Below are 72,089 nucleotides of genomic sequence, written 5' to 3'. Positions count from 1 at the left end.
GCACAATCCTTCAGCAGATCTGACCCCAATATGCACAATCCTTCAGCAGATCTGACCCCAATATGCACAATCCTTCAGCAGATCTGACCCCAATATGCACAATCCTTCAGCAGGTATGAAAAGAAAAACCCATTTACTCACCTAGTCAGAAGACCTCCTGTCACGATCTCCTCCTGTCCCGACCTCCGGTCCCGACCTCCTTGTGGCGTGCAACTCCCACTATCCTCTTCCTTCCCGACGTCACGTCCTGCCTGCATTACACTGCAGGGCTACGGGAAAATGGTCGCCCGAAGCCCTGCACTGCACCGGTCCGGCGGCCTCTCTAATAGGCTGCCGGCCAGCGGCAGCACACGTCACACGTGCGCCGCAGCCACTGACACACACTACCGGAGCCGCGGCAAAGGTGAAAAAGAGCCGCATGCGGCTCTGGAGCCGCAGGTTGCCTACCCCTGTGCTAGGGGAAGGAGGTGACCTGGCATAAGTGGCAGGGGGCTGTGCCAGCACACACACAGTCGCTCCAACCCCCTTGCATGTGCCCCAGCGTAATTTTGTTATTATTTGGAGCTCCCTGATGCTGGAGGGGATCACATAGATGGTTAGATTACATTTTTACACGCAGGGAATGTGTGGGAATGCTTTCAAATGTTCTTTTATGTAACTAAGAGTAGTTACTGAAATTTTAGTTTTGGGTGTATAATGTTAAACTTCATTTATTTATTTAGTGCATCAATAATAATAAAATTACAATATATAAAATTAAATATCTGATGGTTGCAGTTCCACTTGCTGAGCTGACAGGTCCACGGTGTATGTCTCTGAATGAGTTTGATTCGTGTTTAGCAGAGAAGACTGTTTCGTTTGGAGGGGCAATGTCACTCAACTGCCCTCTTTGTGATCATGCACTCAAAAAAATAAAAAAAATTAAAGTGTGACAAAATCCAAGTTCTCCAGTAATGTGTTCATAAGCTCACAGTTTTCATGCGTTAGTGTTCTCTCTCGTGCTCCTAGACTCATTTAGATTCTTTCATACAGAGGAGAGAGTTGAAAGCGTCTGGCACTGTAGCTTTTAATTCAACACAGCAAGTGTACAATGAGGTGGCAATGAACATATGCAACATACAAAGTTCAAGTGATGCTGGTAATGGTGGTACTTATCGTGCTTCTGCTGAGGGTGGGAAGGCAACTGTGGGCGCCAGAGGGTGCACGGCCTTACAGCCGTTTCACGTTGGGGTGAGCCTTGCTTCTTCGGAGGCTTGTCGTGCACACTGTGTTGGATGGAAGCGGCCATTATATTGCAGTGCAAGGTGAGAACGTCACCGCGGGAAGGTCAGACTTATCTGGCTTTTTCACCTACGCCAGTGGTCCTAACTGTTCTAATTCTACTGTGGGCGCCAAGGTGTTGGAGCAAAACCTAGAGAGGCTATGTGAGAGAGAAGTGGGGGTGTTCTGGACAGTGACCACCCTTGAGAAATATAGGGGAGAGGATCTAGTGGCTAGAGGCTTCAGGAGATATCAGGAGCCGTCTGAGTGCAGACAGGACCCTAAATTCTTGGAAACTTGGAAGCAGGAATTCCTGGAACACTCTGCACGCCTACAAAGCATAGTACTTGACAGGAGTAAAGTAGAACTGAGCCTTATCACATCCGCCATATCTGAGAGTAAGCTAGAGTATAAGAAATTGGTGTCTGAAAGTACCTTTAAAGCCACGCTCGACAAAATTGATAAGAAATTAGTACCTTTGCAGGACAATATCAAGGGACGTAAGCTGAAGAAATACTTGCGTGACAGGGAGGACTATAAATTCGGCAGAATCTTTACCTGGGGACTTTTGTGAACCCAGGGCCGAGAGGAAAACCCCGCCCCCCTAAGAGACCCAAAGGCTATTGGACCACAGAATCTGAGTCCAGTGGTGAGGATCTCCCTAATACGACGCCAAGACCAAAGTCACGCAAGCCTCAGAAACCACCCAAGTCACAAAAACCTAAAAAATCCCCGACTGAAGAACAACAGGTCCCTTTAGAAAACGAATCCGGCGAGGAAGAGGAAAAGGCAGAGGGAAAGCAGGTCTCTTGGGAGGACAAGAAGAGAAGGAGCAAGAAAAGGAAGACAAGGCAGTAACAATGCCCACTAACGTGAAAACGAACTTGGTCAATTTGACCGCTGAATTGCTACCAGAAGGAGTGGAGGATCTCCTGAACAAGGGCTTGAACTATTCCCTGTCCACACAATTTGATTACCCTAGTTTCAAAGCGGACCTTTATAGAGGGGTTAGGAAGTTGAACATTAGACATCATTTTGAGAAAAAGAGATTAGAAGATCCTTATACTGATAGTAATACCCAATTGGCAGGAAAGCCTACTATAGGAGCCCTGGGTTTCAGCGTGTCAAAAAGCTGGAACGACAGAGACTTGGAAACTATCTCAACTCTAAATGAGCTGCTTAGTGAGTCAGTTCCGGCTGAAGTGCCGTCACATGACTCTAAGAGGTTCCAACCCTGTAGATCTACCTTGCCTTTTCCCACACAGGCTGGGTCTGCCATAGATATTTTTGAACAACAAGTGGACAGGGAGGTGAAGGCCCTGTTGTACCCCAGGTCGCAACCCAACCTTACCCCGACTGAATCCAGAGCCTTAAGTTGGCTCAAAAACCGCCCTGATCTAACGATCAGGAAAGCCGACAAAGGAGGCGCAGTGGTCGTTTTGACCACTGCAGCCTACAAAAAAGAGGCATTGCGGCAGCTCTCTGATGCCTCTACATATAGACCTTTAAAGAGTGATCCCACAGTAGGATATTTATCCGCTTTGAGATCTTTGTTGCGACAGGGGGTAGAATTGGCCTTCCTCACCCCCAGATTAGCAAAAGATATGCTACCTGATTTTCCGGTTAGACCGGTTTGGTACCATTTACCCAAGATCCATAAATCCCTGACCGACCCACCGGGCCGACCCATTGTGTCGGGCCTGGGGTCGGTCACGGAGAGACTCTCTAGGTACCTGGACTACATCCTCAGACCTCTCTTATCCCATGTCCCTTCCCATCTTAGCGACACCCTCGATGTCTTAGAGGGTCTGGAGTCCACCTCGTGGTGCGAAGGGGACCTGTTGGTTACCATCGACGTCACAAGCCTTTACAGTAGAATTCCCCACTTGGAAGGCCTTAAAGCTGTCAGGATGTTTCTTGACAGGGGTAACAAAGACCCTCTTTACAATGAATACATATGTGACTGTTTAGCTTTCATTCTTACACACAATGCGTTTCTGTTTGGCGATGCGTGGTACCAGCAGGTCTCCGGCACCGCGATGGGGACTCCAGTTGCTTGTACCTATGCTAACCTTTTTCTCGGGGCCTGGGAGGAGAGATTCATCCACGCCGTGGACAATCCCTTCAGATCAAATCTGAGGATGTGGTCCAGGTATGTGGATGATGTCTTGGCCTTTTGGTCGGGAGATATGACATCTTTGTCTAGCTTTCTAAACTATTTAAACACCAACGATGTGAATATGTCATTTACGATGGAATGCTCACAAACTAGAGTGTACTTTTTGGATCTTGAAATAATGATTGATGAAGGCACCATCCTAACTAAGGGCTATCGGAAATCGACGGCCTCTAATACTATTCTGCATTCTGACAGCTACCATCCTCGCCACACCACGAGGTCTCTCCCATATGGCCAGTTTCTGCGGTTACGCAGAAACAACGCCGTTTTGGAGGACTTCGTGGAACAGGCAACAGAGTTAAAATTACGCTTGCTCTCAAGAGGATATGATGCTAATAGGCTTGAGCTCGCTTTTAATGAGGCCCTGAAAAAAGATAGATCTGACCTCATTAAGAGGAAAGTCCCTACTCCTAGTCATTCGAAGAAGGGTTCAGGGGTCTTTACCTTTGACTTCTCTCCAATGGAGAGAGAAATCAAAAGGGTAGTTGCAAAGAATTGGCCTATCCTGTTGCAAGACCCAATTCTTAAAGAGTGTCTACCCTCTAAACCTTTAGTGGCCTTCAAAAGAGCACCCACTATTGGTGATTTTCTGGTCCATAGCGACTTCCGTGAGAATCCACGCCACACCTGGCTCGACAAAGTGGCTACTGCGGGTAACCACCGTTGCAGGGCATGCAAGGCATGCCAATTTATGAGGACAGGCAAGTCCTATAAACTTGGTCCAATACAGTTTAGGGTCCCCTTTTTCGCCACTTGCAGAACCACGTATGTAGTCTATGCCTTATGGTGTCCTTGCCAACGGTTTTATGTAGGCATGACCACCAGAATGGTCAAGGACAGAATTCTGGAGCATATCCGACTTCTACCCAAAGGGAAGGGTTGCCCTAGAGTGGTGGAACACATGACTGTGGCCCACGGCTCAGACCCCAACCTTCTATCATTTGCCTGCGTGGACCACTGAGTTCTTCCACGCAGAGGCGGTAATAGGAAAAAACTGCTCCTTAAACTTGAATCTAAGTGGATTCTCAGGACAGACGCTATGGGCCCTCTTGGTATGAATGACCATTTGGATCTGGCCTGCTTCCTTGATCCCTGAGTTGTCCTCCCTGTATACGGGCTCCTGTCTCTACCTCTTGGTATTTGAGGCTTCTTCCTCTTTTCTCTTTTGCTCTTTTGTTCGCCACGTGTCGACCGCCTCAATCTGTTTATCTTAATAATTCTTAATAAAAGTTGTATTAAAATTTAAAATTTATACTGATATTACATTTTATCTTTTCTCTTTGGTCGGCCCATGTGGCAAATAGGTGTCCTACCTTTTCAGGTATTTACCTTTTTAGGTATTCACCTGATTGGAGTGGTCTTCTCTGGTCCACACTTTCCTCCTACCCCTCTTTCTCTTCTCCCCCTTTCCCCCCTTTTTTCTTGGGAACCTCCTAATCTAGGGTTTGTGCCCCGCCACACTGTTTTCCTTTTCACCCACTTTCCCCCACTTGCACTTCCTTTCTTTCTCTCTTCTTGTTCCCCTTCCTTTCCTGTTTCTCTTGACTTGGGATCACCCATTTGACGCCCTCAGTATGTGGCATTTATCTATACCGCATAGCCCCCTCCACGTATTAAAGCTAATTAAGTTTCAGAATTTGGATAATACATCCTATTCTATATGTGGGTTATATAGAGCTTTATCTATCTATTTACTTTTCGCTCGTTGCCTAGCAGCCTTGTCGTGTGCTCTTGCACCCGCCCCCTACCTGTTGCCTGATTGGCGGCGCTCGCCGCCGCCCGCACTTGTAGGCCAGGGACGGCTTGGGTTACTGTGGCAACGCTATGAAGCTCATTATGTGCGCTCCATCCAGACCTGCGACGCGACTGCGCCCTCGCTTTGAGGCGCGCATGCGCGCCGCCCTGGATGACGCGCCTGCTTTGGCCAATGGTTAGATCCCTCGTCACTTCTCACAGACAGGCGGGACTTAACACGGAAGTAGGCAATATAATGGCCGCTTCCATCCAACACAGTGTGCACGACAAGCCTCCGAAGAAGCAAGGCTCACCCCAACGTGAAACGGCTGTAAGGCCGTGCACCCTCTGGCGCCCACAGTTGCCTTCCCACCCTCAGCAGAAGCACGATAAGTACCACCATTACCAGCATCACTTGAACTTTGTATGTTGCATATGTTCATTGCCACCTCATTGTACACTTGCTGTGTTGAATTAAAAGCTACAGAGCCAGACGCTTTCAACTCTCTCCTCTGTATGAAATGGTCACAATGCTTCTACTGCATACGTCTTGAGCACGTAACTGCTGCTGAGGTTTCCTGCACTGTATTCGGCGGAACGTATCCCATCTGCAATTACACTGAGTGCCTACCTACCCCTTTTGAGTCTACTCATTTAGATTCCATGGAATTGAAATTTCCGCATTTCCGATCAGAAATCGTCATTTTTTATCGCAATTCGGAAGATGGAAATTGGAAAACTGAAATCGGAATTCCATGGAAATCCAATTTGCCGCAACTTTGTGATTTTAGCCCGATCACAGAACTCAGAGGTATTGGACCCATCCGAGAATGTAGAGTCAATTCGGAAGTATTGGACCAATCCGAGAATGCAGAATTTTTCAGCAAAATGTTAATTTTGTACCAATTACAAGATTCTCTGATGCAAAAAAACTGATTCATGAAATACTCCTTGAAAATCGTAAATTGGAAATATGTAAAATGAAAAATCGGAAATCGGAGGGTGTTTTTCCAACCTCACAAGGTTTTCAACGATTTGATGTGAATTGTTTTATCTTTATATATGAATGTATTTGCTTAGCTTCCTTTATTCTGCTATTTGTTCCTCGTCACTTATCAACAATTTATTTATCTATCCAGGGAGTAGACTTGTTACCATTCGGATTAACATTTGTTACCATTTTTAGGCCACTCAGAAGACTTCTGAAATATTAGTCCAATACCAGAATGCTGAATTTTCTGCAGAAATTGGATTACTGCAGACATTTTAGGCCAACCAGAAGACTCAGAAAGTAGTGCCCATATACATCAGGCAACTTGGCGCCGGCCGATCGACCATCCAATTATTATAATCGAGTTGGATGCAAAAATTGTTAGACCCAGCACTCTAATTGGAGACCAGCGTGCTATAGCTGATTAGAACTCGTTGCTCATCAAGTTAAAAAATAGCAAAGAAGAAACGTCAGCAGCGCCGCTGAAGTGAAAAAATAGCTCTTTTATTTGTGCAATAAAATCACATGCCAAAAATTGAGCTGGGGGCAACTACAGCCCGCGATTTTATTGCACAAATCGAATTGGATGAAAATCGTTGCCGCCAAGTGCATGCCCAACCTACAAAGCGACCAAATTCGGGGCTGACGCGGCGGGCTCAGACGATTCCCTGAAGATTTCATGCTAAAATCAGACGGGAGTCAGCCTGTAGCGTATGGGCAGAATTGACAAGAGGCAAATTTATCTCTAATTAGATTCGATTCGAGATAAATTTGTCTCTTTGTCGAATCTGCCTATAATCTTTAGGTCTATGGGCACCTGTAGTCTTAGAGAATGCAGAAGTTTTACCGCAGTTAACAATCGACAATGCAGTTTCAGCATAATAACGCACATCCACAAAAAATAGCCGATTCCGCATTTTTTTCATGCATTTTTACAATTACGTAGCTTTATTGACAGAAGAAAAATAACTGCGGCAATCAGAAAACTGGATTCCTGCAGACATCCACGTAATGAGAAAGAAACTTATCAGAAAGTGGAAATTTCATTAGAATCAGCATTTCCGACCATCCCTAGAAATAAAAATGGCAGCCTCCATATCCCTTTCACATCAGGTGTTCTTTATACAGGAACTTCACCGTATATAAATTATAAATGTAATTAATTGAAGCGGTCACATTTACAACATTCAATTATAAATTATTCAGTTGATATTTACCCATTGCAAAATTTTACCTCAGCCTGATTTACATTCTTAAAGAACACCTCCAGCCCAAAAAGGTCTGAATGGCAATAGATATATGTAGTCTAGGCACTGTTGTCAGATGAACATATAAAGTTTACATCTGGTACATCATAGTGGATAGAATAGACTCACATCCAGGGATAAATCAATAGGGGGTGCAGAGGTAGCGACCGCATTGGGGCCCCTGGGCTAGAGGGGCCCCAAAGGGCCCACCCTCAACCACAGTATTAGCTCTTTATTGGTCTGCTGATAATCACTTCTATAGATTATTAGAATAGCAGTGATCATTAACACACTGTTTCCCATCCCCTTCTTGCACCTCTGACACTGTGGTTGTCCTGGATTGGTTTTGGTGTGGTATGGTATATCAATTGTTATGTTTCCTGTTTCCCTCCTCTGCCCTTCCTTCCCTGCTGTCTGCCTGCCTGGATCAAATTACATCTCTTTTTACAGTGTGTGGGAGAGAGAAGAGACAGGAGAACTGCTGTAGCTGGTCTTATCGTGTCTGTTTGCTATAATTCTTATTTCATATGTCTGCCTGCCTGTCTAGATTAGATCACATGAACGTGAGGGGTGGAGTTATGACATCAATTCCCCAGCATCCTTTGCACCTATGGTTTTGAAAGAAAGAAAAATGCCAGGGCCCGATTTCACACTAGGGTCGGGGATTTCAAGACCATATATGGAATACGGACCGTGGGGGTGAGAAAATTACACTTTATCATGGGTGATTGTATATATCTTGGCAACTTATTAGGTTTAAAGCAAACTGTAATTTATAATTTAGGTACTCTTTAAATTAATCAGAGATCCCATTCTCTTTATTGCTAGCAGTCATGGTCAATGAGAAAGCAATAATTATGAGTTGATCCAGAATTATGCAGCTGGAAAATTGGCCTATTGAATGCCACCTTAGCTTTATTCGATTGTAGTCCATATTCAAGTTTTATATATTTGCATAATTCTGCATCAACTCAGAATCATTTGCATCTCATTCTCCATCCCAGACTGCTAGCAAGGAGAGTCAGTGTGGAATATTTTTATTTTCTTTGTCTATGAAATGACCATCACATGATTTCCCAGAGTGCTTTGGCGGAGAAGGCTGCATGACATCATTGCTTAGGATGAGCATCACTAGGAGGGTGGGGCTGCAGGAGGCGGAGCTCCATCAGTAGGCAGGCGGGGCTGTATACTAATATGCTGCAGTGCACCTGCACTGACTGGCCCCGACTGAAAGACTTTCCGGGGTGAAGTGTGGACTATCCAGAAGGCGTAGGAGGACAGCGAAGGAGCAATCAGCCTGGAGGGGGGCTGGAGGAAACCCCAGGTATGTATAAATTTTATATATCAGCCCGTCTCAGGTACACTTTAAGTATTTTTTTTTACTTGTTGGGTGTTTCAACAGTTTTATACATAAATGACTTAGAAAACAGATAAGGTGAGATAATTGAAAAATGTATTGTGAATTGACTCTGTTGTGACTCACACCTGCTGTGTTAAATATTTGGAGATTACTTTTGTTCATGGCCAATGGAGCATGCAGCCAGGCTGCACAACTTAATGTGTTCCCGCTTGTTTATTTTATGTTTATACGACCCTGATGGTTCTTTGTATCGTTTATGGTCCACCGACTTCAATGTTAATTAATTGTTCCCGGTGCTGAAAATCATGTATTCTTCAGGTCAGGCAGTCATGTTGTGCTCTCTATTGAGGTGAAGCACTCCTTGCATTGAGAGTCACATGTGAATTCATTAGAATGTTGCTTTACAGCAAATTAAAGCAGACCTATCATGTGATTTTTAACTTTATAGGGTGCTATGGTAGTAAATCAAATTTTACATGGGGAATTGCCTTATTTCCCACCATATAAGATGCACTTTTTTCTCCTCCAAAAATGGGGAGAAAAAGTCCCTGCACCTTACACTGGGGACAGAAGGGGACACACTAAGGACAGGAGGGGACAACCTGGGGATGGAATGGGAACAGAAGGGGACAGACTGGGGATGGAAGGGGAACAGAAGGGGACAGACTGGGGACAGACTGGGGATGGAAGGCGAACAGAAGGGGACAGACTGGGGAGAGACTGGGGACAGAAGGGGACATATTGGGACTGAAGGGGACACATTGAGAAGGGGAAACACTGGGGACAGAAGGGGACACACTAGGGACCGATGGGGACACATTGAGGAGAGAAGGGGGGACAATGGGGAGAGAAGGGGATAGATGGGGACGGACACATTGAGGAGAGAAGGGGACACACTAGGCACAGAAGAGGACACACTGGAGACCAAAGGGGACAAATGGGGGACACCGTAGGATCTATGGGGGATACAAAAGGACATCGTCTGTGGGAGAACATCTTGAAGACGCTCCTGGAATATAGACGCAACTGGTGTAGTATATATTTTTTTTCTCTAGTTTTTGCTCTCTAAACCTAGATGCATCTTCTATTCCAGAGCGTCTTAACAAATACGGTGGTGTCAGTATGTTTTCTTCAGAAAGAGTTGGATTAAGCAATTGGGGAACAGGTTGCACCTTGTTAATAAAACGCCTTTTAAGCCACCATTAGGCAGGAACATACAGAACTTTAAAGCCACAAAGCTCCTAGGAGGTCCCAGAGAGAGGAGCTGAGGCAATATTTCTGCAATGAGGACACAAAAAGCAATAACCCCAAATCCTACTTCTTTCCATGTACTCCGAAATAAAAAGTAAATACATTTCTGCAGTTGAAATTAAAAATGAAATAGCTACAACTTGATTCCTTTTCATTTTAAATATAGATGTTGACCTGGTTAGATGAGAAACCGCACAAGCATTCAGGGCCCGTTCTAACTCGGAAGCGCAAAACTGCACGGGTGACTTTACCATGATTCACGCGGTAAAATCACTGCACACACTCGTGATTTTTGAATAATTAGCGTTTTCTAATATTCTAAACACGATCACTCTAGAATCGTGGCAAAATGCTGCATGTAGCGGGTTTTGTGATTGACGCTAATCGCGAGTCTCCTACGATCGGCGGCAATCGCAGCAGTGAGATCACTGCCATATAGTTTGTATTGGACTAGCGATTTAAAAAGCACTAGCGCTCGCCGACGGTTCGGCGATTAGCGGGAATCGCCTGCTAATCGCCTGAGTGAGAACGGGTCCTAAAGGAAACTTGTAAGTTTAAAAAGTACCCCTGGGGGATACTTACCTTGGGAGGGGAAAGCCTCTTCATCCTAATGAGGTTTTCCCCATCCTCCCGTGCAGCCCTTATCCAGCGCTGTTTCCCTCGATCAGCAGCAAACAGCAATAATTACCTCTGCGCTCCTGCGCAAGCACAGTATCCGAGTCTGCGCAGCAGAGCGCAGAAGCACAGAGGTAAATATCGCTGCATGCTGCAGCCGGTACTGCACCTCCGCGCATCTGCCAACAAACTTGTCAGTGGATTTTCAGGGGGTGCACAGGAGGACGAGGGAAGTCTCATTGGGTTCCAGAGGCCTCCCCCTCCCAAGGTAAGCACCCCTCAGGCGACCTTTTTTTGGTTAAGGGTACACTTTAACCATTTGGGGACTAGCTGTCTAACCCCCCTTCAGGACCAGGCGATTTTGCGTGGAAGGCGCAAAATCCCAGCCAGATCCCCAATGTGGCTGGGTAGGTATGCTGTCCCCCCTGTAGCCAGATGTCCCCCCCTTTAGCCAGCAGCATTGACTCACCTCCCAGGCTCCAGCTATGAGCAGCTGTGGACCCCTCCGCTCCGGCCAGCATCCCCGTTCGTACTGCCGCTAAGTTCCGGGTCACGGCTTGATGACGTCATCAAGCCAGAACACGGCACTTACGCCAGAGCAAGCGGGGATGCCGGCCAGAGTGGAAGGGATCACCGATCGCTGGGGGAATGGCAGGAAGGTGAGTGGATCCTCTTCTTTCCCCCCTACCACTATCACTTACAGGGATCACTACAATCCGCCGGTGATCGTAGTGATCATACGCGATGGCAGCTTAATCTCCCCTCTCGGGTGCGCATGATCGCGTCGGGAGCGGAAACGGCGGGTGGCGTAAAACCTACGCTGCATCAGGCTAGAGTAGCCACAAATGCTTAGTAGGATTTACTTACGTCGGTCCTCAAAAGGTTAAAAGAATAAGACAATGTTTTTCTTTCTTTCTTTTTTAGAAAGTTAGTTAAAACCAAAACATTCTATTGATCTGTCCATTGTGGCGTGCATTGATAAGAGGCCATCACAGTACAAGATAAATATGATGCAATCAGGGAGAGGACACAGTATGGAAATTAAATGTCTTTTATTTTTTAATTGATTTGAAGGACACCACTGCTTGCCTAATTTTAAAATGAAGCTAAACTCAGAACTTCCACTTTGCTCTAAAAGGTTGATAACCTTTATAGAAAAAAAATGTCTTCATTACAATTTATGGAAATTCTAAAAAAAACAAACCTGACATTCTACTTTGATTCACTTTTGCAGAAGGCACTGAAAGGGTTAAGCCTCAGTGTTTACTATATGGAGAGCTGCCTGGGCAGAGCTCTCCTGCAATCTATTCACAGCTACTGATAAGAACTATTAGACACAATAATCTGCCTAAATAAACACAAAGCACAGAGAAGCGAATTTCTTTAGTAGCTCTATGCGGAGAAAAGATTTTTCATTGTGTGCTGTGCAAGAGTCCGGGTCCACTTCAAGGATTTAAGTATTTTCCAAAGAAGAGATCAACTTTAGCAGGTATATTTCTAATGAGAAATATGAAAGGCCTGTCTGCTACTACAGCCTTGGCTGACACACCTAGGACTGCAACCACACCAGCGGAAGCGGCAGCTGCCTCTGTTCCGGTCTCGTCTACCCCCACCACTGCTTTCTGGACAGCCTGCAGATCCAAAAATAGAATAAAATCAGGGAAATAGTATACCATCAAGTTAAACAAACAAGATAAATAACATTTCTAATGCACTTTTCTCCTGGTGGACTCAAACCGCCAGAGCTGCAGCCACCAGGACGCGCTCTATAGGCAGTAGCATTGTTAGGGAGTCTAGACCAAGGACTCTTTACTGAATAGGTTCACGCTTAATGACCAGGAAGTGCAGAGGTTTGAACCCAGGCCGCCTGAGTCAGAGCCAGAGCCCTTAACCAGTACACTGCCCAGCCACTACTGGCCTCTGCTACGTTGGTATGACAACTCAGGCATTGAAAATTAGGATGTAAGGTCACAAAACAGCTATACGTAGAAAAGATCTTATGCTGGGTACACACGTTACTTTTTTCTGGTCAATAGAATGATTCAATAGATAATTCCTGTCATGTCCGATATTCCTTCCGATCGATTCTGCGCTCGATTTCTCATAGAAGTGAATGGAAAAAGATAAGAAAAACGAGCGGAAGATAACAGAATCGAGCATAGAATCGAGTGCAGAATCGAGCGGAAAAAACGATTGGGTGGAAAATCGAGCAGAAAAACGTAACGTGTGAACCCAGCATTACTCAGGCTGTATCTAATCATTTTACTACATAATCTATCTCAGATGAAGGTTCAAGTGATATGTTTAATGCACACAATACGTTTTTCCGCTCGATTTTCCACCCGATCGTTTTTTCCACTCGATTCTGCGTTGGGTTCTCTTATCTTCCGCTCATTTTTCTTATCTTTTTCCATTCACTTCTATGAGAAATCGAGCACAGAATCGATTGGAAGAAATATCGGACATGACGGGAATTATCTATCGAATCCATCTATCGACCAGAAAAAAGTAACGTGTGTACCCAGCATTAGATAGTGTGCCCATTGCTTGGAGGGGGAAATTGAGTAGGCAGGGTGAGCTTTTGAGACGGGAGGCATGGCGGATAAGAAAATTGAATGTTGTGGGTCGGGGGTAGGGACTCAATCGAGAATATAATTTGAGCTTTTGCCTTTAAAGAGGAACTCCAATGAAAATAATGTAATAAAAAAGTGCTTCATTTTTACAATAATTATGTATAAATGATTTAGTCAGTGTTTGCCCATTGTAAAATCTGTCCTCTCCCCGATTTACATTCTGACATTTATCACATGGTGACATTTTTACTTTTGGCAGGTGATGTAGCTGCTGCATGCTTTTTTTTTTGGCAGTTGAATACAGCTGTAAACAGCTATTTCCCACAATGCAACAAGGTTCACAGACAGGAAACTGCCAGGAGTACCTCGGTACTCAGAGCTTCTTGTGGGAGGGGTTTCACCACAATATCAGTCATACAGCGCCCCCTGATGGTCTGTTTGTGAAAAGGAATAGATTTCTCATGTAAAAGGGGGTATCAGCTACTGATTGGGATAAAGTTAAATTCTTGGTTGGAGTTTCTCTTTAAATTATATGGGAGCCTTAATTGACATGTTATGTCTAGCATTGTTCATCTATTATTGTCGACCAGTTACATAGTTAGGGGTACCGGGTGTTCCTGATATTTATTTTTGATTTGTTCTTTTTTTTTTAGATGTCTGCTGTGATCACACTAGATGTGATGGGCTGTCTACCGCAGTTCTATGGGTGACGTGCTGATGTATATAATGCTGTGTGGCTGACAGCTGGTATATATGTTTATTTATTTTACAGTGCGGTGCAGTGTCAATTATCTATGTGACTGTATCATTTTATATTTATATTGTTATGCTGCCTGATCACCGGCGTTGGTAAGGAGGGACTTCTACTATTATTGTTTCTCACGGTTCCCATGGCTGCAGTGCTGACGGCTGGAAGATGCGCGATGTCTTTTTTCTTTGTAGCGTTGATTGGTCTGCCTGCACGTCTGTTTAAGCCAGACACTGCGCTATTGGTTGGGGGCAGCTGCATGTACCATGACGTGGCATGCTTTCTCTCCGCCCTCCTATGTAGCTAGAGGGGGATGTTTTATAGAGAATCTGGACTGTGAAAATCTTACATAAATAAATGTACCAGCCTGTTTGTTTTCTCCTAGCCCCCTCTGTGACTTTTTCGCCACTCCCCGCTGCTTTCTTGGTGATAAAATCACTGTTTTATTCATTGTTTTTGAAAAACATGAAAATGGCTGCCAAACAGGAAATACATAATCAGAGCAGGTGCCCATTTGCAGTGGCTCCTCTCAAGCCTGACTTGACTGCTGGAATGTTACTCCCACTTGTTGCCTTAGCTGCTTGTCTGAGCTCTGCACTGATCTTTCTAAACTTATAGCTGTTTGAAATGTCACAGCTCAGTGAGCTTCACAGACAGGCTGGCTATGAGCAGAGACCTTGCCTGTGACTCATACACACAGCACACAGGAGAGCAGAGGGGGGCGTGGAGGGGGCGTGAATAACTTGTCCCTATCACAGCAGAGGCAGCGCATTCCACTCTGGGTCGACAAAGCTTGACAAAGAAAAGAAGATTAGATATATTACAGAGACAGTGTAACTAGAAAAGGCTGCAGTAATCCAGGCCACATTAGAACAGGTATAGGAACTTATAGGATAGAGGAAATAAGGCTGAACATTTTGTTACAGAGTCTCATTAAGCATATGATAGTGATTTTCTGCACTATGTTGCAGCGGATGGTTTTGCCCATGCACCAGGGGCGTTTCTACACCGCCTCTTCATACAGGTAAAGACTTAGGGGTCTGTTCCCCATCAAGTCTGCTCTGTGCCTCTGCTATTGTGATTGATTGACAGGATTTCAAATTGATTGGTTGATTTGTCTGTGATGTACTATATAAGGAGGGATTGTCCCACTATGTTCTATGGCAGAATGCCTCGATAAAGGGCATCAATACTTGAAACGGCGGGCTGTCGCCATTGCCATATTTTTATATTGACTTGGATGTCATTTTAATGATTTCTTAATAAAGAGCTATAGTTTACATTGTTGTGGTGCCAACCTTATCTGCACGTTTACTGGGTAGTGTTATTATTTATTATTTATATAGCACCGACATCTTCCGCAGCGCTGTACAGAGTTGTCCTGTCACATTACTGTCCCTCAGAGGAGCTCACAATCTAGTCCCTACCATAGCCATATGTCTATATTGTGTAGTGTATTTATTGTAGTCTAGGGCCAATCTTTAGGAGGAAGCCAAATAACGTATCTGTTTTTGGGATGTGGGAGGAAACCGGAGTGCCCAGAGGAAACCCTCACAGACACAACATACAAACTCCTTGCAGATAGTGCCCTGGCTGGGACATAAACCAGGGACCCAGCGCTGAAAGGTGAGAGCGCTAACCACCATGCCACCGTGTTTGTGCTAAAAAGCCAAACGACATTCCAACCATTTAACCTGTTGCCGACCGCATCACGGCGATGGGCATAGCCGCGGCGGCAGCCCCAGGACCGCTTAGCGTTGATCGGTGTAAAGTCCTAGGGCTTCAGTTTGTAGGAGATTGCGCGCAAGCTGCGTGCACATCTCCTGCTTGGTAGAAGCGCTCGGAGACTGTTAGATGGCGAAATCGCTGTCTAATTAGCATGTACAGCGCTGCGATCTACAGCCTGGGGGACACAGAAGCGATCCGCTGTGATAGGCAGACGAGGGGAGGGAGGGATGGAGGGGAATTTGAATAAAAAAACACACAAATTTAATCAAAAACGCCTGCCAATACAAACCTCCAACCCGCCGCAATGTCGGGGACTCCCTGTACTGTGCCCATGCAGAGGAGGATGCAAGGCAGACACATGGGGGACACAAGAAGACACAAGAGGTATAAGGGGGCATAATCCACAAGATGCCTCTTCACCATGGATGCACCAAGTTTAGTATATATTTTTTCCCCTGGTTTTGTCCTCTAAGCCTAGGTGTGTCTTATGGTCAGGAGCGTCTTATAGTCCGACAAATACGGTATCTCATTTTGTACCCATGCTTCGTGTGATGTGATGAACAATACCGAAAGTCGTGTGTAATCGCCAACGATTTCCGTATTGTCAAGCAGAATGTCAGTTTTGTTTTGTCACTTTCTGTTTTAACCACTTCACCATATCTGGACGAATATATCCGTCCAGATAGGCAGTGGTGCTGCAGCCGTGTGGTGCGCGCGATCGGGCGCGCGCCCGCGCATGCTCCCGCTGCCTCCCGCTGCCTCCCGATCAGTGAATGGGAATATAATTCCCATTCACCGATCTAAGTCCCCGGCAGAAATACCGACGCTTTCTCATCAGAGAGCGTGGTATTTCTGCCCCCAGGAAAGTTTTTCTCTTCATTTTAGTTCCTAGATGCGACATTGTTCGCATCCAGGAATTTTTTGAATGTGGCCATCTTGTGGCCAAATAGTAAACTGCACCCACATACTTTTAATAAATAAAAAAAATACATTATATTACATCTAAAATTAGCAGTTTCCCTCACAAACTAAAATTACCCAAATACATTTTTGTATTAAAAATAAAATAAAAAAAATTACAATAAAAAAAAAACTACATAAATAGTTACCTAAGGGTCTGAACTTTTTAAATATACATGTCAAGAGAGTATCTTATTAAATTTTTTAAAATTATAAGCTTGTAAATAGTGATGGACGCAAATTGAAAAAATGCACCTTTATTTCTAAATAAAATATCGGCGCCATAAATTGTGATAGGGACGTAATTTAAACGGTGTAATAAGTGGGACAAATGGGCACATAAAATGCATGGGTTTTAATTACTGTAGCATGTATTAATTTTAAACTATAATGGCCAAAAACTGAGAAATAATGATTTTTTTCCATTTCTATCTTAATCTTCCTGTTAAAATGCATTTACAGTAAAGTGGCTCTTAGCAAAATGTACTACCCAAAGAAAGCCTAATTAGTGGTGGAAAAAACGAGATATAGATCAACTAATTTTGATAAGTAGCGATAAAGTTATTAGCGAATGAATGGGAGGTGAACATTGCTCGGATACATAAGATTTTCAAAGCTGTAGGCTGAAGTGGTTAAGGTACAACAGATGTCTTTTCCCTTCAGTCTGAAATAGAGCCCCTCACCCCTCCACTTCCTGACTAGCTCTTCACACCTATGTGAGAGCAAATGGACGTTCCTTAGTGACAAGAGATTGTCTTCAAAGGCAGTTAGAAATGTTCCCTCTAAAAACTGTGGTCAGACAATAGACAAACTTCATGTATTAATAATTCAAGATGTGGTTATCGCAGACAAATGACAAATATATTCACTGGTTCCTAAAAATCATCCTAATAACTAATCCAAATTATAGCCTGCTAGCTGCCAGGGGGACTAAACTATTTATCACTAGCAGACCACACATGCTAATCTGCCGTTGTTTGGTGTCATTCGATAAAGCATCGCTGGCTGGTTCCAAATCTGGCCACAGATCCCCGGTAAGGCATTCCGGGGAGGAATCGCAAAGACTATTAATAAATGTTGCACTTTCTGCTTGTAATCTGGGGCTGCCCCTTTTGCTGGCTGGGGGATAAACACACCTACTTTCCAGGTAGAGCCACCCCCAAAACTCAGATCCTATAAAGGTTTGGGCACTAAGGGCCCTTTCACACCAGAGGGATTTTTCGGCGTTTTAACGCCACGGCCGAAGTTGGCGTTTTGCTAGGTAAAAGAAAGTCCATAGACTTTCATTTTACCTTTCACATCTAACTCGGCGTTTTGGAGCGTTGCGTTTCAACGCTCCCAGGAGCTTTTTCAGGGCTGTTTACAGCCGAAGTTGGCTGTTGGCGTTTCAATGATAGTCAATGGAAAACGCCAACTTCAGCGTTTTTAAAGCGTTTTCAAAGCGTTTTACAGCTAACTTGTTCACTTATTTTTATAGAAGAAAAAAAAAGGACGTTTTCATATGAGCTGTAAAACTCTTTCAAAAGGCTTTGAAAACGCTTTGAAAACGCTATGTATTGGCCTTTTCTACCGCAGCCTCTAGTGTGAAAGAGCCCTAACGACCCCTACCAGTCTCCAAATTTCCATCAACTAAAGATCTTCACCCACGTGCTCCAGGAGACCAGAGAGCACATGGACTTCCATGACATGTTTGGTTTCAAGGACTCTGATATCAATGCCTGCATGTGAACTGGACTTTATTTGCTTCTATTCCACACAAACTGCATTGAGTTAAAGCGGAATATAACCCTGCATTTCAGCTTTGCTCTAAAACATTATTTACAGCATATTATATGCAACCAGCATTTTTTTTTTACTAGACCAGCATTGGAAGGGTTAAACACAGAGGTTTAAAGTTCCGTGGAGAGATATGCAGAAGTTCAGATAGATACATTTAACTAAATAGAATGTAACTAGTGATAAATGTTACACACTCTTTGGCTGTCCTCCAGCTCCTTCTCAGTCAGAGAGAGTGAGTCACATTCAACACTTAGATACATTTATGTAAACAAAATGTATCCATGTAAGCTTCGGATGTGTCTGCAGTTCTCTCCAGGAACTTTAAAGCTCTGTGTAACCCTTCCAATGCTGGTCTAGTAAAAAAAAAAAACTGCTGGTTGCATATAATATACTGTAAATAATGTTTTAGAGCAAAGTTGAAATGCAGGGTTATATTCCGCTTTAAGTAAACTTTTCACCATTATCCACTTTTATTTTAAGCTTAGTGTTGATATGTTAATTGGTGTATGTAAATGTGTGTAATGCATTTTTGTTATTAAAACGTTAAAAAATCGTTTTACGGTTATGACCTGTTCCTGAACATACAAAATCGTACGTACTCCTCCGAAAACATTACCTTGTGTTCTACAGTATCTTGTATTTACAACCCGTATGCTTGAATCGGGCACAGATCTGGCGCCGATCCCTGCATACAGCTGAGGGTTAACTTACAGTGTTTCGCAGTGTGCTAATATACTTACAGTTGAGTGCTGACTCACACGTGGTGGCAAGCATTTGAACTGTATGTGTGTGGTGAATCCTTTGGAGGCAGAACGCTCCTCTCGGCTAGTCGGTTCATAGATTGCGAATCCACATATGGGCATCTATGCGCAAAGCGACAGCGAGACCGAGTTTCTGACTCTGAGCGATTGACCCAATCAAGGATCGGCCCGTGCGGTTCTTGACATCATGTATAAGTACACAAACACTATAAAAAAATGATCGTAAAATCAGTGTATTTCAGATCTCACCTTGGACAGCTTCAGGTTTTTGAATCCTGTAATCCCAGAAAGGTCGGCTTCATCAGAAAAGACTAATTTAATTCCAAGTGCAATCAGTTCTTTCTTGAGGTCAAAAGTTGAAGACATTTGAAATTTAGGGATTAATAGATGGATTCTTCTGTGGAGGGAAATATAATTATGATTAACAAGATTAACACTAGCGCGCAACCATAAGGTGGCCATTGTTATCACCGGTATCCAGATCGTTTGATTGAATCTGCTAGAAATCGATCCCTCAAACATTTCTCGACCGATTTTGTCTGAAATCAGTAAATTTGGTAAATCTTGCCGGATAGAAAATTTTGGCAGATCAGAAATGCACCATTGGCAGCGACAACCGACAAAGCTACTCTCACCTGTCTGCAGCTAGAGGCCAAAATAAAACCTTGAGGCAAAATTACAGGAAAAATCGTAGTTTATTTTATTTATAAATGTAAATGTAATCAGGTATTGTAATTTCGCAATTTGACTTAAAGCCGAATGAAACCCAGCAATTCTTCTTTGCTCTAAAACATTATTTACAGCATATTATATACTACCAGCATTTTTTTTTTTTTTAGTAGAACAGCATTCGAAGGATTAAACACAGAACAGAAAAGCTCAATGTCGGGAAAGCTGGACGCATCCGAACTGGAGATAATGTTATCTTGTATTTAATTGTATCAAGTGAGGAATGTAAACAAACACTTCTCTGACACTGCAGACTCTCCTGAACACAGACAGACAGTCAGAAAGCATTTCTGCTTATATTTCAAGATGAAAAAAAAAAAAACAGTTATGAATAAAATGCAAAGTCAGCTTTCAGAGCAAAAAAGTGTACTTTGGGAACTAGTAATTTCTAAATGAATAATAATACTTACGCACAAAAGCAAATATGATAACCGTGTGGCATATAAAAAGTAGGAAAACATGTTTTTATTGAATATTATGTAAGGGTTTTATACCGCTTTAATGTAAAGCAGTTATTAGTAAAGTCCCCATACATGCCATTGTCACCAGAATTGGTACATGTGTTAAGGAGAAGAGTGGGAACAAGCCCAAAAAAAAGATTTTTTTTTCAAAAATATCTTGTAGTTTTGAGAAAACTGATTTTAACAATGCAAAGGAAAAATGGTTTTTAAAAAACCATTGAAAAATTAAAATTTTTAAAATCCATTAATTAAAAAATGTTCTTTTTGAAATTTTTTTTTTACTTATTCCCTCCCCATAAAATACTTAGCAATTTTGGTGATGGTAGCATATATGGGGGGCTATGCTATTAAACGCTAAAGTCGGCACAACATTACGTGAAAATAACGCAAAATTACAAATCAGTTCATGAAATCAATTGAATGTCCAAATCATAATTACATATTGCCGTAAATGCGAAAGTTGAAGTGGAATTTTTCATATTTAGCAGATTACGTTCATCGCTAATTGGAGGAACATGTTGCTGTTTTCTTTACATGGAGGCAAAGTGCTTCTGTGAGGAAACGCGGAAAAGCCGCCGCAAGTACTCAGAGTGAGGCGGCTGTTTCCGCGTCCAACATGGCGGCACAACGCGGAGAAACCGCCGCATGCCACATGGGCAGAGCGGTGGGGTCCGCGTTGAATGCGGCAGATGGCGCGCATGACAATGTTAATGACAGTGTGGTTGGACGCGGAGAGGCTTGGAGAGCAGCGCGGCGGGTCCCGCACCCGAGTCAGCAGATACATTGCAAAACATGTCTGGTGTGGCTGGGACTGCTAGTCCACACAGGTTCAGAAGGACGCGCGCGCGCGCTGAGAGGCAGAGCTTATATGACAGCCAGAGGAGAGTCAGCTGACCAAGCTGGTCAGCTGACATTTTCACCAGTTTTCATTGGTCCAGCACTTAGGGGTGGTGCTGGAGAGCGCTATAGTATATATACTGGATGCTGGTCATTTCTCTGGTGTCTGGCGTTGCGATCACTACGTGGTAGCACTCAGACCTTGTCAGTATCTGTGTTCTAGTTCAGTTTCCAAAGGTGTTGATGATCAAGGAGCTCACACCTTAGCTTAGGAATATTGAATTGTATTATTTGTTATGACCTTCTGCCTGCCTGACCATTCCTCTGATCTCTGATTCTGTACCTTGCTATTCTGATATCCTGTTGCCAAACTCTGCTCGTTCCTGGACTCTGTATCTGCCTCCTGATTCTGTACCTTGCTATTCTGATATCCTGTTGCCAAACTCTGCTCGTTCCTGGACTCTGTATCTGCCTCCTGATTCTGTACCTTGCTATTCTGATATCCTGTTGCCAAACTCTGCTCGTTCCTGGACTCTGTATCTGTCTCCTGAATCTGTACCTTATCTGTCTGTGTGTTAACGACCTGGCTTGCCCGACCTCGAGAACTGGCCTTACTGTTAGAGGCAGTTCCCAGACCTGTTAGTGACACTCCTTTACTGGTGTCACTCACTCTCTGTCCTTCCTACTCTCGGCCTAGCTCCTCCCCCGGGAGAGTCTAGGCTAACAGAAGGAACATACTTCTGTGCAGTTTTCCTTACTGCTTCTGTACCTACTTCTGAGGTGCGGTCCACAAAGTATTACTATTGCACTAACACTCTCTTGTCTCAGGTGTCCAGAGGTTAGAGATATATCTGATTATTGGTGATACTGCAGATCATCAATAATCGGGTATATATCTGCATTCTCGGTGATACTGCAGATCACTGGTAATCAGATCCTCTCTGTGTTACACCGATCGTTACAGCTTCATTGTTATTTGGGAGTGTTAGGAATATTGCATTGCCTTCTCCTGCCTGCTGGTGGCAGTATTCACTGGCACTACCTTGAACCTTTACTGTGCCACCAGCAGAGGGCTTTTTGGACATGTAACAGCCCTGTAGTTCTGCCTTCCTCCAGCTGGTGGCCGTGTGCTACTTATGCAAAAGACTTGCAGTTCTGTGTCTGGCCAGCAGACCTCCTGCGCATGCTCAGTAGACTAAGCGGCTGAACGGCAGTCCACAGGAGGACGGCGTGGGACTTAGACGTATTAATGAGGTGGGAGGAAGCCCCAGGTAAGTATCAGAGATGGGCTGTCTGTCGTCTCTGAGTCCCTTTAAGTCTGAGGGGAAAGTAGAGAAGCAAAAAAGGACAACTCAACATGCCCTGCAACTTCCTTTGTGCATACCAAATTTTGTGTAAGTCAGGTAAACTGGGGAATGATCATTTATAAACAAGAAAAGTAATAGTGATTTTAACTTTTGGATTGCCTGGTTAGCATCCTTATTACTTGTTTACCAGATAAAAATGAAGAATTGATTTTTGATTTCATGTCCGACAGTTACACTATCCAAGACTTGTACACACATTCCAACCTGCCTGATAGTTGGTCAAATTGATCGTCCAGTTGGATTTGGCAAACAACCTGTTATCAGTTGGTCATCTGATTGTTTGTCAGCAGTACACACGCCTAACTTATCTTCCAACAGAACATGTTTAGAAGATAGTTGGACAGACTGTTGGTACGTGTGTATGAGCCTTTAGGACAGTAATGGCCTGTGCACTCACAGCTCCCTCACCATAGAGGTACCAACTTGTATGGCGGACTTGCCAAACTGGTATTTAGAAATTATTAACCACAAAAAAATACCACTGGATTGGTGGGTATACACTCTGAAGAATGAATAAAAGACTGGAAATAGATAAAAATTGCTTTCTACTTTGTTTCTACTTCAAACTATGGAGGTATTTTTTATAGCATGCAGAATCTCAGAAGCATCTACTTCCACACCGTAAAAGGAATAAAGATAATACTTCCTTAAAGGGACTCTGAGCAGTGCAGAAACTATGGAAAGATGCATACCATTTTGAAGCTCCCTTTCTCCTCTTTCCAACGGTATATAAACCGCCGCCCTACGCCTTTTAGTTTTCGCTATTTTCGTGATCGAAACCGCACCCACCACGATTTCAATCGCGAAAATATCGAAAACTAAAAGGTGGTGGTGGTTTATGTGTCGTTGGAAAGAGGAGAAAGAGAGCTTCAAAATGGTATGCATCTTTCCATAGTTTCTGCACTGCTCGGAGTCCTTTTGAAAGGAACCCGAGGTGTGAGACTAATGGAAGCTGCCATATTTATTTCCTTTTAAACAATACAAGTTGCCTGGCAGTCCTGCTGACCTTCTAAATCACACACCTGAAACAAGCATGCTGCTAATCTTGTCAGGTTTGTCATAGACATCTGATCTGCACGCTTGTTCAGGGTCTATGGCTCAAAGTATAAGGCAAGAGGATCATGAGGACAGCCAGGCACTGAGCATCACATAAAAGGAAATAAACATGTCAGCGTCCATATTCTTCTCACCTCGGGTTCCCTTTAAAGTGGATCCGATCATCCGAGATAAAGTTTTACTCATTGCACAGTTGTGTTCCTCCCATATAGTCAAATACTTTTTTGTTTTGTTTTAATACTCTAATTCCCTATAAACAAACAAGCCACGCCCACAGCTTCTGCAGACAGCCTTGGCACTGTAGGAAGGGGGAGCTTATGGGAGCTTAGTCTGGGCAGGAGGAGGAGGAGTTACTAGCCATTGATTTCAGAGGCAGAGGGGCGGAGGGAGGAGTAGAGGTGACTTAATTTGTCACAGGCTGAGGGCTGGAGATGCTATCAGCTTGCCTGTGTGTAATGTAACAAATAGAACATGGCTGCTCTCATTGTATCACAGGAATAAATAATCATAAACTGTTGAAGCGGTTTGCAGCTAGATTTGCTGTGTAAACTATCTAAACTTTAGATAAGATATATAGACAAGTTACTTATTATAGTTAGTTTTTCATCTCGTATCCGCTTTAAAGTTAAAAAAAAAAGCAAAAAAAACAGATACTTAATTATGGAGAGGGAATATATAGTGTAGTGGGGGTGTCTCAGCACCTTGCAGGAAAAAAATATAGGAGGCAAATACGGGAGCCCAATAGTGTAGTATATTAGTATGCAATTGAAAAAAGGAATTTCAATAAATTACTACTCACAAAAGGAGGTTGCAGGTGGAGACCATAAACCCGACTCCACTCGGGGTAGTCCCAGCCGGGACCTGGATGTGGTCGCTCTCCTTGAAAAAGTAGGGACAGGTGTCCACTGTGGGGCACCCACAGGTGGTCTGTCACCACCCCTCAAACACAGATTGTTTGGGGGTATAGCTATGCACAATTGAAGGTAAAGAGGCGCCCTGGTTGAAATAAAAGCATCTAAAAACAGCTTAAAATCGAGGAAATAATATGAGGTGGCTTACCTCAATAACGAGCCTCTCTTTGCCATATCGACTTGTTCATTTGGCACTTTTATTGGCCTGATGAGGCGGGCTTGGACCCGCGAAACGCGTTGCCTGTGCTAAATAAAAATCTTTTGTCACATACAAGGATTTTGTTATTGAAGTAAGCCACCTCATATCATTTCCTCGATTTTAAGCTGTTTTTAGATGCTTTTATTTCAACCAGGGCGCCTCTTTACCTTCAATTATGGAGAGGGAAGGCTCTGGGTCCTATAGAGTCTTGCCGCTCACGGTCCTCTCGTTCCAGCATTTTCACCCTGGGTAGCAGTATCTGAACATTCAGTCGAATGTTGCTCTGTGCCGCCGTGGTAGGCTTCGGCAGCCTTGCTCGCTCACTCATGTGCAGTACGGAGCCGCCTGCGGTGGTCGAAGCCTCCCGCGGCGGAAGATTGGAATGGCGGTGATGGTGCTGGAAGTAGGGGATCGTGAGAGGAGTGGGAGAGCCTTCCCTCTCCTTAGAGGAGTGTCTGTTTGCTTGTTCTTTTCTTTTCCAATTTACATGACTTTTCCAATTTAGATGACCCAGCACCCTCAGAAGTAATGTATTAAGTTATTTTATTCAAAGCAGGGTACAGTATTAAGAAAGAGGCTAATGTTTGTTCTACGCGTTAGTTGGTTGTTACGTGTATTTTCTGTCACTTGTTTCTGACTGGTCGCCGTTTTACGTGTTCATTTTTACGAGTTGATTAGTCCTTACGCGTATTTTTGTCCCTCGCATTCTGATTGGTCGCCACTTTGTTGTGACGTATACTTTAAATTTTACGGGAACGAGCGCTCTTGCGTATTTTGACTATATGCGTATTTTGATTGGGACTGTTGACCGGTTTTAGATCATTTCCTGTTGAGGTTTTGCTGCCTACTGGTGTCTCTTTATAGTGGCTGGATAGTGTACTGGTTAAGGGCTCTGCCTCTGACACAGAAGACCAGGGTTCGAATCTTGGCTCTGCCTGTTCAGTTAGCCAGCACCTATTCAGTAGGAGACCTTGGGCAAGTCTCCCCAACACTGCTACTGCCTATAGAGCGCGCCCTAGTGGCTGCAGCTCTGGCGCTTTGAGTCCGCCAGGAGAAAAGCGCAATATAAATGTTCTGTGTTTGTTTGTTGCCTTTTTGTCTTAGGGTGGCCTGATTGGTGGAGGCTGACTTTTGTCAGTTCCCCATCAGGTCCTCCTGTGTTTATACACATCTTTTTGCCAGACCTGCCCTGATTAGTCAGTCCAGGACGGCTGTCTCTTTTGTGATTGGCTCATTGGTCTGGAGCCTAGTATTCAAAGGGCGAATGTGTGATTAGCTTTTTCAGAGGCTTTTTCTGGTTTGACGATGGGAGGGCATTGTTGCTGCTTTGACACATTAGCCTCTTTCTTAACGCCAGGGTCGGACTGGGCCACAGTAGTACAGTTTTTTCCCTCGGTGGGCCCCCCCCCCCAGGTCTCTGGTGGGCCCCCCCTCCTTGTCTGACAGAGCTCCAATTGCTGCCTGCAGCACAAAAATTCTCTTCTCAGTGCTGTAATCACTCATGCTGAGAGCAGTGGGTAGCTAAGGAGTAGAGATGTGGCGAACGGTTCCCGAACCGTTCGCCGGCGAACATCTCTAAATTCATGGGCCTCTTACTACTTCCGGGTCGCAATGACCTGGAGTAGTACGCCTGCACTGCCCGGCAGAGCGCGTCTTAGATCGCGCTCCCGTTGCCGGGCACTCTCTGCGCATGTGCGTGACGTCATGAGTGACGTCATGCTCATGCGCAGAGAGTGCCCGGCAACAGGAGCGCGATCTAGGACGCGCTCCGCCGGGCAGCGCAGGCGTACTACTCCAGGTCATTGCGACCTGGAAGTAGTAAGAGGCCCAGAGAGGTTCGCCGGGCGAACTGTTCGGCCCAACACTACTAAGGAGCTGTAGGCCTCGATGCAAATTTTACAATGGGGCCCCCCAAGCACTCTATACATAACAAATGATACGACGCACCCAAACCTGCCAATGGCAACTACAGTGTCAGAGCTGCAAGAAGGGGATGGGGAACAGTCTGTTAATGATTACCACTGTTCAAAGTATCTATAGAAGTGATTATTATGAGCAAAGGACCAATAGAGCGGTAATACTGTAGTTGAGGGAGGGCCCTTCGGGGCCCCTTTGGCCCAAGGGCCCCGATGCGGTCGCAGCCTCTGCAAACTCTGCGGTCGCAACCTCTGCAAAGTAGGACATTACTTTATATTGAAGGAGGGGACTCTATGCAAAGTTTTGCTGGGCAGCAGTGTCTCTGAATTACAATGCTGCTAAGATCATGTACGTTTGGCCCTGTCCATAATACATCATGACCACGCCCACCTTCCGGTGCATGGTCATGCCCTTTTTTCACCGCAATCATGGGATGTGTGGGCCCCAGGTTGAAATTTCTTTGATGGGCCCCCAGTGTCCCAGTCCGACCCTGCTTAACGCTGCACCCTTCCTTTATCTTTAATGCTTTGAATAAAAGAGCTTAACATTACTTCTGATGGTGCTGGGTCATCTTCTGGATTTCCAGTTTGCTGCAATCCCCGGACGGCAGGAGGTTGGACCTGCAAGCACATCAACTTCTTTGTAGGGGGCAACCTGCATTGTGGCTGTTTTCCACCGTAGAACTATACAGGTAAAACACTGGAGGGGGGTCAGAAAAAGATGGGCAGGTCTTTCATCTCGTATCATGCTTGGAGATCAGAGAAGGGTCTTACATTGGTTTCATCTCTTTAGCCCACTCCGGTATACAGTTGTTCTTGAGAGCTTTCTCCACCTCTTGAAATCTTCCATGATCTGGTATGGCAAAGAAGGCTGAGAAATTTCCTACGTATGGGACCTCAACAAATGTACATCCCACCTTCTCTATGTAGGCCATACGATAGAGACCTTGTCTTCTCATCATTGGCACTTTGACAACCGTTTTATTATCCACATAAAAGTCAGCATCGTGTGTAAGCTTCTTGTCAAAAGCATACTTCCATTTTCCTGAAAAGAATATCAAAATATCTGTCACCTATTACCATTTCTCTTCAAGAGAAACTGTAACCAAGGATTGAACTTCATCCTAATCAGTAGCTGATACCCCCTTTCCCACCAGAAATCTTTACCTTTTCTCAAATGGATCATAAGGGGGTCTGTATGGCTGATATTGTGGTGAAACCCCTCCCACAGTGTGATGTCAGCACCTAGATGCTGACATCACACTGTGGGAGCCTTGTTGCTTTGTGGGAAATAACAGCTGTTTCCAACTGCCAAAAAAGCAGCATCTCCTTGCACAAACATCACCTGCCAACAGTAAAGATGTCACCATGTGATACATTTCAGGATGTAAATCAGGGAGAGTTTACATTTGGCACACTCTGACTATATCATTTATAAATAATTATTGTAAAAAGTGGTTAAACAGCTGTAATGTAAAGCCCTATCTACACACGAGGCGATCCGGCGGCTCGATTAGCCGCCGGATGGACTCTTCCGCGTCCCCGCCGCGTCCCCGCTCGCCCGCGCCTGCGCCGGATTCGACACCCGCTCGTCCCCGCTCGTCCCTGTGCCGCGCCGCTTATCTTCCGCTCGATTCCCTGCCATTGTCCCCTCGTGGGGAACGAGCAGGGAATCGGCGGTAGCAAGATCCGACCTGTCGGATCTTATCAATCGAGCCACATTAGCGGCTCGATTGATAACCCACATCGGAGCCTCATCTACGCGTGTAGATGAGGCTTAAGAGCTGTGAAAATGGGAGGCTGCCTTAAACAAAGCAATCAAGATTATGTGCATCTATTCAGTCCCAGTCAAAACAGTTGTTTCTTGAAGAAGGGTGCAAAGAGTACAAAATATGATGTGGCGCACTTTCAGTGGAGTACCTAGGGAAAAATAAAGCCCAGGGCAAGCAGTGAAACTCTTCCTGAAGGGGGGGGGGGGGGGGGGGTGCTGAAAACGCTAGAAGTTGAACTGGACGTTTCCAACTCGAAGTGAGGAAAGGTCAGTAAGGACAACTAACATAACATTTTGTGAAATTTTAATTACTGTACATGTGTCTTAGTCACACATTTGTCCCAGAGTAATGCACTGTATATTTTGTTTTCTTCTATGCTGCTGTCACTTACTGTAGCTATTAACCATTTCAGCCCACGGGGATTTTTCCCCTTATGCAACAGAGCAACTTACACCTCCCATTCATTTGCCAATAACTTTATCACTACTTATCACAATGAATTGATCTATATCTTGTTTTTTCTGCCACCATTTAGGCTTTCTTTGGGTGTTACATTTTGCTAAGAATTATTTTTTTCTAAATGCATTTTCACAGAAATATTAAGAAAAAAATTCATTATTTCTCAGTTTTCAGCCATTATAGCTTTAAAATAATACATGCTACCATAACTAAAACCTATGTATTTTATTTGCCCATTTATTTTTTAAATGTTGTCCCTATCACAATGTATGGTGCCAATATTTTATTTGAAAATAAAGGTGCATTGTTTCAATTTTGCGTCCATCACTATTTACATGTTTATAATTTCAAAAAAATGTTCCTAACATACCTTTTTCACATGCATATTTAAAAAGATCAGACCCTTAGGTAACTATTTATATTTTTTTTTGTTTTTTATTGTATTTTTTTTTCTATTAAACATTTTATTTGGGTAATTTTTGGTGTGGGAGTTAAACAGTTAATTTTGAATGTAATAATGTGGGTTTATTTTATTAAAAAATCTATGTAGATATAGTTTTACTATTTGGCCACAAGATGGCCACAGTGAGATTTTTATTTTATTTTTTTAGTCCTGGAGGCGAGAGCTCGGGGTTTTCAGTATTTTTTTTCATTCTTTTTAAAAGCACTCCTTGTAAAGGACCTTTGCAGTGGCGCAGGAAAGCCAGTCACATCATGTGCACAATATTCTGGCAGTTGGATAGTACCACTGCCATTCAGGGGGTGCTTTTGAAAATAAAGGAATTATTGAGGTTTCCCCGTGAAGGTGATGGATTAGTCCAAAATCTGTCAGATCTGTCACATTTCTACTGCCTACTGTAAGTGACAGCAACATAGAAAAAAAGTCATTTATAGTGCTCTGTATGGCTGATATTGTGGTGAAGCGGTGTTTGTGCTGGAACACGGAAGTTGAAATCTACGCCTTAGCAGGGCTAAGCATACAAAAACAGGATGTAGATTTCAACTACCTGCTCCACAAGTGATTAAAGAGGAACTTTACTGGCTAGAAGGAGACCTTAAAAGACCACTATCGCGAAAAAAAAGTAGGCAGTTAAAATCTGACAGAACTGACAGGTGTTGGGCCAGTCCATTTCCTCATGGGGGATTCTCTGGGTTTTCTTTGTTTTCAGCAGCATTTCCTGAAGAGCAGTTGCAAAGTCTAACTGACAAAATAGTGTGCATGTGAGTAGGGAGGCTGGCTGGTATCTTACTATTTTGGCAGTTAAACTGCTGTTCAGGAAATGCTGTTGAATACAAAGAAAACCCTGAGAATCCCCCCATGAGGAGATGGACTGGCCCAAAACCTGTTGGTTCTGTCAGATTTTAACTGCCTACGTTTTTCACTACAGTGGTTCTTTAAATATGCCGTCTAATGGTCATGTGACAGCTCACCTGCTGGTGGTCTGAAGAACTGCATAGTTCACCTTGAGAAGAGGGACATCTGCTGGTGGACAGCGGAACTCCACACAAGAGTCCATAAGTGCTGCCATCAGCTTGCTTGTTATATTCATACTAACAGCATTGTCTTCTGTACCTGTTCTGCTTCTATGGATATTTCTGCTATTATTATCTTGATCTATCTTTTACTTCAAAAAATAAGCTAGCCTGCTCAGTTTTGGTTCTTGTGGTAATATTGCAGAACACTTTTTCTTGCTATCCCTACACATACTGCAACGTTTATCTGAACTGGAGCCTGATGCAGTAAACTATGGTAAAGTTGCTTTGCGCAGGAAGAGCATGTCAATTTTACCATAATTACTGCCAGGGAAGCACCGCCCATTGACCCTTAGTGCCACACACGTTACCGAGTAACAATGATAGAGCTTGTATTGACTGTCTACATGAAGGAGGATTGGGGGGAAAAATACTCACTTGTCCTGATGTCAACCATCCAGACAGGTGATTGCTCCGCCTCCCCACCAGAACGGGTCCGGGCCATTTTTTTGTCAAATCACCACCCAGGCTATGTGCACACCCACCTGCATGGCCGTGACCTGCCCCACAGCTTAGCAGCCGCCAATCAGGGCGGGGATTCTGCATCCGGATTGGTGGCTGCCGAGCTCGGGGCAGGCCGCAGCCACACAGGCGGAGGTTTCCAAAGACTTTCGTCAGTCTTTGGAAACATGGCCGCCACTGCACTGCCGAGGAGCGGGTTGGAGCGTCTCTTTCTGCGCAAAGACTTCAGGACAGGTAATATACAGAACCTTGCAACCCCCATCCGTCCTCATCCAGACAGAGCCTGTCATCAATCACCTTTTCCTTTGTTCCAGACACCCATAACTTACCCTTGAAGTAGATTGTGTTGAGGACAACTGCAACAGTTTTGTTGTCAACACTGTCCAACAGGTTTTTAACCATTCCATTGGTTTTCTCCTCCACGTAGCTGTTGATCTGATTTTTGGCTTCTGCTGGTGTGTGAAAATCTATAGGAATAGCTTCTACCTTATAATCCTTCAGCGCCTTTAAAAACATCTCCAGAAACGTTGTGCTCTCTTCAGCAAACAGTGCGTTGGCAATGCTCAGCACGGAGTCGCTGTTAGCTTGGTTAAGGATTTGAATTAGATGCTTGTAGCCTTTGCGGACATTGATTTCTGCATTAGAAGATGTATTAAAGTAAAGCCCTTCAAGGATCTCCTTCTGTGTCTGACCCTTGGCACCAGCAGAGATCATGCTAAATAATACGGAAACACTAAATGGAGAGCAGATTACATTTTGTTTTGGATATTCATTAGCTACGTGACTGAAAAAGTTATGCGCAAATTTCACGTTGCCTTCTACAACCATCTGCAGAAGGTGATCATCACTCTCATGTTTCTCCTTTTCGTAGCTACTTAAATCACCGAAGACCTCCTTACAAAGCAGAGCTTGCGTCAACAACACAAACAAAAAGACCCTCATGATTCTGGAATAAATAAAAAGGTTGCAAGTTATAAAAACTTAAAATATATTTTAGAATGGAAGATAAAAAGACGGGAAAATGTAATTTAGGTTTGTTTTAATTCACTTTAAAGAGACTCTGTAACAAAAATGTCATCCTTTTTTCTACTATCCTACAAGTTCCTAAACCTATTCTAATGTGCTCTGGCTTACTGCAGCACTTTCTACTATCACCATCTTTGTAATAAATCAACTTATCTCTCTCCTGTTGGATCTGTTGCCCTGTGTCTGGAAGGCTGCCAGCTCTTCAGTGTTGTTGATCTGTTATGCACGCCCCCTCTATGCACACTCCCGTGTATGTTATTTACATTAGATAGCTTCTCTGCTCTCTTAGTGAGAGAAGAGAGCTTTACAAGCTGGATAAATCATCCTCTGTTAGGCTGTGAAAGGAGCTGGGCTGTCACATGCTGAGGAATTACAGACACAGAGCTGTCTGCAGGAAGAAACGATCAGCCTGTCACTATTCAGTGGATGAGAGCTGCAGGGGGACAGTGTAATGATCCGCTCAGCTGTCTGCACTGACAGACAGCTGTTTGACCATTCCTTAAGTCTGAGGGCTGCAGGTCTCTGGAAAAGAGACCTGTCTTGTCTTTGCAAGTTTTAGACCTGCTCTGCTGCTGAGGAATTTGCATACATTTGTTATGCAAATTGCCTAGCTGCCTCCTTTGAAGGCTGGCAGTATAAATACCATGTTCTCCCAGAATCCTTTGCTGGTCATCTTCATGGTTTGTTACTGATAAACTCTCCTAGTGTATCAGCCCTGTTTGTTTGTTAAAGTTTATCTGTTTTGCCTGTGTTATCTCTGCTACGATTGTCTTGTCGCCAGCGGTGGTCGACAGGAAATGGTTCTGTCTGTCTGGGAGTGTAGGCCAGAGCTGTGGTTGGTACTGGCTGCTCCATCTTTCTGGATTGCATTAGCCCTAATAATAGTGGCAGTGCTTCCTTCTGTGTCACGATTGCCTTGTCGCCAGCGGCGGTCGACGGGGAATCGTTCTGTCTGTCTGGGAGTGTAGGCCAGAGCTGCGGTTGCTACTGGCTGCTCCATCTGTCTGGATTGCATTAGCCCTAATGGTAGTGGCAGTGCTTCCTTCTGTGTCTCGATTGCCTTGTCGCCAGCGGCGGTCGACAGGGAATCGCTCTGTCTGTCTGGGAGTGTAGGCCAGAGCTGCGGTTGCTACTGGCTGCTCCATCTGTCTGGATTGCATTAGCCCTAATGGTAGTTGCAGTGCCTCCTTCTGTATTCTGCCTTTGGGGTGCTAACCAGAGCAGCGGTTGCTACTGGTAGCCCCTTCTGTTTATCTGTCTGGATCGCACTTGCCCTAGTGGTAGTGACAGTGCCTCCTTCTGTATCTCTGCCTTAGGGGTGCTAGCCAGAGCAGCGGTTGCTACTGGCAGCCCCACCTGTCTGTCTGTCTGTCTTGTCTGATACGAACGCTTGCTGTAGGCTCGATGAGGTAACCGTTTAGCAAGCGTTCGCGTTCTCTATTTCGTGTTTGTATGTCATTGGTCAGTTAGGGTGGCACGCTTATCACTGGGCACCTAACGAAGCGGTGATCCTGCAGAAACGCGTTCGCTGTTGCGAATGAGTGCGGCGTTCACGTTAAGCTTGCGTTTGTTATTTTCTTTATCTTCTCATTGTTGTTTGCTGTGCCTTTGCTACTCTCGTGCTCTGTTCTGTTCAGCTTTGTGTCACTTCTGGCAATCGCCTCTCTCTTGCGATTGCGTTCCCGCTTTGTTTCTGCGAATGTGTGTTCACCATCGCTGGGTGGCGACTAGATTGGGGAACACACATTTAGTCTGTCTCTGTGCTCTCTCTTTTGGAGGGCTATCGTGCGCTACTTTGCCTTTATCTGTACAATTCCCATCTGACATCTGTGGCTGTGCAGAGGCTGTGCTCGTCTGCACTCCACAGCTCCATCTACTGGTGGAAATTGCCCTCTAGTGGTGCATTGCATTCAAGCTGGGTACTAGCTAATTATATGCTTGTGGAGGATTTCCGCTGTGTCAGCGCGCATCTTGTGCGCTGACCACGGAAATAGAAACCCGCAAACGTTACAGACAGAAGGTAAACACACAAATGATCTCTTGAGATTCAAAAGGAAGGGTGTATACAGCCTGCTTGTGTATGGATGTATTTTCTATGTGTGGACATACTGTACATCAACCTATTTCTGGTTTTAATGGCCATTTTGTTTGTTTATAAACAAACTTTTTAAAACTGTTTTTGACTACTTTTAATGCAGCGGGGAGCGGCGAAATTGTGACAGAAGGTAATAGGAGATGTCCCCTAACACACTGGTATGTTTACTTTTGTGTGATTTTAACAATACAGATTCTCTTTAAGGATAAGTGTACTTGTAAAATAAACCATTTGTTTTCACTGCCTGTCTTTTGAGCCCATTGGCCGTTGAGCCAAGGGCTTCCTGATATCCTCTCTGTCCTACCCTACACATAGATCTGTCCAAAGCACTGGAATATCTGAGAACCAGCTAATTGAGAAGGATATTGTGGGTAATAGAGGGACTGCCAACCATAAAATCAAATCAAATTCTTATAACCCACTGCTCTGTGTTTATTATGTAGTCTAAATCTTGACCCTGCAATGCAAGCATTCCAATATAATCATAAATGTTTCTGCTGTAATGAATCTTTTGTCAGTTAGCCTGGCTCTTTACTCATACATTGTCGAAGAAAGAGAAGCTTGTTATCTTCCCCTCTTCCCCTCCCACATTACTGCTCCTTGCTTATTGGCTGAGGGCAGATCAGTGTGACACGAGGCTGAGAAAGGAAATAGAAGATAAATCATCATACCCTGCTGCTGAAATCCGATCTGTGTTCTGCTCACATGTGTTTACAAAACCAATCCAATATCACTGTGCAGTTCCTAGTATAGTGCGGAGGAGGATGGGCAATGCGTACACCATTGCAGGCAGAGGAAAAAAAGAGTAAGGGAGGAAATTACATTAGGATTGGCTTGGTTCGAGGCAGTAAAGATGGAAAATGCCTGGAGTAGTTTTCTCTTTATTTACTACAGTATATACAATTCACTGGCATGGCTATACTGAAACAAAAAGCTATATACAGTAATACATAATACAAAGCAAGAAATACAGTAAAACAAATACAGTTTATTAAACACCATTAAAAACAAAGACCTGTAGAGAGTGTATATCACCAGAGATGGGCAGTAGAACTCCAGAATTCAGGAATCTGAAATTGATTTTGAAGGCTCCAGACAGAATTTTAAAAGATAGAAAAAGTGTTCAAAAATCCATGTTCTGGAATTTTTACATGGACGCCTATGATGACAACTATCAGAGTTATTGTGAAGCCTTTAAACACGACAACAGGTCAAAATTGCTGTTTGTCAGGGGCTGTTGTGCTAATATGTCCAAAAAATCTCAACCTTGTAGTTTTTTTTACAAAACAAGTAACATTTTTTTAGACTAGAGCAGATTGCAGCAGTTTTTGGTACATTAGCTTTCCCATGCTTCAGACTAGAGGCCTGCAGCGGGTCGGGTACCCGCGGGTACCCGTGGGTAAACCGAAATGCAGGTCGTGTTCGGGTACCTGAATTGATTTAAACTGCGGGTGTGGGTCGGTGCGGGTAGCGAGTTGCGGGTGCGGGTAGGGTTGCGGGTAGCGGTCTGCGGGTGCGGGTCGCGGGTAGTGAAAGCAAGCTAAAAACCTTCTTTAGCTTTGGTTTGAGTATAAAAATAGGTTTTATTAACTTTACAGCTCCCAATGTTACTTTAAATGCGCACTTTACAAGAAAATGTAAAAAAGCGGGTCACGGGTAGCGGGTCGAGTAGCGTGCCTGCGGGTCGTGGGTCGGGTGCGGGTAGCGGTTTTGCGGGTGCGGGTCGGGTTGCAGGTATAAAATTCACCAAAGAGCGGGTCGCGGGTCGGGTGCGGGTAACGGGTCGCGGGTATAAAAAAGTGGACCCGCGCAGGCCTCTACTTCACACTATAAAATATATTTTTTCCTGAGTCAGTTGGTAAAACTTTTAAAAATGTAGAATGACAATATACTTTTAAACTCACATAAAAAATGTAATTTAGATTTTTTTCTCGCTAAATGTGATTGCAACCAGAGTGTTCTGTCTATAACGTGTGTGATAGAAGCATTGTGTATTGCGTATATGTTACTGGCAAAGTACGAAATTCATTTTAGGCAAAGTACGAAATGTCTGCTTTTGTTACGTACTTTGCCCAGGCATTCTATTGAATGCCTAAGACCAGAGGCGTATCTAGAGGGGTGCAGGCATGACTCATGCCATGGGCGCCACGCCTGCTCCTGTGCTGTGCCACTATGCTTGCTCCTGTGCTGTGCCTCCCCTCAAATCAGATTAGTTCTGTTATCTGAGGCTACTTAATTTTATGTAGGGTGTATTTGTTTCAGTGTTAGGAAAGTGGATAGAGAGGGAATAGGAAGACGTAGGAAAACATACTGTATTTCCAAAAAAGTAACTTCAGAAATACTGAGAGCCAAAAAAAACACAGGTAACCATAATAACACATGTTTGCAAGAAAGGAGAGGATGCTGTTTTTAGAGACGGGGGCTGTGACGGAGAGGGCCGGGCCGAGGCATAGGCTGGAGCGGCTCCTGCCTCAGGGCGCAGTGTAGGAGGGGGCGCAGAATTCATTCAGCTGTCATTCCTAATTGTGTTTGAAGCAGAAATAAATAAGAAAAGGGGATACATGGCAGTGACTGCAATCCAGATAACTAGATATTAAGGTGTTGGGGAGGTTGTGGGCTCAGTAGTTCTGAGCCTGCGCAGTAAAGCCCGGAGGACGTCCAATGACGTCAGCGCGCCGCCGTGAGGCGCATTTTGGAATGCGGAAGGAGCCCGACCTGGCCGCCGGCCTGGCCAGGTCGGGTCGGCCACCGGAGACCACCGGCAGCCTGCGGAGCGGCGCCGAGGGCACCTCCTGCCTGCCACGGGCTGGAGGAAGCCCCAGGTAAGTGGATGCGGATTTTTAATTTTTTTTAACAGTCCCTGAACCTTCCCTTTAAGGCTGCTTTCACAGTGGGACGTTACAGGCGCACGTTAGAGCAGCCTGTAACGCACCCCAACGCACAGTAATGAAAAATCAATGGGCTGTACACAGTGCCCACGATGCGTTACATTGTAACGCAGCACATCCGTTGAGAGTGCTGCATGCTGTGCGTTATGCGCGGCTAAGCCACGTTAGACTGTGCGCACATGCTCAGTAGTGTTGGGGAGGAGTGGAGAGCGGCCAGGCACATGGCTAATTAATATTCACTGCACGTTTGACGTGCAGTGTTTACTTTCTGGAGCGGCCGCTCTGTGCGGCGATTGGCCGGGCGGGACCACGTGATGCCGCATGCGTCCAAGAGTACGCATCACGGCATCACGGACGCCAGAGTGAGCTGCACAACGCGGCTCACTCTGTCGTCCACATCAGCGAGCACCAGGCGTTGCGTTAGGGGCACGTTATGTGCCCTATAACGTCCCCTAAACGCAACGTCCTGGTGTGTAAGTAGCCTTAGGGTAGGAGCACACTAGGCAGAAACGCCAGCGCTGCGTAAAACACTAGCGGTAACACTTATAATGTTAGTCAATGGGGCCGCATGAAAAAATGCATGTGTTTGCGTTCTGCAATGTGCGTTTTTAAAAAAACTGGTCTTGCGGCATATTTTTCCAAAACGCGTTTAAAACGCACATAATGAAAGTCAATGGTGACGCAGAATTATTGGAGTTTTAGTGCTTTTTTTATGCATTTTGTATGAGTTTTTATGTGTTTTTAAGGAAACCTAGTTTAATGATGTATTTCCGCTTCCTGTTGACCTTCTAGTGATTGCAACCGAGCACAGAAAAAAGTAAATTCAAGCCTCATTTCCAAAAAATAGCAATAAAGTTTATTGTGGACAATATCCAAAGAATAGGTATCGCAAAACCACAAATGATTAAAAGCATTAAAAACACATATACAGGCCCATGACACATATATGTGCAGGCGTGTGTTAGAGGCAAAAGTGTTGCTTGCCCACCACATCTAATACAATTACCACTCAATGACGAGGGCTAGCATAATCTTCTAGACTTCCTAGTGATTTGCATAAAATGCATTAAAAATGCATGCAATTACTATATGCAAACCCCAAACGTATTGCATTAAAATGCAAGCAAAATGCAAGAAAAATGCATGTGCAGGAAAAAACACAAATGCAAACGCACAGAAAATGCAATAAAAATGCACAAATTCATATGCAACAAAACACTACTTTTTCCACACTTCCTAGTGTGTTCCTACCCTAGTGAATTGACCCATATGTTACATAGTTACATAGTTATTTGGGTTGAAAAAAGACATACGTCCATCGAGTTCAACCAGAAAATAAAATACACTGCCACCAGCCTGCTCCCTCACATATCCCTGTTGATCTTTGTACCATATGCATTGGATCAAATTCATCTAAGGGCTGGTGCACACCAAGAGCAGTTCTCAGCGTTTTTTAAAACGCTTGCTAGTGGAAAGCTGCGTGCACCTCAGAGTAGTTCGTTTTCCCCCCAAACACAAACTCGGAGGCTGCAGCATTTTTTAGATTTCTGAGGCGTTTCTGCCTCAATTTAAATTATAGGAAAGTGGACAACTGCTCAGAGCGGTTTTCCAGGCGTTTTCGTTACAGAAGCTGTTCAGTAACAGCTTTACTATAACAAAATATAAAATGTGCTACACAAAAACGCTCCCAAAAACGCTAGGCCTGTGTAGAAAACCTCTCTAAACATGCCTAGAATTGCTCTGAAATCTGCTTCAAAAACCTCTAGCGTTTACAGATCTGCTAGCGGTTTTTGGTGTGCACTGGGCCTAAGATAGCCATAACATAATGCTTGATTTGTGATCTATAATCATTTTAAATGTTAATCCTCCTCAGTCAGATAAATGCCCTTTGTGTTGCAAAGGTCTCCAGTCTAGTATAGCATAACTAAGTTTGAAAAAGAAATAAGCAGCTTATGGTCGTAGCTTGTAGTAGAAATAAACGTCTTATTGTACATAGACTTTACGTGTAATAATACTTACAGGAGACTTGATGCAAGAGACCAAAAGATCCTCCTCCGTGGTTGGACGGTGAGACTGATGTACTTGTCAGCTGAATTACACCTTTTATTTCCTCTGGCCACTCCCACCCCCTGCAGCCTCCACCCACTCCCTGCAGATATATGCATACATTTTTTGCATAAAGCAGTAAAGTTTCTCTGATAGGCTTTTTTTCTGGCAGTCAGTACTACACACACAGTATTCTTATATCAGCTTAAAGTAAACCTCCAGACTAAAAATCTACTGAGCAGTACTGGATAGGCTTGGTGTTTCTTTAACAGTTTCAAAGCATCAGAACTTTGTTTTTCTTACCCAAGCCTCATTTTTAGCTGCACAGAAGAAAACTGCCCGGGCATTTTTCCCCTGATGCTGTGCAAGGCATGATGGGATTTCTGATGTTGTTGTACTCAATCTGCTGTTTTGGTGCTGTTTTTTTAATTTTGAATTTGAGATTTGAAGCCTAGCGCGCGCAGCTGGGAGGGATGATTGGATCTACTTTCATTGACATAACTAATGTAACTTAATGACTTTATGTTTGTTTAGGCTGAAGTTCCCCTTTAACCCTTTCTAATCCTTTTTTTTTTTTTCCAGAATACCCACATCCCCCAGCAATTATTTCCAGGGTGCTAAGGAGGGGATGTTGGGAATAGGGAGAAAGGACTGGCGGTGGTGGTCTAGAGGGCCTACACCTCCTTGCCCCGGCATTAGTGGCTGGGGTGGGGCCAGTGCCAGCTCATGCGCTGCAGCTCCTCCCCCCTTGCTCGAGCGCTAGCATCATTTTGATATTACGTGGCGCTGAGTGCTGCTGGAGGGGATCACATAGAGATATAATCACTGCTGGATATGATCAAAATAGTGGAACGCAGTGCAGGACCTGATCTGGCAGCAGCGCCCCTACGATTGATCAAAATGTGGTGGAGCAGTGGAGGAGATGGCAGGCACAGCAGCGAGGGAGATGGCCGGTGGGGATCAGCGTGTCAGACATAGTCCAACACTTTGATCAGAAGTAGTGATGATCCGTAATCAACAAATTACGATTTCGCTAAATTTCGCGTACATTTTCACAATTACGCTTATACGTAATTACATTTTCCAAATTGAATTGATTTCGTGTAGTCATTTGTAATTTCACGTAAAATTTCGCTTAATTTCGCTTAATTTCTTGCAGACTTTAGCGATTAATAGCACAGCCGCCATACATGCTATTGACACCAAAATTGTTACATATGTTAAAGGGACACTTAAGTCTCTGTAAAAAAATTAGTTTGACTCACCTGGGGCTTCCGGCAGCCCCCTGCAGCTGTCCAGTGCCCATGTAGACTCCATCAGATGCTCCTGGCCCCGCCGGCAGCCACTTCCGTTTTCGGCGACAGGAGCCGACAGGCCGGGAACGTGAGTGATTCTTCGCGTTCCCGGCCACAATAGCGCCCTCTATGCTGCTATTTGGTATATACTCTCTGCTATAGCAGCATAGAGGGCGCTATTGTGGCCGGAAACGAGAAGAATCACTCGCGCTCCCGGCCTGTCGGCTCCTGTCGCCGAAACCAGAAGTGACTGCCGGCGGGGCCAGGAGCATCTGATGGAGTCTACGTGGGCACCGGACAGCTGCAGGGGGCTGCCGGAAGCCCCAGGTGAGTAAAACTCATTTTTTACAGAGACTTAAGTGTCCCTTTAAGGAGAATCGTGGGTACAAGACAAAAGAATTTAGCAAAAAAACTTCATAGTTTTTGAGAAACTCGATTTTAAAAATGCAAGTAAAAATGTTTTTTAAACTTCGAAAAATGACAGTTTAAAAACCATTTTTCTTTGCATTTTTAAAATCGAGTTTCTCAAAAACTACAAGGTCTTTTTGTTAAATTCTTTTTGTGACCTATACCCACTATTCTGCTTAACATATGTAGCAATTTTGGTAGCAATAGCATATGTGGGGACTTTGCTATTAACCTCTAAAGTCGATACAAAATTTTGCGAAATTTTGCGAAAATTAGGCGAAATTTTGAAATACTACTATTACATACGAAATTAATTACGATTTTCTCTGAAATTTCGCATTACGATTACAATGCATAATTGTGAATTTCATTGCAAAATTTCAGCCCGCCCCTGATCAGAAGAAGATGACGAAGTGCCAGATTTTATCAGCTACAGCGCCATCTAGTGGCAGACGCATTTTCCTATGTCGGACTGTGTCCAGGTTAAAGAAATAAACACATTCCCCCAATCTGTATGTTGAATAAATGCACTGCCTGGTGTTGCCACTGTAGCTTACCTCATTTTATGCTTTTGGTTACTTAAAGGATATCCAAAGTGACATGTGACATGATGAGATAGACATGTGTAAGTACAGTGCCTAGCACACAAATAACTATGCTGTTCCTTTTTTTCTTTCTCTGCCTGAAAGAGTTAAATATCAGGTATGTAAGTGGCTGACTCAGTCCTGACTCAGACAGGAAGTGACTACAGTGTGACCCTCACTGATAAGAAATTCCCCTTTTTTTACCTCTTTCTTGCTCTCAGAAGCCATTTTCTGCTGGGAAAGTGTTTTATAGTTGTAATTTCTTATCAGTGAGGGTCACACTGTAGTCACTTCCTGTCTGAGTCAGGACTGAGTCAGCCACTTACATACCTGATGTTATTAGTTATTTGTGTGCTAGGCACTGTACATACACATGTCTATCTCATCATGTCACATGTCAGCTCCGGTATCCTTTAAAGCAGGATTGTCAGCCACAAAATCAAATTCCATTTACCCACTGCTCTGTGCTTATTATGTAGTCTACATCCTGACCTTGCATTGCAAGCATTGCAATGTAATCATAAATGTGTGTGCTGTAATAAATCTTATCTCATTCAGCCTGGCTCTGTTCTGGTACATTGCCGGGTAGAGGGAAGCTTGTTATCTCTCCTCCCACATTCCTGCTCCTCACTGATTGGCTGAGGGTAGTTCAGTGTGACAGGAGGTTGAGAAAGGAAATACACCTCACTCCTCTGCAGAAGCTGCTAAAATACGATCTATGCTGTGCTCACATGTGTTTACAAAGCAAGATAGATATGACAGTGCAGTTTCTAGGAGAAAAAGAGTAAAAAAAGAGTAAGAGAGGAAATGACATCCAGATTGGCTTCAGTCAGAAACAGTAAAGATGGAAAATGCCTGGACAGTTTTCTCTTTATGTACAATATAGAATTCACTGAAATCAAAACGGGGACAGTACAATACCAGGGGCGCCACCAGCGTGCAAGCAAGCCACGCCCCCGCTTGGGGCCTCACACTACGGGGGGCCTCGCTCTGCTGGCGGCTGACTTGGAGCGGCAGAAGGGTGGGCGCAGTGGGAGTGGGCAGAGAGAAGTTTCAACTCACCTTCTTCCTCGATCTGTCGCTATGGTAACAGCGCCCCGTGTGATGATGTAACCTCATGTCATCACAGGGGAGCTCTTACCGATGCGACGGACGCCGGGTGGGACAGGATGAAGATAGAAGCTGTGTGCAGGATCGAGGAAGAAGGTGAGTTAAAACTTTGCTCTGCCCGCTCCCCCTGCCCCTATGCTGGAGACACCTAACTATCTAACCTATACTGAGGGGTACCTACCTATCTAACCTATACTGAGGGGTACCTACCTATCTAACCTATACTGCGTGCACCTACCTATTTAATCTATACTGGGGGCATCTACCTATCTAACCTATACTGAGGGGTATTTACCTATCTAACCTATGCTGTGTGCACCTACCTATCTAATCTATACTGGGGGCACTTACCTATCTAGCCTATACTGCGGGCACCTACCTATCTAACTTATACTGGGGGCACCTACCTATCTAACCTATACCGCCGGCACCTACCTTTCTAACCTATACTGGGGGCAACTCTACTAGCTAACCTATACTGGGGGAGCCTACCTATCTAACCTGTACTGGGGGGCAACTATGTTGGCTTCCAATATTGGAGGCACCTACCTATCTAACCTATACTGGAGGCACCTACCTATCCAACCAATACTGGGGGCAACTATACGGGCTACCTACACTGGGGTCCTCTACCCAATCGCGATGCCTGGAGTGAATGGACGTGACCTCGAACAGCGGCCGCGTCTCCATTCACAACAGGAAGCCGACACAGTGTAATAAAATGTAAAAAAAAAAGTGATCACTTCCTATAACGGGAGAGTGTTCACTTGCGCCATCTTTTGGCCAAAAAGTATATTATACATACAGGGACATACATACCGTATTTCGCGCCGTATAAGACGCTCCGGCATATAAGACGCACCCAGGTTTAGAGGGCAAAAACCAGGGAAAAAAAATATAAACTAAACCTGGTGCGTCCATATTTCAGGAGCGTCTTGTACATGACCTCCCCCAAATGGTGCCCTCCTGTGTCCCCATGTCTCCCCCAGGTGTCCTCCTGTCACCCCAGTTGTCCTCCTGTACCCCCATGTGTCAGTGCTGTACCCCCATGTGTCAGTGCTGTACCCCCAAGTGTCCTCCTGTCCCTCCCAAGTGTCCTCCTGTCCCCCCCAAGTGTCCTCCCAAGTGTCCTCCTGTCCCCCCAAGTGTCCTGTCCCCTCAAGTATCCTGTCCCCCCAAGTGTCCTCCTGTCCCCCCCAAGTGTCCTCCTGTACCCCCAAGTGTCCTTCTGCCCCCCCAAGTGCCCCCCAGTGTCCTCCCAAATGTGCTCCTGTCCCCCCAAGTGTCCTCCTGTCCCCCCAAGTGTCCTGTCCCCCCAAGTGTCCTGTCCCCCCAAGTGTCCTGTCTCCCCAAGTGTCCTCCTGTCCCCCCCAAGTGTCCTCCTGTACCCCCAAGTGTCCTCCTGCCCCCCAAGTGTCCCCCAGTGTCCTCCCAAATGTGCTCCTGTCCCCCCCAAGTGTCCTCCTGTCCCCCCCAAGTGTCTTCCCAAAGTGCTCCTGGCCCCCGAGTGTCCTCCCGAGTGCCCTCCTCACTGTGTATCCCACTGTGAGTCCTCCCCCCCTGTTGCCGGGTCCCCCCCCCCTGTCGCTGGGTCCCCCCCTCTGTCGCTGGGTCCCCCCCTCTGTCGCCGGGTCCCCCCCTCTGTGAGAAGCGGCAGCGTCAGAAGCTTACCTCCTCCATCTTGCCCGCGGCGACTGAAGGCCTCCGGCACCTGTGGGCGGCTTCCTCTAGTGCCGGCTTGTAATGACGCGTCATTGATGACGCGTCATTACAAGCCGGCACTAGAGGAAGCCGCCCACAGGAGCCGGAGGTCTTCAATCGCCGCGGGCAAGATGGAGGAGGTAAGCTTCTGACGCTGCCGCTTCTCACAGAGGGGGACCCGGCGACACAGGGGGGGTGACCCGGCGACACAGGGGGAGGTGGAGACAAGCGGGAAGGACTCACAGCGGCAAGGCAGGGAATACCCGATGGCGTCGGGTCGGCGGTTTGTATCGGCGGGCGTCCGTAAGTCGGGGATTCCCTGCCTTTGCCGTATAAGACGCAGGGACTTTTTCTCCCCATTTTTTGGGGAGAAAAAGTGCGTCTTATACGGCGGAAAATACGGTACATACATACACAATAATAAAAAATAATAACTTACACTCCCAAAGCTTAAAAAAAAACACTTGTAAAAAAAAAAAGTTTAAAAAAATACATAAATAGTTGCCTTAGGGACTCAGCTTTTTTAATCTATATTTTAAGAGGGAAAATTACTTTTACTTTACTACATAGGGGCTTGTAATTATGGACTGGACACAAAAAAAACTGAAAAATAACACCTATATTTCAAAATAATAAATTGTCACCATACATTGTGATAGGGACATAATTTAAACAGTTTAATAATCGGGACGACAGGGCAAATAAAATGTGTCGGCTTGATCTACAGGAGAACATTTAGTTTTAAAACTATAATGGCTGAAAACTGAGAAATAATGAATTTTTCCATTATTTTTGTATTTTTCCCAGAAAGCCTAATTGGTGGCGAAAAAAAAGAGGTATAGATCATTTTGTTGTGATAAGTAGTAATAAAGTTATTAGGGAATAAAAGGGAGAAGCACTGACTGCTCAAAATTGTTCTGGTCCGTCAGGGTAAAAACCATTGGGGGTGAACTGGTGAAACAGAAAAATTATCTCATAGGAGAAAACTCTCTCTCTCTCTCTCTCTCTCTCTCTCTCTCTCTCTCTCTCTCTCTATATATATATATATATATATATACTGTATATATATATGCTGTAGTAATGAGAAGACACGTATGGAATTAAACAATTTTTATTAGTTTTTTTTATTTACCAGTTGGCAGCTGTTTGCTTATTTCTAAGGTATTGCAACTCTTCCGATAAAGGAAATGGCATTAGTGATTTTACCTTTAATGACAAACATGAACGGTTTATCTGCTATGATATGTTGCGGCAGGCTTAATATGACGACTCCACCGGCAGAAGCGGCAGCCGCCTCTGTTCCAGCCTCATCCACGCTCACTGCAGCTTTATGGACAGCCTGTAGATCCAAGAATAGAATTATAGGTGATATAATGCATCTGAATAAAGAATAAACCGTTTATAACCATGCAGATTCTAAATATTTCATGCTATGCATGCATGTATTCCGGGGGTGTTGCTAGGATTCTAAGAGATCCGGTGAAAAATAGGTGTGGCCATACACCAGAATGTGGGTGTGGTCATAGGTGGAGCCAAAATTACATGAACTTAAAGAGAACCCGAGGTGGGATTTAATTATATTAGTGGGGCACAGAGGCTGGTTGTGCACACTATCACCAGCCTGTGTTGCCCCATGGTGTGCCTCCAGGACCCCCCTGCGCGCCGCTATAGCCCCCGCAGTGCTAGCGACACACAGCGTGTCGCCAGCACAATGTTTACCTATGCGCTGTCAGTCAGCGCCGCTCCCCCCGCCTCCTCCGTATTGGCACTACCCGCCCGCGTCACTTTCCTCCAATCAGCGGGAGGGAAGGGACGAGGGCGGGTAGCGCCGATAAGGAGGAGGCGGGGGAGCGGTGCTGACTGACAGCGCATAGGTAAACATTGTGCTGGCGACACGCTGTGTGTCGCTAGCACTGCGGAGGGAATAGCGACGCGCAGGGGGGTCCTGAGGCACACCATGGGGTAACAGAGGCTGGTGATAGTGTGCACAACCAGCCTCTGTGCCCCACTAATATAATTAAATCCCACCTCGGGTTCTCTTTAACAGCGGTCTAGGTAGGCCAGCTAAGCAAAATGTTGGCTGAAGCAGCATATCACATAACTAGAGCTGACCTGCTGTCAGTCCCCCCATACAATTCCCTGACCATCTAGTGGACCCCCTCCCATGCTCCCAAGGACCTCCCATCGAGGCACCACAACTCCCAGCATGCCCCCATAGAACAACCACAGCTTCCTGCATGCCCCCATAAAGGCATCACAGCACCTAGCATGTATCACAGCACCCAATATGCCCACATAGAGGCACCATAGCACTCAGCATACCCCTCATTGCTGTGGTGCCTCTATGGGGCACACTGGGTGCTGTGGTGTGGTGTCATGCTGGGTGCTGTGGTGCCTCTGTGGGGCATGCTGGGTACTGTGTGGTGCCATGCTGGGTGCTGTGCTGCCTCTGTGGGGCATGCTGGGTACTGTGGTGTGGTGTCATGCTGGGTGCTGTGGTGCCTCTGTGGGGCATGCTGGGTACTGTGTGGGGCCATGCTGGGTGCTGTGGTGCCTCTGTGGGGCCATGCTGGGTACTGTGGTGTGGTGTCATGCTGGGTGCTGTGGTGCCTCTGTGGGGCATGCTGGGTACTGTGTGGTGCCATGCTGGGTGCTGTGGTGCCTCTGTGGGGCATGCTGGGTACAGTGTGGTGTGGTGTCATGCTGGGTGCTGTGGTGCCTCTGTGGGGCATGCTGGGTACTGTGTGGTGCCATGCTGGGTGCTGTGGTGCCTCTGTGGGGCATGCTGGGTACAGTGTGGTGCCATGCTGGGTGCTGTGGTGCCTCTGTGGGGCCATGCTGGGTGCTGTGGTGCCTCTGTGGGGCATGCTGGGTACTGTGTGGTGCCATGCTGGGTGCTGTGGTGCCTCTGTGGGGCATGCTGGGTACTGTGTGGGGCCATGCTGGGTGCTGTGGTGCCTCTGTGGGGCATGCTGGGTACTGTGTGGTGTCATGCTGGGTGCTGTGGTGCCTCTGTGGGGCATGCTGGGTACTGTGTGGTGTCATGCTGGGTGCTGTGGTGCCTCTGTGGGGCATGCTGGGTACTGTGTGGGGCCATGCTGGGTGCTGTGGGGCATGCTGGGTACTGTGTGGTGCCATGCTGGGTGCTGTGGTGCCTCTGTGGGGCATGCTGGGTACTGTGTGGTGCCATGCTGGGTGCTGTGGTGCCTCTGTGGGGCATGCTGGGTACAGTGTGGTGCCATGCTGGGTGCTGTGGTGTATCCACTCTGCCTGGGGACATCCATGGCACCCCAAAATAGATAAGGGGCTCAAGCCACTGATTTTTGGGGCTAGCAACACCCTTGATGTATTCTCTCGTTTACCTGGACACCCGAGTGGAGTCTGGTTTGTGCATATCCACCTGTCTACAGTGGTCAGTTTCCTGTCTGCAATCTTCCTTTGTGAATACCATTTTTTACTCTATCAACTCACTAACTACTGTGACCTAATGCACCATCAGGGCTCCCGTTGTCTCTGTGTTTGCTTCCCTCCAGGGTGTTCCCAGATCGCCCAACCTGTACTCTCTGTTATAAGCAAGCCACATTTCTCGATGGTGGTGTATGATATCTCTTCTCCACTAGCTTTTGGTGGTGAAGTGTGGTGTACGGCATCATTCGTGTTTTCAAATGAAGAAACCTAGCTTTGAACACCAATAGTGATAGTAGTAAAAATGTTTCTGTATCGTGTTAGCCAAACAAATTATGTAGGTAGAAAAAAACAAAGGTTACTATTTAGCAGTTAGATGTCAGGTGATCAGCAGGCTGGAGCTAAATGCTAAATGGAGCTAAATAGTAACCAGCACAACTGTCATCTTCGTGTTTACTATTTACCTGCATCAGTGTTTTACTTCTGCTTACATCTAGAAATATGCCTGAAGAAGGGGACTAGATCCCAGAAAGCTTGGATCATTTAACTTTATCAGTTAGCCATTAAAAGGTATTACTTTTACAAGACTTTGTTTTTTTTCTACCTACAAAACACCAATAGTGATGATCCTAACCTGCTGATTACAATCATGCAAAATTTCGGCATACGTAATTATGATTTGAGCATTCAACTGATTTTGTTAATCCATTCATCATTTATGCATAATTTTCATGTATTTTTTCACATAATTTCATGCTGATTTTACAGGTTAATAGCAAAGTCCCCATACATGCTATCATCACCAAAATTGCTGCTGTTAGGAATAGCTCAGTTACCTCTTCAGCGGGAAGCGGTGCGGCCGCCGCTTCCACGTCTGACTTCACCACGGATCCGGCCGCGTCCTCACAAGCATCTCTCGCTCCTTCCGGCAGATCAGGTCTCTCCGCAGTACACCAGCGCAGGTCAGCACACACGCGCGCTAGGCGGCAGGACCTTTATCCGTTGAGGAGGCGGGTCTGCTGACCTGTCGGTCAGCTGACATGAGTGCACTGGGTCTCGCTGCTGATTGGGCAGGCAGCGATGGGCGGGTGTTTTGTATTTGCCTGTCTGTATTTAAACCCAGGGATGTCAGTAGCTCATTGTCTGTTGTTGCTGAAACTTCGCAGTGAAAGCTCTCAGACCTTAGTCAGATCCTTGTGTGCTTGAACCGGCAGGACTCCGGGGATTCGCACTTAGCTTAGGATTATTATTATTATTATTGATTATTACTGTGTATGACCTTTTGCCTGTACCTCTGATTACTCTCTGCCTTCCGATTCTGTACCTCTGCCAATCTGATCTGTTGCCGACTCCTGCCTGAACTTTCACTCTGATTTAGCCTCTCGATACTGTACCTCTGCCAATCTGACCTGTTGCCGACCACTGCCTGAATACTCACTCCGATTTCTGCCTGACGATTCTGTACCTCTGATTGACCGATCTGTTACCGACCTTGCCTGTACGACCACTCTCTGTGGGTGATAGCCTCTGTCACTCTGAGCTATCACTCGTTAGTGCTCCTGTACTTTACTGTGCACCCAAACACGTGTGATCACACTTTTTGAATAAAATACTGACTATTGTTCTGATTGAGCTCAGTCTGATCATCAGATACATCACTAATCATTACAGCTGCATATTTTAAGAAGAAGGGTGGGAACAAGGCAAAACATTTTTTCAAAAAGGCCCTTTAGTTTTTGAGAAAATCGATTTGAAAAATGCAAAGGAAAAATGGTTTTTAAACTCAGAAAAAAGACAGTTTAAAAACTGTTTTTAAAATTGATTTTCTCAAAAACTACAAGTTCTTTTTTTTACCCTGTTCCCACTATTCCCCTCAACACACATAGCAATTTTGGTGATAGTAGCATGTGTGTGGGCTTTGCTATTAACCACTGAAGTCGGCATAAAATTATCGAAAAGTATGTGAAATTGCTAAATTATGGCTTCTGATTACATTTACAAAGAAAATGAATTAAAATTTTTACCTGAATTTTGGCATCACGATTTTCCATCCTAATTGCGAATTACGCTATTGATAAGGGCCCCATGTTAAAGGGAACCTAAAGTGGCAGTAAGGTCCCCAGTTTAAAGAGAATCTGTATTGTTAAAATCGCACAAAAGTAAACATACCAGTGCGTTAGGGGACATCTCCTATTACCCTCTGTCACAATTTCGCCGCTCCTCACCGCATTAAAAGTGGTTAAAAACAGTTTTAACCACTTCTGTGCCAGGGGGTGGTTTTGCTGATCGGTGCTGCATGGGCTCTCCAGCCCGCAGCACCGATCAGATAGCAGCCAGGGCGATCAGACTTCCCCCCTTTTTTCCCCACTAGGGGGATGTCCTGCTGGGGGGGTCTGTTCGCCGCCGGCTGCTTGCGCTTGCGGGGGGGGCTCTTCAAAGCCCCCCTCCGCAGCGCTTCCTGGCCTCCTTCCCCTTCCCTCCCTCTCCCTCCCTCTGTGAGCGGCACAGGACGGAGTTCCGTCCTGCGCCTGATGGGATAGGCTTTAGCCTATCAGGTGCCGGAGATCAGGCTTTAGCCAATAAGAGGCCGGGGATCGCCGATCTCCTCTTCGGCGCTGCTGCGCAGCAGCGCCGTATCCATGTAAACACCAGGGAAGATCTTCCCCGTGTGTTTACATTTACCCTGCGAGCCGCGATCGGCGGCTCGCAGGGTGTTCACGGAGACACGCTCCGTGAACTGACATGGAACGGCCGCTCATACCAGCGGCCGTTTCCATGCAATCCACTTCAGGATGCAGGGGCGTAGTTAAGCGTACGCCGAATCCTGAAGTGGTTAAAAAGTTTGTTTATAAACAAACAAAATGGCCACCAAAACAGGAAGTAGGTTGATGTACAGTATGTCCACACATAGAAAATACATCCATACACAAGCAGGCTGTATACACCCTTCCTTTTGAATCTCAAGAGATCATTTGTGTGTTTCTTTCCCCCTGCAGTTCTCATGCACTGAAGTTTCAGGCTGCTCTTTTCTTCCTGCAAACAGCTTTGCCCTTGTCTGTAATTTCTCAGTATGTGAAAGCCCAGCCAGCTCAAAGGATGATTTATCCAGCTTGTAAAAGATAAGAGAGAAGAGAGAAGCTGCTCTAATCTAAATAATACACAGGCAGTGTGCAGAGAGGGGCCTGGAAGGGGGAGTTCATAGCAGAACCACAACACTGAAGAACTTGGCAGCCTTCCAGACACAGGCCGACAAGTCTGATAGGGGAAAGATACATTGATTTATTACAGAGACTGTGATAGTAGAAAGTGCTGCAGTAAGACAGAACACATTAGAATAGCTTTTGGAACTTGTAGGATGATAAAAAACAGGATGCAATTTTTGTTACGGAGTCTCTTTAAGTTACCTAGAGCTTCATCCAGCTCTCTGCAGTCATGCTGGTCCCTTGCTTTCTTTCTTCTCTTCTCCCTTCAGCTGCTGTCCCCCTCTAAAAATTTGACAGACTCAGCATGTTCCAGGCCCACCTCGATCATGTTCCGGTGACTACGAGCATTCTGCGCATGCACTGATGCAATTTTTTTCAAAAGACAATGTGGGGCAAGGACAACTGTAGGGGGCTGGATGAAGCCCTAGGTAAGCTAAACTGGGGACCTTACTGACAGTTTTTTTAAGTACGTGTATAAGTAAAGTAGCACTTTAACCACTTAAAGACAACTCCACGGATATATACATCCAGTGTAGTTGTGAAGAGTGCATCACCAGTTTATTACTAAATGAGGCACATGCGGTATAATTTTAACCGTGACGAGTTGTGAAATACATTTTGGTCTGTTTTAAAGCTTGGACCCACGTCACATAAAAAATAGGTAGTGACAAACTCAATCTAACAAAAAAAGTAATTTTCAAAATTATGATCAAACTTGGGAAAATTTTAGCAAAACTACAAGAGATATATGTAACGTTTTAACTGTGATAAGAGTTTAGAGAGTTTTACTCTTGAAGCCAATGTTTTGAGTATTTTCTTTTAGTCACAAACTGAATCAAAATCAATTACTTTTTCCTATATTCTGTACCAAAATAAAAGACTTGTAAAATGAAAACAAAGTGACAGAATATAAAAGAAAAAACATATATTGTTACCTCAAGAACTTGGCTTTTTAAATAAGTATGCCATAAGGGTATATTACTGTTATTTTTGCAAATAAGTTCTTGTAATCATCAATAGTGTACAATGAGAAAGCAAAAAACAAAAAAAAACACATTTACTTCCAAATACAATATTGCCACCATACATGGTGCTTGGAACATAATCTAAATTATGCCTCTGCGCCTCTGACACAGGAGACCAGGGTTCGAATCTCGGGTCTGCCTGTTCAGTAAGCCAGCACCTATTCAGTAGGAGACCTTGGGCAAGTCTCCCTAACAATGCCACTGCCTCTTAAGCGCGTCCTAGTGGCTGCAGCTCTCGCGCTTTGGGTCCGCCAGGAGAAAAGCGCGACATAAATGTTATTTGTAATTTGTAAATGTTATAATAACCAGGATGAATAAGCAAATACAGTTTGTGGGTTTAACTTATAGTTAGCACTGTATATTGTAAAGCTATAATGGATGTAATTGGAAAAAATAGTGTGTTTTTTTTTTTCTAATTTGTTCCCTTATTTTACCATTAAAAAGCATAGAAAATAAGGTAATTACTAAACAAAATTATCACACACTAAAAGCCTAATTTGTCCTGGAAAAAAAAAAAATATAGATCATTTAGGTGTGATAAGTAGTAATAAAGTTATTGGTGAATGAATGGGAATAGCGCTGATATGTAAAAATTGCTCTCATCCTGAAGTGGTTAAGGAGCGTTAGTAAAATAGGCCTGCTTTACTGAAAAACACATCTCACCTTGGACATCCTCAGGTTTTTGGATCCTGTAATCCCCGAAAGATCAGCATTATCAGAGAAGACTGTTTTGATTCCAAACGAAGGTAGTTCTTTTGTGAGGTCAAGAGACGATGACATGGTAAATTTAGGGAGCGAAAAAATGATTCTCCTGCGGAGGGAAAATAACTATGATCATTAAAACACAACCACATGGCCTCTTTAGACAGAAGCTAAATGCAATGCACCCTATTGTGTCACCCAACCATTACTGGAGGCTAGTATTGCTGACTCCTGAGCCAGAAGCATTGCTGCCCCAGAACTTCTCCCCTGCTAAGTATGCAGATCAGAAATGTTTAGTTGAGATAAAGGGAACAAGAGGATTCTTACTTACCTGGAATTTCTTCCAGCCCCTTGAAGTCTGTGAGCTCCCGTGATGTCCTTCCGGTCCGACCCGCTGTGCTGCTGTGAAGTCGGTGATCCAGCTGGGTTGCGGACCACTGTGCATGAACTGTCCCTGGCTTTGTGCCTCCTCTACCACAGTCCCATCATGGCTGGGAGCATTCTGTGCAAGTGCAGTTACAAGTCTTTTAATCTGCACAAGCACAGAATGCTCCCGTCCACAGTAGTGTGATCGGGGGAGGCGCATACCCAGGATAGCGCATGGGCAGTAGGCCACGAATGAGCCGAGTCCCAGACTCTACCAGGGCTCAAAGAGGCACAACAGAGGGGACTGGAAAAACACTGAGGAAGCTGATAGACTTCCTGGGGCTGGAAGAAGCGCCACATATGTAAAAGTCCTTTTCCACCCTTCATCTCAGGTACACTTTAAAGCGGATCCAAGATGAAACACTAACTATAACAAGTAACTTGTCTATATATCTTATCTAAAGTTTAGATAGTTTACACAGCAAATCTAGCTGCAAACAGTTTTGACAGTATATGATTACTTCTTCCTGTGATACAATGAGAGCAGCCATGTTCTGTTTGTCATCATTACACAGGCAAGCTGCTCTGCATCTCCAGCCCTCAGCCTGGAAAAACTTCACTCCCCTCTCCTCCTCCCCTCTGCCTCTGAAATCTCTGGCTAGTAACACCTCCTCTTCCTGCCCAGACTGAGCTCCCATAAGCCATCGGTCTCAGAGTGCCTAGGTCCTGGAGAAGGTGTGGGCGAGGCTTGTTTGGTTTATAGGGAATTAGAGTATTAAAACCATAAAAAAAATAGGAGGAATAAACCATATGTAAGGAACACAATTATGCAATGAGTAAAAGTTTATCTCGGATCCACTTTAACCTCCCTGCCGATCTGATTCTGCGCGGCGCACGACCGCGGGAGGGTTTTTTTTTTCTAATTTTTTTTTTAGCATGTAGCTAGCCTAGCGCTAGCTACATGCTTCCCCCCTCCCTTCGCTATCCCGCCCACCCCTCCGATTCCTGCCGGCGCAAAATCCCAACAGGGAATCCCGTTCTGAACGGGATTTCCTGTATGGGCTTCCCCGTCGCCATGGCGACGATCGGACTGACGTCATCGACGTCATTGACGTCATGACATCAGAGAGGAGTCCCGATCCACCCCATAGCACAGCCTGGCGGTAATTGGCCAGGCTGCGCAAGGGGTCTGCAGGGGGGAGCAGCGCGGTGGGTAGCGGCGAATGGGCGGTGAGTCGTGGCGATCAGATAATACACGCAGCTAGCAAATTGCTAGCTGTGTGTATCAAAAAACAAATTATGCAAATTGGCTCAGCTCGGGATAACCAGCAAGGAGGTTAAGCCAAGATGGGCAGCTTTTTTATGTCATATTATTCTTGGAGATAATTTTACACATCCAGATACCAGAAGTAATATTAGAATTGAATAGCCGCAGAACTGATCAGTATACAAGCCAAGGAAAGAGAAGTTCTGACAATACAGCTGCAGGGGAGTATGATGTTTGGGGTGTGTATTTCGTATTGATTTTGGCTCTTGTACTGATCCTTAAAGAGAACCCGAGGTGGGTTTGAAGAATGTTATCTGCATACAGAGGCTGGATCTGCCTATACAGCCCAGCCTCTGTTGCTATCCCAAACCCCCCTAAGGTCCCCCTGCATTCTGCAATCCCTCATAAATCACAGCCACTCTGCTGACACACAGGGTGTTGCAGCGGGCTATGTTTATCTCTATACTGTCAGTCTGCTGCTCTCCCCGCCTCCTGCAGAACTCCGGTCCCCGCCTGCGTCCCTTCCCTCCCCGCTGATTGGAGGGAAGGGACGGGGGAAGGGACCGGAGCTATGCAGGAGGCGGGGGAGCAGCCGAGACTGACACTTAAACGCAGCCGGCACAGCACGGCTGTGATTTATGTCTGATTGCAGAGTGCAGGGGGACCTTAGGGGGGTTTGGGATAGCAACAGAGGCTGGGCTGTATAGGCAGATCCAGCCTCTGTATGCAGATAACATTCTTCAAACACACCTCGGGTTCTCTTTAATAAAATCACATTGTTGATATTATTAAAGGATAGCAGAGCTGAAGCAAAAAGTAAAAACAGGGGAGCAGGTATGTACATGAAGTAGTCCTCATGCCCACTGGTCCTCCCGTTCTCTTCCTCCCCCCTCCTTTCTTGCACAAAGTGTCCCCCCCCCCCCCCGCCCCCCTCTCTCAAGCAGCCACTTCCAGGTCAGCTGGGTTGAGCACAACGAAGTTGTGACGTCATGCGCATGTGCATGGAGCGCAATCGAAGGTGCTTGCAGCTGGGCCAGCGCCTGCGCACTCATGCCCAACCTAGCCGACCAGGAAGTGGCTACGGGGACGTTTGTGCAAGAAAGCATAGCTCCCAACTGTCCCGTTTTGGGAACCCAATCCCCCTGTCCCTCTTTCTTCCTCATTCCGTTCAGGACCAATGTATAGATTTGTGTAAATATTTGTATTTTTCTGCCTAAAAATGTGTTTAACTGACTCTAAACTTTATTCCTGTCCTTTAAATTCATATATTTCTTATTTTCAAATGATAATATGAAGGAAAATAAACCTGGAAAAAAATGACCAGTGTGGATTGAATTATAAAACATCATAATTTTCTTAGGAAATCTTTCCTGTATGCAGGGGTGTATCTGGGTAATATAGCGCCTATGGCAAAAACCTAAATTGTGCCCCATATCCAATTCAGAATCAGAATAATTTTATTTCACCAAGTACAGCAGAGCTATATTCGGAAGTGTTTGTGGTACTCATGGCATACTTATCAGATGTTACTGCGCACAGTGTCCTTTATAAGCCTTGAACTCCAGGCAGCACACTATAACTGAGAGTCAAATCCCAAGTACAAGTCCAGCAATGATAGCAGCGCCAACAGAGTCTTCTTTACACAGGTCCTGGCACCTTAAATATTAACAGACAACAAGAGGGGATTCCTCATAGCGAGTACCGCTTTAACACCTCACCCCTGTGCTCAAAAAGGTGGTTGGAGTGAAAAGGTTATCCCCAATAGGAAAGGGAGATGACACACTCCCCGCCCCCCCCCCCCCCCCCCGTTTTCCCCTGCTCACCAAATACACGTCTTGTTCAGAGCATATCAAATCCCATGCAGCAGCATCTATACAATACAGAGAGAGCAGCTTCTCATGGCGTAAAAACGTTTTTAATACAGCGCCAATGGCCCCAATAAAATTACACGTACATAAAATCCACTTGTAAAAAAGTACATAGTTACAAATCCCCAGTCGTAGCTCCAGGGCCAGGCGCTTCCTAAGTATCCCCAGCTCGTTTCCTGTATGCAGCATGCGTGCGTCCTCCTAAGCCATGGCATAGACATAGTATAAGAGGACAGACGCACAACACATACAATTAACAATTAATACAAATTACGAACTGCAGTAATGGTATAGATATGGCCTTCTCATATAACAGTCCCAGATCATCAGTTACAGTATCCTCCTGCTGTGCAGGTACAGTCCAATAATAATACTTATTGGACTAGTTGTGCCCCATATGCATACTGAAAGTGTCCCTCCAGTATTGATAGCCAGAAGTGCACCCCAGTATACGTAGTAAAAATTAGTTCCCCAGTATTGTTAATCAAAGGTAGCCCCCAGCATAGGACACCAGAGTTAGCCCCCCAAGTATAAGATACGAGCTGCATTTATCAGTATGGTGGTGGAGCATGTGGGAGGAAGGAGCAGCAATGGGCGCCCATGGTGTTGTGGTGCCCATGGCACAAGCCATACCTGCACCCCTCTAGATACGCCTCTGCCTGTATGTGTGACCAGGGGTGTGGCAGGGGCGTGACTTAAGTGTCCCTCTTTTTCATCTCAAAAAGTTGGGAGGTATGAGAAAGGAGGAGGTGGAGGAGAATGGGGGGACCAGTGGGCATGAGGACTTCTTCATATACATGCCCGGCCCGCTCCCCCCGTTTTTACTTTTTGCTATAGCTCTGGTATCCTTTCAAGTGGTGCAGCTGTTGTATTTGTCTGAACTTTTTTATCTTTTTGGTTCCTATAATTCTTGGAGACATTAGAGGAGGATCTTACCTTGGATGCATCTCTTCCATCCACTTCTCTAGAGAGTTGTTTTGGACAGCTTTTTCTACTTCCTGAAGTTGTCCAGGATGAGGAATGATAAAGATGGCTGAGAAATGTTGTTGGTACGGGACCTCAACCAGCGTACATCCCACCTCATCTATAAAGGTCATATTATAGGTCCCTTCTTTGCTCATCATTGGCACTTTCACCATCGTGTCATTATTCAGCTGAAAGTCGGCATCTTGCGTACGATTTTTATTGAAAGGGGTCTCCCATTTTCCTGAAAAGAATACCAAAAAGATCTGTTACCTATTAGCATTCCTTATAAGCAAACCAGAATTCATAGTAAGCACAACCTGAAGCCCCCTTGAAGAGGCATTTAGACTTCTGCTCAACCATTTAGGAGGAGATCAATCACAGAGGAATTATGGGTAGATTGCACACGGCGCATCACCGCACACTTAAAGAGGAACTGTAACCAAGAATTGAACTTCAACCCAAGCAGTAGCTGATACCCCATTTTACATGAGAAATCTATTCCTTTTCACAAATGGATCATCAGGGGGCGCTGTATGGCTGATATTGTGGTGAAACCCCTCCCGCAGGAAGCTTTGAGGACCATAGTCCTGGCAGTTTCCTGTCTGTAAACCTTGTTGCATTGTGGGAAATAGCTGTATACAGCTGCCAAAAAGCAAGCAGCAACTACTTCCACTGACATCACCTGGCAGCAGTAAAAATGTCACCATGTGATAAATGTCAGAATGTAAATCAGGGAGCGGAAAAATGGGCAAACACTGACTAAATCCTTTATACATAATTATTGTAAAAATGAAGCCTTTTTTTATTACATTATTTTCACTGGAGTTCCTCTATAAAGAGGAACTGTCACAAAAATCTTTAAATTTAAAACACATATAAAACACATATAACACACATATAAAACACAAATAAGAAGTACGTTTCTTCCTGAGTAAAATGAGCCATAAATTACTTTTCTCCTATGTTGCTGTCACTTACAGTAGGTAGTAGAAATCTGACATTACCAACAGATTTTGGGCTTGTCCATCTCTTCATGGGGGAGGGGTTTCACCACAATATCAGTCATACAGCACCCCCTGATGGTCTGTTTGTAAAAAGAAATAGATTTCTCATGTAAAAGGGGGTATCAGCTACTGATTGGGATAAAGTTACATTTTTGGTCGGAGTTTCTCTTTAAAGTACCCCTGACCTGGTAGGGATTTACTTTTAAATGATTTTATTACTGGAGCTGTGTGACTTTCACACCGCACAGCACCATCCTCCCCCCTCCAGCGCCCCCTTGTGGCCCGTTGTAACAGCATATATTATCGGGGAGGAAATGACAGTTCTTCCTCCCCCGCTGTGCGTACATAACTCCGCCCCCTCCATCTGCCACTTTAGTTCCTTATGTGTTTCACTGCACACAGCGCGCAGGGGAGCTGCGCTGTGTGCGGACTTGTGATAATTGAGGTTGGAAGAATATCCAATCTCAATTATCACAAGTCCGCACACAGCGCAGCTCCCCTGCGCACTCTGTGCAGTGTAACACCTAAGGAACTAAAGTGGCAGATGGAGGGGGCGGAGTTATGTTTGCACAGCGGGGAGAAAAACTATCATTTCCTCCCATATCCAACGTTCTGCCTCAGTCTAAGCTTTTGACTTGAGCAGAACACGAGTTAGAGGAGGCACAGGAGGGGGGAGGCTGGTACTGTGTGTTAATCGCAGCACCAGCAATAATACAATATTAAAAGTTTAAGGGGAGGGGGAAACAGGGTAAGGGGTACTTTAAATAGGTTATTTAGGAAAGGGAGGTGCTAAAAGGGGTGTGGTCAAAAAGATAGCAAAAAACAATTAACCCTTACCACACTCGCTTGCAAATGTTAAAACAAATGCATTCAAAGTTTCACTTATCCAGGCAGTTACCACTGTTATCCCTACAGCTAAAGCTGGCCACTAATGGTCCAATTTCTAGCGAAAAATCATTCGAGCGATCAGAAAGTCTGATCGGAAGTGAAATATTGTAATACATCGTTCACTACACCATCACCGAACCAATCTTTGCTTCCTATCTATCACCAGAAAATCCAAATTTTGGTTCGACAAAAATTCATTCGGACGACATTTTTGTTTCACTCGTTCATAATCGATTGTGTCCATCAACTGAGGTTATTTACAACCAATCCGATCAGAATTTCTGATCGCTCGAACGATTTTTCGCTAGAAATTGGACCGTTAGTGGCCACCTTAAGTTAAAAGCCGGGGTCTACGTTTACAAAAGAATGCATTCTCTTGCGTAGTGACCTACACTGCACAGGAGTATCCAGGTAATCGTAGGTGTCCTAACTCTGGCCCTGTAACATGCATAGCGTAGACATGCAAAAATTCATTGCATCAAACCTATCAATGGATTAGGAGCACACATCCTGATGTTCTCTCCTGGGACAGATTTAGCACTCCCTCCGTCCCCTGTGTATTTTTGTCAGCATGCACACAGCGAATGTTGGTATGTGCGCAATGTCAGGATGTGTGCTCTAATCCTAAGTGCTCCTAGTGAAGGTGCAGACTAGTGGTGTGCCTTATTTTAGGGTTGAACTTGATGGACGTATGTATTTTTTCAACGCAAATTACTATGTAACTATGTATCTGCATTGTACCCTGTAAAGCACTATGAAAAATGACTTGGCTATGTAAAAACATAACATAATAATAATAGCAATAGCCAGTTGTGTGCAAGCAGGCATTTCAGTATGAAGTAAGAGTGGGAAACTTGAAAAACATTGTTGTGTCCTACGCCTCAAAATTACTTTTGGTGGTACTATGCTACACACAGAATGATCCAAAAAAAAGAGTAACTTGTTCAGAAGTGTTTGCAAGCTTCCAAACTGCAGAACCAAATGAGGTCATGAGGTCATGTCTTACAGGGCTTGGAAAAATATATTCTCAATGCTTTCATGCCTATGGAAATAAATGATCTAATGGGGAAATTTGTCCTTACCTCCTGGTATTGCTTGTGGATCTGAGGGGCCTTGAAACACACAAGGATGTAACCTCTGCTGTAGAGTTTAAAAATCGTCTCTTGAGAACAGTCTGACTGGTGGAAGGTCTATCTATAAGAACTCTTATTCAGTTTGCTATAAAACAAATTTTGTTTTTCGTTTTTTCTTCTTACTAGGATGTATCTCAGCATTGAGAGAGAGGGTGGAGAGGGAAAGGGTGGGTTTTTTGCAAAGTTTCCCCCTTGGGATTAAAAAGGGGTATGAGTGGCTTCTATGACGGGAGGTTTTTCCTCAACCAGGGAGGTGGGGTGATGATGAAAGCCATTGTCTTACAACCTGTCCTACATGCTGTGGATGTTATGTCTTTTGCTATACTGTTCATCAATGTTCTTTGTGGGTGAAAATTTATAAAAACGTTCAATAAAATATTTTTTGTAAAAGAAAAGAACCAAATGAGGTCTTCACAATGATAGTTTTATCAGCCATAGCTGTTAAATACAATGCTCTGAAGGCAATTCATTGACGTAGAAAAGGGTTATTCCTTGGTTCCCTTACAAAAAACAAATGTGAATTAGCCCAGCCGATATTTTGCTCGATAAGTCGATATAGCCAATAACTTACCACTGAAGTAGATGGTGTTGAGGATAACTAAAAGTGTCGCTGGGTCAAGACTGTCCAGCAAGTTTTTTATCATCCCATTGGTTTTCTCCTTAACGTAGTTGTTGATCTGGTTTTTGGCTTCCTCTGGATGTTGAAAATCTGTTGTAATAGCTTCTGCCTGAAAGTTTTTGATGTCTTCTAAAAAGTCTTCCTGAAATGTTGTGCTCTTTTCAGCAAAGAAGGCATTGGCAATGTCCAACACAAGGTCACTGTTAGTTTGATTAAGCATGTTGAGTAGCTCTTTGTAGCCTTTGTGGATATTGTCTTCTGAAATCAAAGTCATATTGAAACCAAGACCATCAAAGATTTCTGTCTGTGTCTGACCCTTGGCACCGGCAGAGACCATGCTAAATAGCAAGGCGATACTTTCTGGGGAGCAGAATATGTTATCGTCGGGGTATTTATTAGCTAGGTGACCATAGAACATATATGTAAATTCATTATTCTGTTGTACAATCTTCTGGACAGGTAAATTCTGAGGAGAATTATGGTCATCATCATTGCCACCATAAGGTTCTTCTTCTTTGATAGGAAGACCAAAGACCACCGTATTAAGTAGAGCTTGGCTCAAACATGCAAACAAAAAGACCCTCATGGCTCTGGAATAATGAAAGGTTGCAAGTCATAAATACTTTAAAAATATATTTTAGATAAGTAAAAAGGTCATCAGCATTTACTGTGATGGGCAGCACTTTAGTAATAGTAGTACAAGGTGAACAGAGGTGCCAAGAGTAAAAATAGATCTACAAGAAAGAAGAAGCCGGCACCATCTATTTCTTCTGCTCTTTTATTGCTTTAAAGCATGAATATATTCCAGCAACAAGTGCGACGTTTTAAGGCTGCACGCCTCTTTATCAAGCTTAGCTGGGTATGACAATAACATAGCAAACATGCCAAGTATTTATACACATCATGGATGGCAGAAGCCAATAGTATTCAAACATACTCACACCAATCATAGTGGTCCTAAAGTCACGGACCTGATGGGAAACTTCATTGCTGCTCGCCTGATAGGACATAGTATCCTGGACCTCCCATCTGGTGTGTCCGTCATGGCCAACGGCTCGAAACCTCCTTTGTCCGCCCCTTATGCACGGGAGCCACCTCCTCCGCATACTGCGGACCTGATGGGTGCCCTGCATGACGTCACGCAATGGGCGGCGCCGGATGGCGCCGCTGTAGCGTGCAGAGGCGGAAACAGTGGGGACGTTTTCGGCATAGCGCCGACTGACGTCACAAGATGATGTCTAGGAGGCCCGGGCCGCCGACCAATCGGAACACACCCCTACAAATGCGATCTAGGAGTCGCATAAAATATGCGTACTCGCGCTGTCTATCTATAGCATGAAACAGTACATGGCTAATCTGCATATATGCATATTGCGTTCTCATATGATAAAGCAATATAAAAAGAGAAACCAAATATAGTAAGGGCAGACAGCAAAACAAAGATAAAGGTTGCTGAAAAATAAAAAATAAAAAGATAAAAAATAAAACATAAAAATAAATATAAAAATAAAAAATTAAATTAAATATGTAAATGATATAAAGAAAGGAATACGACTAAATAAACATAAGAACAATAAAGCTCAAAGAGGGGAATACAAATATGTATGAATAGAGACTAGATATCCAGATATCACACAAAACACACCATGATCGATGTTATATACCCACAACATGTTAGAGTATTAGAAATATTAGCCCAATTGATCTACTATCAAGGATATGAACATTGGTAGGCTGGGCACAATGGAGCAGCCTATAAAAAGGGCAACAGATCAAGTTCTCTGTTGAGCCCCCTCGGCTCCATTGTGTCCAGCCTTTTAATCCAATAAGCCTCCCTCCAGAGCAATTTCCTCAAACGATCACCTCCTCTCCTCAATGGAGCCACCTGTTCCAGGACCATAAATCTCAATTGGCTAACGTGATGCCCTGTATGTACAAAATGGTATGCCACTGCCTGATCTACTAGTCGTTCTCTGATGGCGTGTTTGTGGGATGATAATCGCTTCTTTAATTTTTGGGTGGTCTGTCCAATATATACTAGGCCACAAGGGCATTTTAAGGCATACACCACATAATCTGAATCGCATGTGTGCCACCCCTTAATGGCAATTTTTGTGCCCTGATGAGGATGTAATAAAAATTGGCCCTTAATCACAGAACTGCAGTGAACACAATTTAGACAGGGGAATGTCCCCCTTCTATTAGTGCGTGTAAGTCCAACCTCCATATTGAGGTCAGCATGCACCAAGCGATCTCTAAGAGTGGGTGGTCTTTTATATGATATAAGTGGGGGGTTCCTAAAATGCTCAATGTCAGGGAAGCTATCCGTCAACAGATGCCAATGTTTTTTAATGATCTTGGTGATACCTTGACTATGTGTATTGTATTTAGTAACAAAAGGAATGCGGTTATGTGTCTGGTGTCTATTTCTCTGTCCCTCATGCAGTCCTAAAGCTCTAGTACGTGCCTTATGAAGGACATCCGTTGGATAACCACGATTTTCAAATTTGCATTGCATCTCGTCAAGTCTCCTCCCCCGCACCTCCTCATCCTCAACAATGTGCTGTATCCTCTGAAACTGGCTAATCGGGACTGCACCCCTATCCGGAGTGCTGCTGGGTCGTTGGCCGGGCACGTCGATTTGAAGCTATTAACGGAGTGTGCAGTCACACAACTACTAAGAGTAAAAATAGATAAAACTTTTAAAACGGGGGAGGCAGTGGTGGACTTACCTCTTCCAAGTAGCCACAAAAACGTATCAATGTTTAAAACACTGAAAATGTATTGTTACACTGCAAAGTTCTTTGCAACGCATTTTGCAGGTATGACCCTGCTTCATCAGTCAATGGGGTAGGAGGAGTATATGGTAAATGCAGGTCTCAGTCTGGGCCAAGCACCTCTGACACAGACAGCCCTCGGGCTCCCAAAGACTTCTGAAGCTTCCTGCATTAGGAGATTTGAAAGGAGGATCTTGTGGTGAAATGTGGGGACCAGGAAAGGTACGAGGAGGCTCTAGAGCATTTTATTGGTATGTACCCCTTTTAAATCCCTGTACTCACCAAGTACCCCCTAGCATAGTAAACATTATCACAAGTACCCCTTGACAAATATATGTTTAATCCTAGTACATAATCATTGGTTCTAAACAATTTCCAAGCATTTACAATTGCTTCTAATTAGCTAAAATACTAATTTGGTGTTAATATAGGATTTATCATTTTCTAAAACTCTAAATTTGTTATACTTGGTTAATTATATCAAGCCCGAGTACCCCCTGGAACCATTAGAAGTACCCCCTGGGGTACGCGTACCGCATGTTGAGAACCTAGGCTCTAGAGGACCTAGAGCCTTCCCTTACTCCTTACTCCTTACTCCTTAGGAGAGTATTTTTGTTTCGTTTTGGTTTTTTTGTTTGTTTAAACATATCAGATTCACTTTAATGAAGATTTCTTTGCAAGCTTCCGAAACTTCCATTTTCTTTTTTATGCATGATAACTTTTGTTGTTAAATCTATGGGGTGTTAGTAATCTATAGTGTGTGTGTTTGTTTGTGTCCATATTGTGTGTGTTACTCCAGGTGTAGTGTGTGATACTGTGTGTATCTACAGTGTACGTTGTCGTGTGTGTGTGCAAAATGTGTCATGGGACTGACCACTGTATGCTTGTGCAGCCTTAACCACTTAAGGACCACAGGCTTACACCCCCTTAGTGACCAGGTGATTTTTTACAATTCAGTGCTCTACAGCTTTAACAGCTTGCTGCAGAGCCAAACTACTTAGCACACAAATGAATCTCCTCCCCTTTTCTTGCCACTAACAGAGATTTCTGTTGGTGGCATCAGATCGCTGCTGCAATGTTTTGTTTTTTGTTTTAATACATTTTATTCTGATTATTTTTTTATTAAAATGTAGTATTTTTTATTTAGATCTCTTCCCACCCTCCTCCCCGAGAGCCAATCAGCCTATGAGAGGGGATCACATTCAGAGCCACTCGAGGGGACAGCTCAGTGACAGAGCTGTCCCCGTACAGCGCTGCAGGAGAGCAATTATGGTACTTATTAAAACAGTCAGAGTAACAAGTACCTAACAACATTACCCAATAATTAGCACATTGAAACAATACTTAACGATACAACATATCTACTTACATTACCTAATAACATGCACTTACTTACTCTACGCAACCTAGGGTAATAAGACAAGGCGCGCCTGCTTATACTTCTTTTTAATGATATAGACGCACTTACTTTTATTACCCTTATTACATCATCTTAATTAAACAATGAAATGAAAAGACTTGAATAAAACTAAACTAAAAGCTACCTTTAGGCTGCTTACACACAGGGACGTTACAGGCGCATGTTAGTGCAGCCTGTAACGCTCCCCCAACGCACAGCAATGTAACACAAGTGGGCTGTTCACACAGCCCACGTTGCGTTACATGTAACGCTGTACGTTGCCCGGAAAGTGCAGCATGCTACGGCGTTAGAGCGGCTATAGCCGCGTTAGACTGTTTGCACATGCTCAGTGGGGGGCGGAGAGGAGGCGGGGAGAGCCAGCTACAGTAGCCGCGCACATGGCTACTTAATATTCACTGCACTGGCGGCCGCTGATTGGCCGGCGGGACCACGTGATGCGGAGTGTCTCGCTCCGCATCACGTGGTCCCGCCCAGGGGCGTAGCAATAGGGGTTGCAGAGGTTGCGACCGCATCAGGGCCCTTGGGCCAGAGGGGCCCCGAAGGGCCCTCCCTTAACTGCAGTATTAGCTCTCTATTGGTCCTGTGCTCATAATAATCACTTATATAGATACTTTGAATAGTGGTAATTATTAACACACTGTTCCCCATCCCCTTCTTGCACCTCTGACACTGTAGTTGTCATTGGAAGGTTCTGGTGAGTCATATCAATTGCTATGTATAGAGTGCTTAGGGGGGCCCCCATTGTAAAACTTGCATCGGGGCCCACAGCTCCTTAGCTACGCCACTGGTCCCGCCGGCCAATCAGCGCCACTCTGGGAGACTTTATCGGAATAGAGCCGCCTAACGCGGCTCACTCTACCGTCCTCACTTGCAGCACCATACGTTGTGTTAGGTGCACGTTATGCGACCTTAACATAGCACCTAACGCAACGTCTTGGTGTGCAAGTAGCCTTAAGTCATAAACATAAATGTATTTATCTATTTTATAAAATAATAATAAAAAAAAACCTCTTAAAGGGGACCTGAACTTTTGCACAGGAAAGAAGGAAATAGAGAAATGCCCCCTGTATGTATTTAGAGAGTTTAGCCTGTTTAATTCCCTCCTCATTTGTGTCTAATCTCAAATTGTGATTTGATCTCTCCCCTGTGTCACATGACTGCCAATGGCAAATAAGCTGATAAGCTTAGGCTGTAAACAATATGTCTGCTTCCATGAATCAGGAAGTAGAAACAGTGCGGATTTATTTTAGGATTTGTAGCAGCTGTAACAAAATGTTTTTTGTTTTAAGGTTATTATGCTGTGGTGTGTTTTTTAGAGCAGAGAGGAGTTCTGAGTTCAGGTCCACTTTAACAGAAAAGGTAACACTGCAGAGCCGCAGCAGCCAGCGGCCGTGGAAGAAGGGATGAAGAGGCTGCTATCCTGAGGGGCCCACATTGAGGGGCTTACATGGGGACCTCTGCCAGTCTTTATTGGTTCTGTAGTGGTAAAGATCACCTGTCTATGTGCTTTGAATACTGGAAATATTAATAAATTAGTAACAAACCAATCCTGAATCTTAGCGGGCTGCAGCTGCTGCTGACCTGCACACCATGCCAGGATTCCCCAATGTGCACCTTCCTCTGTAATTATTTACTGTGATTAAGAGGTACACCATTGTCTAGAAATGTTGGATGTATAAAATGCAGCAATAAATGTCTTTACACACAATAACTGGGGTGCCACCCTTCAGAGTCAGACCTGGCGCCCCCTATAGATCGCTGATCGCAGTCATGGCCATTAGGTCGGATTTATACTTTTTGTGCTCCTAGGCCAAGTATGTTGTGGCTCCACTTCCATGTGCAGCCCCCTCTTCCATGTGTAACATCCATGTACAGCAGCCCCTCCCATTCCATGTGCAGCCCCCGCTTCCATGTGTATCATTCATGTACAGCAGCCCCTCCCATTCCATGTGCAGCCCCCTCTTCCATGTGTATCATCCATGTACAGCAGCCCCTCCCATTCCATGTGCAGTCCCCGCTTCCATGTGTACATCCATATACAGCAGCCCCTCCCATTCTGTGCGCAGCCCACTCTCCAATGTGTATCATCCATGTACAGCAGCCCCTCCCATTCCATGTGCAGTCCCCTCTTCCATGTGTACATCCATGTACAGCAGCCCTTCCCATTCCATGTGCAGCCCCCTCTTCCATGTTTAACATCCATGTAGAGCAGCCCCTCCCATTCCATGTGCAGCCCCCTATTCCATGTGTATCATCCATGTACAGCAGCCCCTCCCATTTCATGTGCAGCCCCCTCTTCCATGTTTAACATCCATGTACAGCAGCCCCTCCCATTCCATGTGCAGCCCCCTCTCCAATGTGTATCATCCATGTACAGCAGCCCCTCCCATTCCATGTGCAGCCCCCTCTTCCATGTGTAACATCCATGTACAGCAGCCCCTCCCATTCCATGTGCAGCCTCCTCTTTCATGTGTACATCCATGTACAGCAGCTCCCCTCCCATTCCATGTGCAGCCCCCTCTTCCATGTGTAACATCCATGTACAGCAGCCCCTCCCATTCCATGTGCTGTCCCCTCTTCCATGTGTAACATATATGTACAGCAGCCCCTCCCATTCCATGTGCTGTCCCCTCTTCCATGGGTAACCTCCATGTACAGCAGTCCCCTCCAATTCCATGTGCAGCCCCCTCTTTCATGTGTATCATTCATGTACAGCAGCCCATCCCATTCCATGTGCAGCCCCCTCTCCAATGTGTATCATCCATGTACAGCAGCCCTTCTCTTTTATCAACAGCTCCCTTGGTCATCAGTTTCCCTTTTTTCATGTGATGCTCCCTATTTTCAGCCTCCTCGTTCATATGTAGCAACCCCTCTTTCATTTTCAGTTGCCCCCTTGGGCCCAACTGACTGATATTATAATAAACACTCGATTGCTTTCCACCACACCAGAGAAAACATAACATGCTTCTGCAGGGAGGGGCTCTACGATGCCTTTTTACATTTTTTACCAATATTAGCCAGAATGCCTCTGCTACCCATTGCAGACCTGTTACTCGCAGTGGACAAGTAAGCAACAGTACCACCATCAACAATGAACATCAAACTGACATACTGCAAACTTTCCTCAGAATCAAAAGAAAGCAGGCAGAACTGGGCCTACGGGAACTTAAAGGGAACTAAGCACCCTTTATTTCCCTGGAATTTATCCTGGCTTGTACTAGCTATAGGAACTGCCATGTTCCCTCCCCTTTTTGCCTTCCTTATTTACAGAAGTCAGAGATGCTATCTTCACACATTCCCTCTAGATAAGCTCTTTGAAGAAGTTGTCCTAATTACCCACCCCCCTCGGTTGCTGAAAAGGTATTGTTTACTTCTTGGTAATGAGTGCAATAAAACAATTCATGCTGCAAATACACGGAGCGACAGCTCCTTATCAATCGAGCCGCTGATGGGTCGATTGATAATATCCGCCAGGTCCGATGACCGTGCGGATCGATTCCCCACTCGATCCCCGAGGGTGGACAATAGCGGGGAATCGAGCGGCTGAAAAGGAACACCCGCGGGGACGAGCGGGGATCAATCCGGGTGGCCACGGGGACGCGTGTATGCCCAGCATCAAGTCCTTAGCTTCCTGAAATCTCTGCAGACTGGACAGATGGGCAGGCATGCTGAAGTAAGCTAATAAAACCTGTGCTAAACTTTAAATTAAAAAATAAAGGGTAAAATGGAAGGTTTTTTTTTTTTTTTTAATAATGAGACATATTGTTGGCATGTATAATAAATGTGCAATTGAGATGCCTTGGGTGCTCAAAATGGTGCTCGGTTCACTGTAAAAATGTAGCTTTTCACTGACGCTCCTAAAGTATTTTGGCTCCAGTTAGAATATCCAACACATGGTGTGCAACAGACGCATCCATGGACTGCCTGACCTTTATCAATATGGTTGAAACAAAAGAGAGTAGCGCTGGATACATTTCTTTAAAAACATATGAATACTCTTTATTACTCAAAAAAAAAGTCTGTAGTTTAGTACTGTGCTATATCAATTCTGCTTGTATCTCCATACAAACACAATACTAGAATCATAGATCAGGTATGCTGCTAACTTTCTGGATGTATTTATTTCCATATATGGAATGAGGTCCCTTTAAACAAGGAGAGGAGGCGTGTCCTGTAGTCTCATCAGGTACTAAAGAAATGATGGTGGAAGTGACCAGCTAATTAATCATGATGACTTTATCCGTAGCTCTTGGTGATCAATTGCAACGCCTTAAAGGATACCCGAAGTGACATGTGACATGATGAGCTAGGCATGTGTATGTACAGTTCCATGCACACAAATAACCATGCTGTGTTCCTTTTTTTGTTCTCTGCCTGAAAGAGTTAATTATCAGGTATGTAAGTGGCTGACTCAGTCCTGACTTAGACAGGAAGTGACTACAGTGTGACCCTCGCTGATAAGAAATTCCAACTATAAAACACTTTCCTAGCAGAAAATGGCTTCTGAGAGCAGGAAAGAGATAAAAAGGTTCACTAGTTCATAGATTTTAGCTCTGGCACACTTCAATGAATGTGTCATTGAGCAAAAACAATAAAACAGTTAAAACTTAAAAAGTAGATTGAAACATAAAATTAAACTGTGTAATATCTTGAAAAGTCATTTTTAGGAGAAGGAAGATAGATACAATCGTTTATTTCATTCGTTTATTTTCAGCTCGGGTGTCCTTTAAAGTTACAACAGTGGCTGTTAAGGGACATGATGTATCAAATCTCTATAAATAGGTGCACACCTTGTACAGCATGCATGGCTATAAAATTGGATTTTTAATTTGAAAGGTTCATTTTCAAATGCAATACTTTTCATTTATACTAATCAGACTAATTGCCTTGGGAATTTGCCTTTCTCAATTTTGGGATTAGTTGAACTTTAGCTAAAGATCAAAAAAGATCAAGTCAACAATTGTTCATCAGTTACCTGATGCCTCCAGAGATCTTCTCGATATACACTACGGTGTACGATCCATGTTTATATATGTGTATACTGTATATCCATCCCTCTCATTGCGAAATTCCAGAATGTCGCAAGCTATAGTCCTCCTCCCTAAACATGGAGTCACAAAACCAAAGCCAGTGCCTATAATTAGTTATGTAACCAGTTATTCAGGTCTCGCATCCAGAATTTGTGTTTGATTATTGGTTCAACAGTTTTTTTTTTATTGTAATTCCTGATTTTATCATGACTTCTCAATGTTCCCAATTTAATTATCAGGCCGAGAAGAAGAATGTGCAATGCATTATTCTATTTTAATATCATTGAAAATAAATCCCATTTAAAGAGTACCTAAATTATAAATTACAGTTTGCTTTAAACCTAATAAGTTGCCAGGATATATAAAATCACACATGATAAAGTGTGATTTTCTCACCCCCAGGATCCGTGTTCCACATATGATCTTGAAATCCGCGCATCCAGTGTGAAATTGGGCCATGGCAGTCCCGACCAGTACTCTGCCGTGGGGGCGGGGTCACGGGAGCAGCGGGGGGATCGTGGGAGCATGTCGATGTAAATTGCACAATACATGTATCTACGCCCCTGGTGCTGAAGTGAAGTTCAAAGGCCGTAAAAACACAATGCAGCGAATGGGAACTGGTAAAACTGATACTACTAGGCCTTAAAACCCTCATTTTGCATTATTTTGTTTATCAATTGTATGGTTTATGGAATACTGAGCCTGACATGAATGACATAGCTGAGAAAGAATGGGAACATGATAACTCTGAACTCACAAACTTAATTCCTGCAAAAGATTAGGTGATAGGGCAATTCTTTTTCACAGAGTTTATTATATTCTTGCTTAATGAGCTCCTATTTATAGCTCGATTGAAGATAATTGCCCTAGATGCAAGATAACGGGCGCAGGCTTCTTGCATGTGTTCCAGGCATGTCCAATACTTAATACCTTCTAGTGTGACACACTGTATCTGTTTATATTAGTTCTGTACTGAGAGTTACAGTAAGAAAACAGCTATGCACAGACAGTATCTGTGGTGATACCCCTGTTTCCCTGAAATTAAGACATCCCTAGAAAGTAAGCCTTAGCAAGAGTTTCGAGCATGCTTGAACTATAAGCCCTACTCCAAAAGTAAGCTCTAGCTGCAGTAGAATGGCAACTCGTGTTATTATTGGAGCAGATGGTCTTGTGGGAGGGACCATGGCTCTGTTATTGGGCCAATCGCTGCACTCGTTGCTACTCAGAAAGTGCAATGATTAGTCCAACAAAGAAGCCATGGTTCCGCCTGTGAGATCATCGGCTCCAGTAGAAACACAAGCTGCCCCTTCTTCCCCACAGGCTGAAGCTCGGGGGCACAGCGGCATGGAGCTGTGGTTAAGAGGAGGATGCTGGGGGACATGGGGAACACCAGGAGGACATGGGGGATGGCTGAAGACACAGCAGAGGACATAGGGGGACATGGGACACAGGTGGACAGGGGATAGAGGAGGACACGCGTACAGAGGGGGACACCAGGAGGACACCAAAGGTACAAGGGGGACACGGGGCACACAAGAGGTGGATCCAGCAGAGGAAGAGGAGGCACAGCATGAAAGGCAGGAGGACACACAGCACAGGAACTTGTGTTTTCATAGAAATATAAGACTTCCCCTGAAAATAAGCCCTAGCACAACGTCTGGAGAAAAAATGAATATGCACTGTCTGACACTGTCTGATTTTCGGGGAAACACTGTATTTTTTTCAAAACATAATCAACCTTTCTTCTTAAAGAGACACTGAAGCGAAAAAAAAAATATGATATAGTGAATTGGTTGTGTATTATGAATAATTACTAGAAGATTAGCAGCAAAGAAAATATTCTCATATTTTTATTTTCAGGTATATAGTGTTTTTTCTAACATTGCATCATTCTATATTATGTGCAGATTACACAACACTCAGCATTCAAAATGATTCTTTCAGAGCAGTCTGTGAAGTAATGACCTCTCCTCTAGCAGAGGAAAAGTGAACAGTTCACTTACAGTTGAGATAATAAAAGTCAGATAACAGCCCTCTCCAGGAGCTGTTACTTAGTCCAGAGTTAATGGATTGTTTGCATAGAGATAACAACTGGAGTTTCTTAACTCTTCCTGTACTGGAAACAATTACACTGATGTATCTGATCTTAAAGTGAACCAGAGACGAAGCACCCTCATGTATTTTACCATAGAAATCAGTGGGAACATTAGAGAAAACACCTACCCTGCCCTCTGTTTCATCCTCACTGCTAAAAGTGTCTGTTATCTAGCTGAGATAAGAATCCCGGACTGTGCATTGAGTCTGGCTTTGCTATAATGACTCAGCTATAATGATTTCTGAGCAAAGCCAGCAGGGGGCAGGCTTGGACTTGAAAA

The 72,089-nt window shown here is 44.6% G+C and overlaps 2 protein-coding genes across 2 annotated transcripts; both read right to left on the bottom strand.

Annotated features, from left to right (window-relative positions):
* Positions 1-11,930: 11,930 nt before the first annotated feature.
* On the bottom strand, positions 11,931-31,830 carry LOC137532169 (serine protease inhibitor A3K-like). Its single transcript, XM_068252389.1, has 4 exons — positions 31,218-31,830; positions 27,437-27,707; positions 19,436-19,583; positions 11,931-12,268 (listed from the first exon to the last, which is right to left on the bottom strand). Exons 1-4 carry the CDS (start codon positions 31,828-31,830, stop codon positions 12,083-12,085), a joined length of 1,218 nt encoding a protein of 405 aa, XP_068108490.1. The 3' UTR covers positions 11,931-12,082.
* A 13,324-nt stretch (positions 31,831-45,154) lies between these two features.
* LOC137532168 (alpha-1-antiproteinase-like) lies at positions 45,155-69,750 on the bottom strand. The gene is made up of 5 exons (XM_068252388.1): positions 69,660-69,750; positions 60,440-61,077; positions 56,814-57,084; positions 52,338-52,485; positions 45,155-45,380 (listed from the first exon to the last, which is right to left on the bottom strand). The coding sequence occupies exons 2-5, from the start codon at positions 61,071-61,073 to the stop codon at positions 45,198-45,200; spliced, it is 1,236 nt and encodes a 411-aa protein (XP_068108489.1). The 5' UTR covers positions 61,074-61,077; positions 69,660-69,750; the 3' UTR covers positions 45,155-45,197.
* Between the last annotated feature and the right edge of the window lie 2,339 nt (positions 69,751-72,089).

This window comes from Hyperolius riggenbachi, chromosome 9 (assembly GCF_040937935.1).
Source record: "Hyperolius riggenbachi isolate aHypRig1 chromosome 9, aHypRig1.pri, whole genome shotgun sequence".
Classification (NCBI taxonomy): domain Eukaryota; kingdom Metazoa; phylum Chordata; class Amphibia; order Anura; family Hyperoliidae; genus Hyperolius; species Hyperolius riggenbachi.
Note: the sequence above shows the minus strand (reverse complement) of the source record. Positions and strands in the feature narration are given on the sequence as shown.

Excerpts from the sequence above, each read along its gene's own strand:
- LOC137532169 (XM_068252389.1), bottom strand. The coding sequence starts at position 31,830 with ATGAGGGTCTTTTTGTTTGTGTTGTTGACGCAAGCTCTGCTTTGTAAG. Across the intron at positions 27,708-31,217 it reads CAACACAATCTACTTCAAGG|GAAAATGGAAGTATGCTTTT; the intron begins GTAAGTTATGGG and ends TATTCTTTTCAG. Across the intron at positions 12,269-19,435 it reads AAAACCTGAAGCTGTCCAAG|GCTGTCCAGAAAGCAGTGGT; the intron begins GTGAGATCTGAA and ends TTGGATCTGCAG.
- LOC137532168 (XM_068252388.1), bottom strand. The coding sequence starts at position 61,073 with ATGAGGGTCTTTTTGTTTGCATGTTTGAGCCAAGCTCTACTTAATACG. Across the intron at positions 57,085-60,439 it reads CAACACCATCTACTTCAGTG|GAAAATGGGAGACCCCTTTC; the intron begins GTAAGTTATTGG and ends TATTCTTTTCAG. Across the intron at positions 45,381-52,337 it reads AAAACCTGAGGATGTCCAAG|GCTGTCCATAAAGCTGCAGT; the intron begins GTGAGATGTGTT and ends TTGGATCTACAG.